Source organism: Ruditapes philippinarum, unplaced genomic scaffold, assembly GCF_026571515.1.
Source record: "Ruditapes philippinarum isolate M1 unplaced genomic scaffold, ASM2657151v2 ctg515_1_1_1_1, whole genome shotgun sequence".
Lineage (NCBI taxonomy): Eukaryota > Metazoa > Mollusca > Bivalvia > Venerida > Veneridae > Ruditapes > Ruditapes philippinarum.
This window is the reverse complement of record NW_026861754.1, coordinates 13,745-85,833: the sequence shown is the minus strand read 5'-3', so window position 1 is coordinate 85,833 and position 72,089 is coordinate 13,745. Positions and strand designations below refer to the sequence as shown.

Here is a 72,089-nt window from a genome sequence, read left to right as displayed (position 1 = left end):
TGAGTCATAAATTACAAAGTATTTGAAAGACAAACAGTAAATTATTATACTACAGGGCAACAAAAATGATAGTTTTGTTGTTTTTCAATTCTAACTTATAACATAAAAAGTAATGATTTGTGCAGATACTTACAACTTGATTGATTTATACTGAATTAGTGTAATTAAAGAGGGAATTGTAGTATGTATTAAGTGACCATACACTGGTTTAAAGAAAACAGAGCCAATAACATTCCAATGTCATTCTAGCGTACGTATTATTCTATTTGTTTTTCTTCAAATAAATAATCGTATTTGACACATGTAGTACACATTAAAGTTTTGATTTTGTATATTGAGACAGGGAAATTTAAGCTTAAGAAGAAGTATGTAATTGTAAACTGGTTATATTATTAAAATCGTATTTACTAAGAAAACATCACTGTCATCAGATTCGTTTAACTGTTTGTTTTTATCATCTACATTTCTGTTTTGTTAACAGTTATCAGAAATAATCATGTGACTGAATTGTTCAGGTAGATTGATTTCCATACCTAATTAGCGTTAAATCATGATTTGCGGCGATTATTGTTTGAAATAGATAATCATTTTACAAAGTAAAATAAACATTATAGCAGTTTGTTACTGTTCGTCAAAGAACATTTGTAAAACATTTTAAAAGAAATGAAACTTCTATACAATGATATTTAAACACATCATATGAGCCGCGTCATGACAAAACCAACATAATGGGTTTGCGACCAGCATGGATCCAGACCAGCCTGCGCATCCGCGCAGTCTGATCAGGATCCATGCTGTTCGCTTACAAACCCTATAACAAGTAGAGAAACTGATAGCGAACAGCATGTATCCTGATCAGACTCATATATCAATAATGTTCTGAAAGTCTTCATGAAGATATATCATGTATATTTTGTAGAATGTATCTTTGTACACGTGAGAATACAGGAAAAAACAACTATTTACGTCTGTCTACTCACAAAAAGACTTGATTAAATTTCTGTAATTATCAAGTTTCGAGGATTTTCTAAAAAGGTCTGATACTGCTATCAACTTATTTTATATGTAACAAAGAAACAATAAAAATGATTTTGGATCTGATAAATAAACTTTAAAAAAAACTTGACAACAGATTCGCATTTGCATAGTAAAGTATTTATCTGCTTAAAATTGTTAAAAATATAAACGGATTTATTACTTTTTGCGGCATACATCAGTAGCATAATTATTGAATCATGGTAATGAAAACTCGTCTAGCCGGTATTGCAAAAAATATGATGACCCAAAAAGAAATAAAACTAAATCCCTCATTTGTCATGCATTGAACTTTTTATCTCCTATGCGATAAATTTAATCATTCTTCAGTTATTTCACCATTGTTACTCCGTTGTTTTATGTCTGCTTTCATGTTTGCATTCATTTATTTTATGAGAATACCATAAGTAAAACTTTACGTGCTATTTTGAAAATGTTCACTTCATCAAATTGCGACATGGATTGCTGCAGCCTTTTGATACCGAGACACAATATAGTACGTATATGATGAATAATACAGTAAAAAGACTGTAAAGCTGAACCATTTTATAGGAAATGGATATCTACAAGTATAATTTTGTCTATGGAGTATATAGATATACATATTTACGGTAATTGTTTTAAAGCAACATCCAATATAAAATTGGTTTGTTTGTTGTTGTTGTTTTTCTGTTGTTGTTGTTTTTTTTTTCTCTTAATATCTATATCTATATTGGTTTATTTCTTGTCTTGTTGTTAATAGTTTTTTTTAATCTCGCATTGCTTTAAATCATAAAGTCAAGTCCGGCAAAATAATTTATATCATATTTGCTATACATTATTATTGTAAACTCATAAATTTTCGCTTTGTATCTTTCATATATATAAGCAGAACTGAAGGTAGAAATTTGCAAATAATGTCGATTTCGCGAAAGTTTTCCGTCGCGAAAGTATCTGATTTTACAGTTACGAAAAATGAGCAGAAGAATACCACGCTTACGAATTGAATTTAAGTATATTAAACGCTTTCTATGAATCAACGTAAACATGACCATAATAACATTTAACATAATACCATAATGCAGTATGATAAAAGGCAAATGCATGTCATGTACAAAAGTCTAGAAAAAACAAAGTGATCCCTCGAAAGCATTAATCACCAGAAAATAACGTGAAAATTACAGACTCGGTTTGATTGAGTCTGTACATGGGGGATAATGAATAAGTACAACATCCCTTACGCACCCTGGCACCGGCTTGAGCGGCACTTAATTCTCAACACTTAATAGCGCTGGCATCAATGATCCCAAAATACCAGAAAAATATAACAAAACTGAAGTAAAATACGGGGCAACTTTTTACAGCTGCCACACAGCACTTGATACCTGCTGTTGTGAAGTATAAAAAAACGTCTGAAAACAAAGTGATCCCTCGGAAGCATTAATCACAACAAAATTACATGAAAATCATACCACAGAAACTGATTTGGAATAAACATTTTTAAAAATGAGTGACAACTCGACATGAATGAAGACAACGGCATCTACTGAGTTATTGCCCTTGAAAGAATTTAAGCATCAAATTTTACGCACAATTTTACGCCGTAGAAATACCAAACCTACCAAAAAGGAGTAAACAAGCTCACTAGTTTCTATGACAGCTAACCTTGTTTAAATTTCAATTGTTTATTACTGTTGTTATTATTACATCTACCTATTTTAGAAATACTGTACCGGTAATTAAGTTTATACTATTATATTTGTGTCTTATGGAGGAAGATAAAGTACACCATAAAATAACAAACGACTTCTCTTTTTTTGCTTCATTTGGCGTATTAACGTGACCATTTTTTTTTTTGAAAAGGAAACGTTTCGACTGAAGAAATCGAGATGGAGAAGCATTTGCTAGCGTTACATACAAAATATTTTGAAAGATTTCTTTTTTTGTGGAATGATAAAGGTATAAATGTCGTTATAACAATTTTCTTGCAAACCTCTCAGTTTAAGCTGATATTTGGGACTAGGTTTTGAACAACTAGAAATATGGAAATACACATGCATCTAATGTTTGTTTATAAATAACACAAACCTTGAGAAATTTGCTTCATGATTTTCGTTTGCGTGTGGTTGAACAACAGAACAAGCTTGTCGATGTATAAACTATTTTATTGCTCTTGTTTGTAGAGGTTTATTTTGGGTTATAAAATCGTATCATGCCTTTTTGTCGATTTAAAGCAATTATGTATTTTCGGATACAAGATAGTAAAAATAGCCGAGTGTGATGTAATAGGATGCATAACTGCAAAACTGATATGAAGTACATCTAATCTAGCAGTTATAACGGAAATCAAAGGAAATTGAACGATTCGCCACGTAACGATACGCTACATAATGTTTCGCTCAAGCTGATTTAGGACCATTTATAATGACTCGCATTTTAACAATTCTTGAACTCGATTGTTAAAGTTTTATATCATAAATAAATGTAAATCAATTTGTTTTGATGTTTAACGAGCACTTTTTTACGCCGATTCCGTAGTGCATGTTTGTTTGTTCATTTATTTTATGCTTATTAATAAAAAATTGCCAGCAATTTTCACTTCTTTCTTTGAAGCGCGGGGGGAAAGATACCCGTACAACTGCTACGTGAACGCTGCTTATAATCACAATTGCAGCCTAAAGTCTTTTAAATCGAGCGTTGTTCGATATGTAATGAATATTGCACGATAGCGCAAAAACGCTTTGCACTATTTTATGGATATTGATACGTCTGTTAATAGCTCTATTCAATACCTTATCTGCGGTATAATCACGACAGTTTTAAACAAATCGCAATATTGAGGAGCCATTCATTGACCATTTTTTAAAAAATGGTTGGGAAACGCGTTGAGAGTATTGAAAAACAAAAAGAGCATATACAAAAGTTTAAACAAACCTCGGTCATTCGGTTAAGCAGATTTTTTTATAATAAGGTTTTGGTCTAATAAGGTATGTTATGAGTGGAGTTTGTAATTTCTAACTGACACAGAGTCCGTCAAAGATGAAACATTATCTGACTAACCCGTGACTGTAACAGGAAAGAAAAATTCTCAAAAATCAGGAACATAATTGAAAGTGATGGTAAACAAAATATTAGTGATATCGTCAAACTGCTGGCATAATGCGAGTGCATTTTATTTTAAAGCTTATTGTAAAAGTACCAAAGATTTCTGCTGTTACACGAGTCACATTACTGGAGATAACATATGGGATATAAATACGCAGATAATGAATATATAGAAAAGGTTAGCAAACAAAAACAAAATAGGTAGCAAAATGTAATAATCTACTCTTCAGACAGTCTCCTGATAGTCTCCTAAACTGGTACGCACAGAACAGTTTAATTCAGGTTTATTCCAACCACCGATCAAAGACTTAAACTGAATTCAAGATGAGCAAAAGCTGAATATGCCTGGTAGCGAGTTTCTCAGCCTGGTCGACGAGTTTTTGCCACAAAATTGAGATATAGGTTGTTGGATTCCTGTACATTTAGCATACCTGGACTTATATTTTGAAACTTTAAACAATATTTTGTAGAGAGGTTTAAGATACTTTATGTAGAATCTACAGCCTTGTCATATGTTGATTTCTTTTGAAATAGTGTTTTGTACCAATTTTAAATTGTTCGTTCTTTTTTTTTAATTTTCGAGGTACGAACTGGTCTAAGCATATTCCATTTGTTCCTTCATGTCTGGCGTCTATTTTTTCAATTGAAAAAACTAAATTACTTGTATTGGACCATAAAAATTACTTTTTAGAAAAAACATTGTGATTTATCTCAAGACATCAGCAATTAAATTTCATGTGCATATTAAAGGGGTTTAAATATTAATACAAAAGCACACGGATCAACTGATCACACCAGATGATTATGTATCATTATAAAGTTTTCATTCATTTCTAAACATTTTGAATAGTGTCCAACAGTAAACTAAATTGTAGATGACTAGTGTTTAAACATGAACAGAAAAATACTAAAATCTAAAGCAAAATATTGTCGTTGAGCGCATTGCTTTTTTGTGCGGAGCTTCTCAATTTCTGATTAGCTCAAGACGTCTTACATATAAACAACTAAAGACAGTTTACGTGTAAGATGTACATTCTATGGTTGTTGTTTTTATAGGTTTCAGTGACCTTAACCCTAGTAAAATTTAATGCCATATCTTAATTAAGGATAATGCAGAGAAACCCCTCTTTGACAAAAACCAAATATATCAGCTCTAAGGAGAAAAGAGCAAGCTATGATTTAAAGCAATGTGTCTTTGGAATTATCAAACAGTGCAATTTCAAGCAAGGTACATAATAAGTAAGATATAGACCAATTATCTGTAAATAAAGCCCATGTCTTAAACTCCCTGGTTTTTGTCGCGGAGATTTAAAAGCTTATTTTCTATGCACCGCTTATATAAAACATAAGGGACGACTGAGATGTGTCTCTGACCCCGCGGCAATGAAGAATTTTAAAACACTTGCAACATTAACATTAAAGTGTTTCTATATAAAATGAGACTATTGATATTGAGACTAAAATGGATACAGAATACATAGAAAGAAGGAAATTAGTCATACAGTTAGATTTAATTGGAAGCGTGAAATCATCGTCGAACCTGCTAAAATCACCTGGGGAATATTTTTTCTAGAACATTTTATTCTATTAACGTACAAGTTTTATGTATATTAAATAATATATACATTCTAGGTAACAAATATTTAAAGAACACCAAAAGGTTATGATAATAACAGCAGCATAATAATACTGTTTCTTTTCTACTTTTATACAATATTCATCAGAAATAGCTTTTCATCTGTAAAGTCATGCTCATGTTTTAACACTCATCATCTACAATTTGGGTTATGTTTGGCATTATTCAAAATGCTTTGAAAGGTAATTTAACTTAAATTCACTTTCAACATACATATTATTAACTGTCAAACTGCTAGAATAGTGTTCGTCGTGAAAATATATGTTTAAAATTATATTATAAAAAATAATGTTTAAAATATGTGCCTAAATCGTTCCCAAGAAATCAATCCACTTGATTGAAATTGTGCCCACAATATCTAAATGTAACCCTATAATTATCAGCTAGGTTCTATCAATTTTTATTTCATGATTTCATCGTATAATTTTGTTTTAAAATTTACGTTTCATTGATACAAATAATCGTTTGATATATTGGTGTTTTAATTAAAAGTGCTATCACACCCTGGATAAGACAATGTTATCTGCGAATTATCTGTCAGATATTAGACAATTCATGACCATAAAATAACATTTTTGTTTCAAGTAAATTATTGATTTGTTTGAATGCCAAGTGTAAAGGTAATTCCCAAATGGTGTATGTAGAAAGTAAAAGACGACAACGTTGGTAACTAAAAAAAGGGACTTTTAGATGGTACATTCTCATCTATTAAATTAATAATCGTGTTTCTTTAATTGCTGGAACCAAAAGTTTATATCACTAGTTGCAGTTTCACCATGCTTTTTACTGTTGAAACTCATTTTTTATATTTTGATATTGGTGTATCTTAAATTCAAAGGGACTGTTCTAAATTCAAAACGGGGCAAACCCATAACACAAATTTAATTCAATTCAATTCAAGAGTTACTTGCATAAAACATGTAGTTACAATCCCTATATCACATTACGATTTAACATTTCATGATATGGAGCACAGAGCAAACATAAAATGTTTGCAGAAGGGACAATAAAATTTTATTGTGTATCAAAATTTTGAATTTACACACAATTTTTTTTACAATATTGTCACATCATATAAAAAAACAAAGACCAAGCACACTAAACGTATGCTAGAAAGGATGTAGAATATGTTAGTTATGCGTTTCTTTTTCTCATTGCTGAGTAAATGAATTTAGATAAATCATTCAAAGTTTTACTGGATGTGGAAGAATTAACACAAATTCAACGTATTAGATTAAGAGTATATCTGATTAATGTATGAAATGTGAGGATTGCTTTAAGTTGGAACATTATCTCGTAATTCCTCAAAGACTGCTTTCTGATAATTTAAAAAGAAATTTATAAATATAAGATCAAATGTTTTCTTATTCCTGCATACGGTTTTGAATTACAAAGGTATGTGAAGCAAACAGATCAAATGTTTAACAATATTATCTTTTTCAGGTAAAATGAACCATTGATATTCTCTTAGAAATTTTTCAAGTCACAAAGCTTATTGTTTTTGCCAAGAAAATTTCTTCTTCAAGGAAACTGTTTTAAACTAGCATTATTGTTGAACTGACTGAATAAAAATAGGAACAAGGTTACAACGCATGCTTACAGTGCTGATGCCAAAACAGTATGCGTACATATCGGCAAATGTCATAGTTTGACGTCTTATTTACGATCGATAATGATGTGAATCATTTCCTTCGTATTAGGACAATAGCTTTTGTCTGACTGCGATTAAATAACAATGACCTTAATTGAACTCATAAATGTAAAATGCATGAAGATGGAATCGGATGCGTTCTTAAGGTCGAGGAAAGTGTTTGTCAAAAATGTAAAAAAGTAATAATGTATACTGAAAACCCTTTCTAAATATCGTTCATGTTTAATACTGTCAAAAACATGGAGTACAATTGTTAAATAATTTATTAAAGGACAACTTAATATGAATAGTTATAATAGAGGGTTAATGCGCCTTTGTCTAAAGAAGAACGTGGACGTTTTTAAACCCCGCAATTATACGTAGAGTTTAATATGTCCGGGAGCAGTTTTTATTCATAAATTTTATTTTATATAGAGAAAAATCATTAAGAGTAAATATTTGTGACTTAAACTTAATGTACATTTATTTCTTTGTTTATCTTAACACCAAACACATAAAGAGAATATCACGAAACTGAGATTTAAAAAGGTGTTTTATCTAGGAATTAGAGAATACAAGTAAATAAAAGTCCTTTGTGGCCATTTTGAATTCGAATTTTGAATGTCGAGGAACAAATATTCAGTCATGGTTAAGCAAAAACTTGAATTCTGTGTACTCAAAATATGTAAGTAAGCACAACACGAGTTTATTAAAACTTACCTTACTATTGATAGGATCTTCTCCTAATCAAAATGGTTTTATAAACATTTCTAGCATATGTATGTACAGTGCAAATTATAATTGAATAGAATGCCAATGTAGAAGTAACAATGAATTCAAATTATATCACTGGCATTTACACTTTCTCATGAGTAGTTTTTCAAATGGCTGAATTTGTCGCCTAAAGAATAATGGAATAGCGGAAGTATTGTTGATGATATATAATGTGCGGCTAATCAGCGTAATGTGTAATGTCATCTGAGTAAAGTAACAGCGGGTACTTGTTATTATGGATGATTACCTCGTTATCAGTATATGTGAGAATAAGCCTGCACTTATTAACATAGACTAAACAATGAAAGACAGGTGTTTTGTTATAATTTACGACCATTGTAAATTTGTAAATATGAAAATTTCATGGTCATTGTTGATAGAATGATTGCATGCGGATTGTAAAAATTCATTATTTTATTATAGATTATATTGATGTAACATTCACAAATTTTCGAGAGTGTGGTCCTGACAGAATAGATGTTTACGTCTCATTAGCTTCATATAAAATGTCATCGGAGTGAAATATTTTGCAATGTCCATATGTGTTATTGTTATTAAGGATGTACTCCTCATTACCAATAAAAGATCTGAAGGTTATAAGTACACGTATTAGCACACACGGATTATATGTAGGGCATGTAAATATGATTTGTAATAATTGTAAATTGGTAGATATAAACGATTTCTTTGTCACATTGTATATATATATAATGCGATATGTCATTATTTTGAATCTTGAATGCAAGGTGTTTTGGCTTTTCTCAAAAAAATACGTCAAATTACGTATCTGACATTTGCGAGAGCAACAAATAAGGTATATTTTACTCAAATCTGCCTCATTAGCTAGATTTGTAATGTCATCTAAGTAAATTTTCATGCAGCAGGCTTGCCTCATTTCCAAAACCAATTGACATATAAAAAATGTAATATAAATAGGGCATTTTGTATAATTGAGTTTATTCTCATTGAACATATTCATTTCAGTTTAATAATAAAAGGAAATGTTCTTGCAAATAATATTCATCAGTTTCGATTACGCTTCCTGGAATTGACCAGTCCTAATAATGATATTAATCAACTATAAATGAATATATAGCATAAATATAATTAATTTGCTATATTCTGTAAAGAGCAAACCAACTTTATTAAGAATATTCAATCCTTATTATTGTTTTTGCTTTACAATGACAAAAAGTTCTTCTGGTACATGTGAATTTTTTCCAAAAATGATCTATGTAGTTGTCATTTTGAAAGCTTTCCTTTTCAAAAGTAAATAAATGTGATAGGAACTTCAAAAACTAAAGTACAATAATAATTATGATGAATATTAATTACTATGAATATAAATTCACGAGTGTGAAGACTATCTTTGCCACCAACGAGTAGTTATATATAGATAATAAAAATGTTAATTTCTATGATGTGCATGTTAACATGTCCTGAGCAATTGGTAAACTAAATTTTGTTTTGATGTGTATGATTACATATAGTTGCATCTTAATAGATGTGTAACGATTATAAATATGAATAACAAGGCCGTTTCTTTCATAAATTTATATACTTGTACCTATATGTTTGAATCTCTATTACTTCGTTAATGTTAATAAATATAAGTTAAATATGTTTTTTTAAAAACGTTATAATCATTAAGTGACTTGTAGGCACAACGTGGTCGTGTATTTGAAATAACAATTATATTCTGACTATGTATGAACCTGACACAATGTTACATTAAGGGTATTTCTTCTATTAATTTACAAGTTATTATTGTATTTTACAACAAGATTATACATGCATTTCATTCGTATTAACTGTATCTATCATGAATGAAATACTGTTAAATTATTATTTTTTTGTTCCTATCAAAATTTTAGTTCTGTCAAGAGTACATAGATGTGTTCATACTTGATAATCACAATTCACAGCTTCCAGTTTGCTACGCACTAAGGTACACTTCGTCAAACTGCTATGTTTTAATTTCAATACGTCCCCATCGTGATAGCCAAATAAGGTAAATGAACGATGAATACATGTACATGTTTGTTATTTACTGTAAATATAACTGTGTAATATATATGTTTACTTTGTGATAATTGGAATCAAAAACATTCATACATTGCCTGATATCTACAAGTATAACAATTGATTTTTTCTTTTTTCATTATCGCATGATTGCTTTATCAAAAGGTCGTTGAAGTAACAAAATAATGTGACATGAGGAAAATATTTATGTAATATTATAGTTTTTCAAATAATATTCTTTTCCAATAAAATGAATATGTATTGAAAATTCTAGTTTATGTAATAAATGACATACTGTAAACCGAATACACTGTATGAGTATTTTTACAACTAAATTATTGCATTTTGTATTGAAATACAAACTACATGTTGCTCATTACTGTAAAACCCAGCAATATCAAACATTTATGGTAAGAATTTTTTAATCCTTACTTAATTAAAACAGTTTTATGTTGATTTTGTGATTTATTTCAATTGCGTTTCCATTGCATTATTTAAGTATTCAAAATGGCCAAGCCACAATAAAAAATTTGACCGTCCCATGTCTTTCACAAGCGTGTATGCTTATTTGAGATAGCATTTTCTCCGGGATAAATCTAATAAGTAGTTGTATCACAAAACAATGTTTAATCACTGATATATTAAAAATCTTAAAGCCTGTTGTTAAAATAAACCAAAGCTTTTGCTGAATGTCAGCCATATTTTACATCAATTTCTAATACATTATTTCTATGTAGATAACTTTCAAAACAAAAAGCACGCACAAGAAACTATTGTATATTTTTTACAATACATTTTATCATTGTTAAAGGTTTTCTTAGCAGTGTGAATCCTGTCATTTTATTACTGGACTGAAGTTCATCTCGAAAATTGGCTCGCATAAATGTATTTAATTCTTAAAATAAATAAATATATCTACGGCCAACAAGAATTCTTTAGATGCCAGGATTATTTTGCTGTAACTCTGTAGGATCGATTAATGCGTTAAACAGTCTTTTCCTGTCATGACAAAAACTACTGTCTGAATGCATCTCCTCTACAATAGACCTGATTGAGTTCACAAATTGATGTAGTCAAATAAAATAGGCAAGAACTTAGTGTCAATAATGTAATAATGGCTCCTGATAAATCAAGTAGTCGATTAATATATTTCTTATCCTGAAGTATATATTTATCTATTTAATTCGTCAAAACATACTTTTTTGCCGAAATAAAAACAAATATTATGCACTATGTAGATTTACTATATCAAATTTTTTCATGTTATCTTAAAGATATTTTACTTGGCACAAACGTTTCAATTAATTCGTTCTACCGAATTATTAGAACATGCATTAAAATGAATTCATTGACATTAATAAAATTAAGATTTCATCTCGAGTATTAACAATTGGTACCATAGAATGAATTTTCATATTTTGTAAATGATAACTTATAAGAACAGTGCGCTAATTAAAAATTCACACGTTCATTTAAACTGACGTCAACGTTCATCCTTTATTTGAGCCGCGTCATGACAAAACCAACATAGTGCATTTGCGACCAGCATGGATCCAGACCAGCCTGCGCATCCGCGCAGTCTGATCAGGATCCATGATGTTCGCTATCAGTTTCTTTACTTGTTATAGAATCCGTAAGCGAACAGCATGGATCCTGATCAGACTGCGCGAATGCGCAGGCTGGTCTGGATCCATGCTGGTCGCAAACCCATTATGTTGGTTTTGTCGTGACGCGGCTCATTTGTTTCAGTTTATTTTCAATCTATAATGAGTTCTTACTCTGAACTCCAAACATTTAACATGTTTACGTTAATATTTCTTAGAAATGTGTTGAAGTTCTTGCATTCATTTCTTGTCGTATAATTAAAATTACTTGACTGAAGTTGATAATTAAAAGGTTAATAAATAACATAAAACAGAGTTGTGAAAATAAATAAAGTAGTTCTTGGTGGCTGATGTGTACTCGTTTCCTTCATTTTCTTTCTGAAACACATAAAATATACTGTTTTAAAACAGAACTTGAAATATGCTTGCATTAAACATAATAAATGAAAATCAAATCAACTTTTTATTTGAAATATCGACTACCAAGTATTGTAATTCGTCTACAGTATCAGTAGAAATGGACAAATGGAAGTTATCAACAGATATACGATTTAAAGGATACTCTTTTCCGTTTTACTTTGTATGCTGTTGCTCTTATTTATTCATTCATTTTCCCTTTTCGGGTGGTGGGGGAGGGGTTGCAAAAACTGTGAATTTTGAAATTACACTACAAAGTAATTATTTCATATGTCGATTCATTAAGGCAAGGTTGTACAAAATCCTAGTATAAAATAGATGAGCAATATTACAGTAACTGGATATTAAGTCACCAACACCTAAAACAGTACATTTATTAACGTCAGTTTCCATATTTTAGGTCACTGATACGTACATATCGCCATCCTTTTGACAACAATTAAGTAGTTTGTTAATACAATATCTTTATTTACAGCATTACGAGCAAACCTTGTAGATCATGTTGAAGGGTGTTTTTTACTTTCAGTCCTTGATAATATTAGATTACTTCAGATGAAATAACAAATGATCCGATACACTAAGTAGTAGAAAGTAGAGACTTTGTTGAGATAATTCTTTAGAACATGAATACAGAACATTCAATATTTACTCTCTGGAACTTATTTTAAGAGTTATTCACTAAATTAGTAACAATGTTGTAATTTAGTATCTTATATAATGATAAAGCAGTGATTCTTCAATACAAACAAATATTCTTTTCTTATAAAACAGCAACACAAAAAACGATTTTATGTCGTTTTATTTTTTAGCTGAGTTGTTTATAAAAGAATATATCTTACAAAAATTTCCCCGAAATTAGACGATTGATTTCTGCAAATGGAATCAAGTATGAAAAGCCCCATGTCTCTTGTCCCAAACACTCTGCCATATTTGAATATTTGCCCGTATCATGCATGTTATAACGAAATGAAGGGGAATACAAAGGACATCTCTAGTTAGTTACACAATGTCTATAACAAACGCCTCCTTGAAAATACCGTTGTCTCCTCTACCCCTGAAATACTTGAGATAATACTGTCTTGAAACATATTACAAAAAATATATCTTTAATAAGTAAAAATATTACAGTTAAAATATTAACAAATAGGTAATAATATAGCAAGTCTTCTCCAAAGACAGAAAATTCAATACGAAAGTAAGTGCAAAATGCAGATAAAACACACGCGCACGCACACACGCACATGCATACAAACAGAAACATGGCAGGTGTTTTTCATGCATTCCAGGATTATGGTTTTCAAATGTTTAGTATTAAAAATCTTATATTGATAAAAAAATATCAAATATTGATAATATCTATTATAAATTCTAAATAAAGTGGTTAGATCCAACGAATTTTGCAGGCTCGGTTCTATTGGGTCTCGTCATACGCTCTTTTGGAAAATCATCACAGCCAACGTACCGTAACACCGGTTTTTACAATAGTTTTAGTCATAGTTTAAGTATATCCATTAACATGGCAATTTTGCCACGTGAAACCTTTTGACTTATTACCATGTTCTGTTTGACCCTACAAACTAAATGACAGAGACAAAATCATCTAAACCTTCGATTTAGAATGGTTCCGAGCTTGAAATGTCCAATCTGTTCCTTAACAATATGGGTGACCCTTCATTGAAATGTTTGAGAACAAAAAGCCATAAATCCGAAGAAGATAAAAAGTCAACAAGGTCGATGCTAAGTAATGTATTATGGTCCTGAACAAGCTTATTGAAACGGAGCCTGAACCCTTTATATCAGACATTTTAGATAATTAAAAGCAATTTCAAAATAAAGCAAAAGAATATTCATCACATACTTACATATGTATGCCGTTTTTGCGACTCCGTAAAAATGGCACTGCACGACCATGTATACAAATTTTGACGAAACAAATACGAGTGTAAAGCGTAATTAAGGATTTATTCATTTTTTACAGTTCTAATTTTCTGTTCTTGGTGAACTGAATAGTTTATTCGTGTAGGTTTATTCTTTATGTCATTGAATTTGCAGAATGAAACAATTTTATTCAACTCCTTCAATAAATTAAATAAATTCAATATTGAACCTACACTCATTCAATATCCTTTATTTATTGAATAGTTTTCTTATTTCTGCACGCTTCACGTTTAATTTCATGTGTCTTTCCAAAAATAGTGCAATATGATTTATGTTATTCTTCTTGCTTTATTTGTTAGACAGGCATGTAGACAAAAATGTTTTGATTAAAGATCTTTCACAAGTGTATACCCGTCAAACAGTTATAAAGTGGTAGTGATCTGTGAACTTTATTACAGAGATATTATTGTCGCAAATCAATGGCTTTCATGAGTAAAGAAGATCTATTATACAGACTGTACTGAGGGTACTAAATACAATAACTCAGTTTAATTTTGGAGATCTTAAACGCACCCAAAATGGATTAAATCATTAAATCGGTGGAAAAAATCATAAGCAAACAAAATCGCACATTTTTGTTAAAATCAACCACAATTTTGAATAAGAAAGCATTGTTTTGCTTCCGGTTAATCTTTGTTTATGTAATTTGTCATATACCATGTATGCGCTTATATTGCAGTTTGTCTAGTATAGTGTCTCTCCACAAATTGGAAACGTACATCTAATTACAAATAAGGATTCTGAATCTTCACTTTCACATCGATCTACGAGAAAACTCCTGATATAAATATATTGATGGTAAGTAGCAAATTATCATGTAATCATGGTCTGGCTGCATATAAGACTAAATGCAATTAAGAAATAACAAGATAAGATATTTGATATACATGTATATATACAACACGTCCCGTTCTCTTTGTTGATTTTAAGCGCTCACCATTGTTTGATGTTAAACCATATTAGAGGTCAATATATTTATTTCTGATAGATAAAGAATCTTTTGTTGTTGTTGTTGTTATTATTATTAGGAGGGTCATATCATTGCGTTGCTAATGCGAGGTCAAACGCAACGCAACTGTACATCATATGTGTTCTGTAGTATTTGCTCCATCACCAGTAATGTTATGCAATTAATATACTTTTATGTATTTGCTCTTTGTGAAAAGAGGCAAAGCCTATAATTGACAGTTCCCCACAAATGGATATATATATATTTATAGTATACTTTATTTAATATATACCTATTTGTTATACTGGAAACTAATATAGATATAAACAAAATCCTCATGTTGTGTATAAGTAAAAAAAAGTTACTGAAATTGGTTGTATAGATTAGTGTAACAGAATAAAATGTTATGGACAAAATATTCCGCAGCTAGTTTAGTAGGTTTGACAATGATTTAACGCATGTCCTACTCGCTTTTAATAAATTATAGTGACATTTCTTTCATTCTAGTTATTCTGTAATTATTGTAATCACAATATGAACACACACAGAGCAAAGACAGCAACTCTACTGCTGTATAGCGTTATACACTTTAATTGCAATAGTGCTCCCCTAATTTCAATGAGCCGTTGCTGTAACACAAATTTAAGGGACCATCGAAATTAATCTAAATGTGTGCTATAGTTTAAAATAAAAATATGTGATAGCTTACAGTACACCACAGATTACTGAATTCATATAAATTAGTACATTTGTTTGCACTAATTGATATTGTTGTAGTAATTTGAACTTTAACTGAAAAAGTGCGTTTTGTTTGTTTGTTTCCTCCTTTTTTTCTGTTTTTTTTTTTTTGCATTATGAGATACGTTATTATTTTTCGAGCGAGATATTGCGGTATCGTCATCAAATTGACTTTACCGTCTTTTACCAAGTACGTCATGCTATGTCCAAGACAACACGTTATTTCAATCAAAACTGCCACCCAAAAATACAAGAACAACACACACACAAGAACTCTGTTTTAATGTAAGTTACAGTTTAACTTTATCGTGCACGCCGCATATTGTAATATGAATTTGCCTTTGTAATAAAAATTAGTTTATTTTAACGGAATACATCCATATAGAGCCAAATGTTTTCACAACATATTACAATAAATGTCAACCTGGATACAGTGATCGCCTGTCTGTAGCGGTCATTTTTAGCTCATTCCCTTGCTGACCACTATAGGCAGGTTAGACTGTATTGTCATTTCATGTAACTTTATTATCGTTTATACTAATTTATTTTAGTTCGATTGTGTTGGAAGCTATAAGTTTATTGAAACACTCGAATCCGTTCCAGGAACCAACCAGTACTAAGCAATAAGTGTAAGGTGTCTTGCTCGCGCAAAAAAAAAACGGCTTGCCCCCCTTGGCGGGGTTTGAACCAACGCAGCAGTCCTTAGAATAGAATACAAACTCAACGCATTTGGGATACAATTTCGACCATCGTGCCACCACTCAATTAATGTTTGGGTTTAAAATAGATGTCCAGTACGTTGCAACTGATAGATTTAAGCCGCAAAATATTTTATTTTCAATTAGAAATATCTAAAGGTCGCGACTTTCAATATAAGAGAAATTTTCAATATTTTTCACTTCGATATATAAATCGAAACAATGTTTCCTCTAACAATAAACAATGGCTTTGTGTCAAAATATGTTATATTGCCATCTGCTTTGACTCTCCCTTTGGGAATAAAAAGTTCGCAAAGGATGATTTAATAGTCCTTATAGCTTAAATTGAAGACTTATATCAAGTCCAATATATCTGTCGTAACAGTAAGTTATTAATTAATAAATCTTATTTAAATGTAACAATGTAATTAAAATTTCGAACCTGAAGGTTCGTAACGTATTCACAGCAAATAATCATTGATGGCATAATTCCTGTCCCTCGTCTTTCTTTTGCAACTCGACTCATTAAGGGCAGAACTCCAAATTTTCACCTTGTTGCAAAAAAATTAAATTTTAAAAGGCCTTAAAACATTAAAACAAGAAGCAACGTTTTTGCGTCCAAAACTTCCTAATTCTTTCAATTTCTGCTATTTTTTTTAAAAAGTGGACAAAAACATTTTCGAACGATTGATTGTTCAAATGAATAATTAATACAAGAGTTAAATTTGCAGTAGTTACTACGGATTTCCCTTGCAATGCTCTCCATTCTTGTTAAAACCCATTTAAATGGCTTTAATAAATAGGATTTATGCATACATGTATAATACGAGCGTAAAATGCTTGTTCCGATTCCCAATAGCCTTATTGGAAGTTCTTGGACTTTAAAAAACCTGAAGACTGTTTGTGCTTTGTTCGCTCAAGATCAAGAATTGTTATTTTTTCGGTACTTTTAAGAAGACATTTGACCATGTGCTTTACACATGAAATCAAATACCTAAACAGTTTAAAAATACTTTAATGATCAATATTTTAACCAGGAAAAACTTCGAAAACCCTAAAACCAAAAATAAAAAAATCAAAATATCTTAGGTTTTGGGAAAATTTTTTTCCGAGAATGGCTTTCGAATCAAAAAAGATTTTAGTAAATTTTATGTGCATACTTTTTTTTGTCAAAACCACCATAAATGGCTTGTTTGGCAATTTTTTTGGAAAAACATTCAATTTTATTTTTTAAACCCAATTCAGGGCAAATTTTTCCACAACCCCTTACATTAAAAGAAAAGGGCTAAAATTTAATACATGTTTTTTTTTGTTTTTAGGGAGACAAAAATAATTAGGGCTGTTAAAACCCAAAAGATACTTTCATAAAGAAACAACTACCCGTCAAAAAGACCCAATCGGGGATCATGTGCCCGCCGGGTGATAGAAAAAATGCATTTTTGCAGCAAACGGGCAAGACAAAAAAAATCATTTCCATGGCAAAACGGGTTTTTATTCAAGGGAGCCATAAACCCCGGCCAAAATCCTTCAACCAGGGAAAAAACTCATGTAATACGTGCAAGTATTTGAGCTGTCAATCAATCCTGTAAAGTTTCATTGAAATTTCTTTAGTGGGTATAAAAGACCAGTTTTATTCCAAATCAACCGAAAATTGCCAGCTAAACACAACTAGAACCTTGGTACATGTAATTCTCATTTCCTGTATTAGTTTAAATGAAAATTGCACTTAGTAGTTTCCGAGTAGTCCGGACAAGGGTTTTGTGATGGACAGACGACGAAACATGTAACGCCCTATATGGGTCCCACTACTCTAGAGGCGGCACAACAATGGTTCAATTTTCAAATACAACAAAAGGAAATTACCCCTTTAGCTCATGTAATTCAAGAGGGCCGCAACTCTCCATGTATAACTGGATCAGACTGAATGTTTACGCCAATGAATAAAAGTTCTGTGCAAACATTTTTTTCTGAAAGGCCCCCAAATTGTAGATGAAAATAGGCTGAATGACAATATCCTCCTTGTAGCTAATCCGCATTTTTTCTGCAAATGGGCTTGACGATCCCCATTCTTCTTGTAATTTCATAAAAAAGATCACCGCAATATGTGTTAACACTCATGCTGTAAAAGGGCAATGAAAACAAGAGGGCCCCCAGAGGAGCCCCTGGATCGCTTCAACGCTGAGAAAATAGGTCAAACGGTTTCAAAGTCAAGCCCCTTTTCACCCCCAGAAGCACCAATTTTTGAAAACAAAGAAACAGCTTTAAATCTAAACAATTTTTTGTACAATGTAAACCAAGAAAATTGTTGGTGTAAAATTTATTTCAAAATTGAACCAGTGGGGGATTTTGGGGTTTAAACATGTCGTTGTTTTTTAATTTTAGCTTCTGGCAGCCATTTTATTTAAACAGTACGAATGTCACTAAGAGAGAGGTGAGCTAATAAAAAATGACAGAAAAAGAGAGGAAAACAATAATTTGACCTTGTTGGGGATTGGGACTGTCGACATCGATCCCCCTGGGGCGGGGCCAAATTTTTGACCCTAGGGGTTTTATTTTAATAAACATGGTAGACATAACACTAGAACATGTTTCATGCAAAAATATCTAAGCTCTACCTTTTTTTGGATTTTTCACAGTTAATTACTATATAAAATCAATGACTCCCTGGGGCAAGGTCAATTTTTGACCTTAGGGGTTTTATTTGAACAAACCTGGTAGACATCAACAAGAACATGTTTCACTCCAAATATCTAAGCTCTACCTTCTTTTGGATTTTCACAAAAGATTTTTTAAGTTTTCACTATATACATATAAGGAAAATCAATGACCCCTGCTGCCGGGCCAAGGGTATTTATTTGAAAAAACTTGGTAGACATCCACTAGAAGATATTTCATGCCAAATATCTAATCTAAACTGCTTTTGGGTTGTCACAAGACGATTCTTTAAGTTTTTACTATATACAAAAAAGGTAAATCAATGACCCCCTGGGGGCAGGGGGTCAATTTTGACCCTAGGGGTTTTATTTGAACAACATGGTAGAAATCCATTAGATGTTTCATGCCAAATATCTAAGCTCTACCTTTTTTTTTGGATTTTCACAATGTCAATAAGATTTTTACTATATACATGCAAGGGAATTCAAATGACCCCTGGGGTGGGGGGCAATTTTGACCCTATGACTTTTTTTTTAACAAACTTGGTAAACACCCACTAGTTTTTATGTTTCATGCCAAATATCTAAGCATTAACTCTCGTGTTTTTACAAAGATTTTTTTTGTAAAATATACTTTTGGTTGCCATGGCAACAAGAGTTCCTTAATGGAATTTAATTCTTTGAAGAACTTCGTAGAGCTTCATGCAAGGAACATCCCTGCAAAGTTTCATCAATTTAGCCAAGTGTTCTAATAGAAGTAGTTGTTTAAGGAAATTGTTGAAGCATGCACCTACGGACGATGGGCGATCACAAATGTTCACCTTCAGGACATTGTCCTCAGGTGAGCTAAAAAGATATCTTTCAGAATAATGCCCCTTCTTTAACAACTGCAACTTTGTTATGGAAGCAAATATTCCAAGTTTCATGTTCATAATTTTCAAAAATGATTGAAAAATGGGCTACATGAAAGTTTTTGTATGGCGATCATAATGGCATGACAGATAAGCAATAATATTCATGATTTTTTTCTCTTTATTTTTTTTCTTTTTACATAGAATTACAACAGCCGTTCTTCATTTCTAGAAGTTTCTGAAACAAAACAATAAAATATTTTATTACATATATCATTTTACCAGTTTATAAATCATATCAGATGCTTTATACCATTTACTTTTGTGTATATTGTATTATTTCTAAAAACAATAAAACTTGTTAAATTCATCATATCATTTTCCTGTTTAAGCAAATTCTCAAATCTAAAATTCATTTCACTCATTAAAAACATCATAAAATGTTAGATGTGATGTTACTTAGGAAATAGATATCAATCCTGAGTGCATTGTTGTAGAATAGTGCACGTTTTGAGTTCAAATGCGTAGTAATATAATCACGAAGCCCGATAGGCCTGAGTGATAAATTACAAAGCATTTGAACGAAAAACGTGCAATATTATACAATAATGCACGAAGAATTAATATCTATTTCCATTCTAACACGTCAAGAAAAAATATTATTATTATTATAAAGTTGGACTTTATGTTTGGTGGTTAAATTTGTTTTCGCCTCAGAGTTTCCAATAGAAACATTCTTTAAAGGCTATTCCAGTGGGTGAAAAAAACTGTCGTTAAATCTACCACGTGTAGAAACATTTTGAGGATAACGAATTTTGAAAACGTTGATAAAACTTTGTTTGTTAATTTAATTTCACTCTATAATTTTTCAAGCGAAATACAAATTATTAAAAGTGAAATAAATGTAAAACAAAACTTGTTTGCGACATTAAAATAGCCTTCTTGATTTGATTGTTTTGCATGTGCTGTTTGGTGCTACATAGTGACGTCACGTAAACAACACTTTAAACGTCTGTACAGCGTTAACGACTGAATTAAAGATATTGGTGTTCGGATTCATTTTCTTAGTTAGACCATTTTCTTTCATTCTAGATAGTTTTCACAACAAAATTCGACAAAAAATTGTTTTTTATTTAACAAAAAGGCGCCCTGAATGTGAAAATGCACGGGGTGATAATAAGAACGGCGAGTGCATTGTTGTAGAATAATGCACGCTTCGGACCTTCTTTGTTTATATAGAAAAAATTCCAAAAGTGTTAGAATTATTATTTTTAGTCTCATATAAATGTAGTTTAACTAATTGTATTCTTAAGAATAAAATACATCCATTAAACAAGAGGGCCATGATGGCCCTGAGGTCGCTCACCTGTATATAGGCCCCCCCTCCCCGGGCCAATTTTTACCCAAGGGCTTTTATTTGTTTATTTGAACAGACTTGGTAGACACCCATAAGAAGATGTTTCATGCTAAACATCTAAGTTCTAGCTCATTGGGTTTTTTAAAAGAAGATTTTTAAAGTTTTTACTATACACATATAGTTAAAAACAATGACACCCCTGGGGCAGGGCCAGTTTTGACCCCCGGGCTTTTATTTGAACAAACTTTGTAGATATTTACTTAAAGATCGTTCATGCTTAATATCTAAACTCTAGCTATTTGGGTTTTTTCAAAGAAGATTTTTAAGTTTTTGCTATACACATATAAGGAAAATCAATGACCCCCCCCCCGGGCGGGGCCAGTTTTGACCCCAGGGCTTTTATTTGAACATACTTGGTAGACAACCATTAGAACATGTTTCATGCTAAATATCTTAGCTCTAGCTTATTGAGTTCTTTAATAGAAGATTTTTGAAGTTTTTACTATATGCATATAGGGAAAATCAATGACCCCCTGGGGCGAGGCCAATTTTGACCCCAGGGCTTTTATTTGAACAAACTTGGTAGACACTCATTAGAACATGTTTCATGCTAAATATCTTAGCTCTAGCTCTTTGGGTTTTTTAAAAGAAGATTTTTTAAGTTTTTACTATATGCATATAGGGAAAATCTATGACCCCCTTGGGCGGGGTCAATTTTGACCCCAGTGCTTTTATTTGAACAAACTTGGTAGACGTTCACTGGAAGATGTTTCATGCCAAATATCTAAGCTCTAGCTCTTATGGTTCTTTAAAAGAAGATTTTTTAAGTTTTACTATATGCATTTAGGGAAAATCAATGACCCCCCGGGGCGGGCCAATTTTGACCCAAGGGCTTTAATTTGAACAAACTTGGTAGACATTCACTAGAAGATGTTTCATGCTTAATATCTAAGCTCTAGCTCTTTGGGTTCTTTAAAAGAAGATTTTTTAAGTTTTTACTATATGCATTTAGGGAAAATCAATGACCCCCCGGGGCGGGCCAATTTTGACCCAAGGGCTTTAATTTGAACAAACTTGGTAGACATTCACTAGAAGATGTTTCATGCTTATTATCTAAGCTCTAGCTCTTACGGTTCTTTAAATCTTTAAAAGAAGATTGTTTAAGTTTTTACTATATGCATATAGGGAAAATCAATGACCCCCCGGGGCGGGGCAAATTTTGACCCCAAGGCTTTTATTTGAACAAACTTGGTAGACACTCACTACAAGATGTTTCATGCCAAATATCTTAGCTCTAGCTCTTTTGGTTCTTTAAAAGAAGATTTTTTAAGTTTTTACTATATGCATATAGGGAAAATCAATGACCCCCCCGGGGCGGGGCCAATTTTGACCCCAGGGCTTTTATTTGAACAAACTTGGTAGACACTCACTAGAAGATGTTTCATGCCAAATATCTAAGCTCTAGCTCTTAGGGTTGTTTAAAAGAAGATATTTAAAGATTTTTCTTTCGGTTGCCATGGCAACCAGAGTTCTGCATGGAATTAAATTCTTTGAACAATTTTTAAAGGTGACCACCAAAGGAACATTCCTGTGAAGTTTGGATGAAATTGGCTCAGTGGTTTATGAGGAGATGTCATTTAAAGCAAAAGTTTACGGACGGACGACGGACGGACGGACGGACGCCGGACGAAAAGCGATCACAAAAGCTCACCCTGTCACTTTGTGACAGGTGAGCTAAAAACTGCATGATTTGTTCTTCAAATTAATTCTGTTGACTATTGTACAAATTTATTCACAACTAACAAAGAAATCTGTAAGTGATAGAACTATCCCACTTAAATTCATCCCTAAATGACAGAATGACCTGACCATCCAGCAATGCACTATCTATCATGAATTGACATTTATATTCTTTTTAATTCTAAAAAAACACTACAGTTAATTTACAATCATGACATTTGACTTGACCTTTTAGCTTCAATACCAGTGTTGTCTTGACAGGAATGGGGTCAAAATTGCTTGATAAAGTAGTTAACTACACGTGATTACAATCATTTTTCAAAATCATTCCAAAAAATCTGGATGGTGACTTTTTAAATTTACAATATAAAACGTGTATTTATATCATTCCATCTCATTTTGTTATGTCAAACTGATTTCCATTTTGGATGAGACAGTTTGTTTTTATTTTATTTATCTGGTTTTGGTGCCTATTTTCTTCAAGTTTAAGTTGGGTCATATATGAAAGGAAAATACTTAATATACCGTACAAACATAAAGAAAAAGTCTATAATTAATATATGATAAAAGAAGCATCTTACTTGGCTATGATTCCATCTCTTTTTGCTAATCTGATCAGACAATCATCAGATTCACCCTGCAATGGAAAAACATTAAACTTTAAAAATGCCTTATGAAAAAAAAAATCATATCATATACCAATGATCTGATAGGTAAAGATTGTATAACAAGTCAAAATGAGATCATGATGATGCACATGGATATAAAATGTATTATTCTCCACCATTATCTGATTTTTTTTTATTCAACTGTCTCTATCTACTTTTGTTTACATACAGCAACCCTTTCTATGATTTTCTTCAATTTAATATCTAATTTTAATCTCAAATATTTTCATAGTTCTCTTTTTGCTTTTTCAATTCAAAACTACTTCAGCATACTGGAATGTACCGGTAAACCAGTATATTATTGTGACACCCCAATTGTAAATTAGTCAAATAGCAATTTTTTTTCAAGAAGGGGAAAGAAGTTACCGAAAGTGTTTAATGAAGAAAAAAAAAGTTCATATAAGATCATCAGTACTTAAATTGTTTTATAACAGTTTTATATTACATATTTAGAGAAAGTTTTGAGTGATGCTTGCGTTATATACTGACAGGGCAATAACCTAAGGAGTGTTCCTGTTCTGCAATTTTAAGGAGTGCTGCAAATTTTCTAAATGGTCTATCTACAAATTACAGCCATATTCTACAAATATATAGAGGATATTTGTTTAGTTCAGTGTAAGATCGGAATATATTTCACCGAGTGAGCACCAAAAGGTATATTTCACGAGTGGCGCAGCCACGAGTGAAATATGAACTTTTGGTGTTCACAAGGTGAAATATATTTCAATCTTACACTAAACTAAACAAATTTTCTTTTTATTACATGCAAAGAAACGTTTTAAAACGACATTAAACCTAATACTGAATGAAAAGCGCGCCAAATAATAATACAACGTGACGTCATTTACGACGTCACGTCATTAAGTTGGTACCCAGTACTGTGCACGCTGGTATTTCACTGAAACAAAGTAAGGGGCTTAAATTCAAAACAGTGAAATTATCAAAGTGGTAATTTCACTGTTTCAAACAGTGAAATTACCAGTTTTATATCACTGATATATTTCTATAAACTACCGAAAAGCATGTAATAAATCAATTTAATCATTGATAAGGGAATAGTTTTATTACTGATGAAAGAAGCGATACATCCAACAATACAAGGGAGCTAACTGCTATAGAACACACATTTCTTGTTATACAAGTTATCTACTATAGTACCTTTAATGATAATAAAAGTGAAAAAAAATTCTTTCTTTATATCTATAATATATGACAACTTTAAATGATTTGCGCCATCATTCTGATAATCAATAAATTGTGGACAAAGATTTTTTGTAACTAATGTATTAACATGTGTCTTACAGTCCAACGGTTGAATATGCAAGGGCATTTATCATCAGACTGGTCAAATTTTTATAACATCAAGTTGTTAAAATACCAACAAATATGTTATAGATACAACATATACATCCTGTTATTTTGTATACGATGAACAAGAGGGCCATGATGGCCCTGAAGTCACTCACCTGTATATAGCTCACCTGTATCTAAATTTTAGCTATTTGAGTTTTTTCAAAGAAGATTTTTAAGTTTTTGCTATACACATATAAGGAAAATCAATGACCCCCAGGGCGGGACCAATTTTGACCCCAGGGCTTTTATTTGAACATACTTGGTAGACACCCATTAGAACATGTTTCATGCTAAATATCTTAGCTCTAGCTCTTTGAGTTCTTTAAAAGAAGATTTTTTAAGTTTTTACTATATGCATATAAGGAAAATCAATGACCCCCTGGGGCGGGGCCAATTTTGACCCCGGGGCTTTTATTTGAACAAACTTCGTAGTCACTCATTAGAAGATGTTTCATGCTAAATATCTTAGCTCTAGCTCTTTGGGTTCTTTAAAAGAAGATTTTTTAAGTTTTTACTATATGCATATAGGGAAAATCATTGACCCCCTGGGGGGGGACCAATTTTGACCATGGGGCTTTTATTTGAACAAACTTGGTAGACACTCACTAGAAGATGTTTCATGCCAAATATCTAAGCTCTAGCTCATTGGGTTTCTAAAAAGCAGATTTTTTAAGTTTTTACTATACACATATAGTTAATAAATGACACCCCTGGGGCGGGGCCAGTTTTGACCGCAGGGCTTTTATTTGAACAAACTTTGTAGACACTTGCTAGAAGATGTTTCATGCTTAATATCTAAACTCTAGCTATTTGAGTTTTTTCAAAGAAGATTTATAAGTTTTTGCTATACACATATAAGGAAAATCAATGACCCCCAGGGCGGGGCAAATTTTGACCCCAGGGCTTTTATATGAACAAACTTCGTAGACACTCATGAGAAGATGTTTCATGCTAAATATCTTAGCTCTAGCTCTTTGGGTTCTTTAAAAGAAGATTTGTTTAAGTTTTTACTTTATGCATATAGGGAAAATTAATGACCCCCTGGGGCGGGGCCAATTTTGACCCCAGGGCTTTTATTTGAACAAACTTGGTAGACACTCACTAGAAGATGTTTCATGCCAAATATCTAAGCTCTAGCATTTATGGTTTTTCAAAAGAAGATATTTAAAGTTTTTTCTTTCGGTTGCCATGGCAACCAGAGTTCTGCATGGAATTAAATTCTTTGAACAATTTTTAAAGGTGACCACCAAAGGAACATTCCTGTGAAGTTTGGATGAAATTGGCTTAGTGGTTTATGAGGAGATGTCATTTAAAGTAAAAGTTTACGGACGGACGACGGACGGACGGACGAAAAGCGATCACAAAAGCTCACCCTGTCACTTTGTGACAGGTGAGCTAAAAAAATGCCCTGTACTAAGTTTTTGGTGAAATATCTGAAAAAGGTCATTTGGATAATCCAAAATAGTATTTTTGATGTAACAAGGAAAAGGAGCAGAATAGATACAAACTAATCTGAATTTAGTATGATTAAAGTAATTGTGTATATGAATTTTCATTTTTAAGGAGAAAAAAATCACAATTTGGCATTTTTTCATGGTACCAGACAGGGAAAAAATGCTGTTTTTGTGGTTGTTTTTTCCAGTATAACTCATGTATTAGTAACCACATAATTGTAATATGGTTATCTGATTGAATTTTTAGATTTTTTTTAAATTTCTTAAATCAAATCATTTTCACTCTTTCTTTTCTAAAATAAAAGAAAGAAATATTTATTTTTATGTATAAGTTCTTTTTGTTGTTGTTTTTCAAGCAGTACATTATGCTTTAAAATAAGAGAATTTTACTAGGCTGCATAAAATAGCTTAAAAGTTTCCAAATGGTTTCAAAACCACCAGCTGAATCCATTTTCATATTTGTTAGCAATCTTTCTAACTAATATACATAATAAAAGTTTAATGACAATAATTTGGTTAATCTTTGCAGTCTACCTATGTTTACAAGAGTTAATATTTTAATGGATTGTGCTGGTCGTATTTTTAGAATGACTAAATTTCTTTTTATAATACTCGGGTAATATATTCACAAATAATAGCATTACAGTGTCAACTTTCACAATACTAAGGGCCCCGATTAGCTCGTACCGGTTTATGCCATTGTGACCTTGACCTTTGACCCTTAAAATCAATACAGATCATCTAAAGAGCAAGAGCAGGACTTTAGGACAGTGTTCTCTTGTGTTTGGTTGGAAAAGCTTTTACCAGTCATGCTTGTGGTGTCATTGACATTTGAGCTAAAAATAGAGGTCATCCACTGCCCATGGGTAATGTCCCTACTAAGATACAAGTTCATTAAGTAATTGATCGGACAAGTCATACAGACTAATCTCATCACAGTATGCTCCCACTTTTTTAAATAGAGGCATAATAACTTTACAGTCATTGATAAATATTACAATTAGTTATAACTTATACCAACCATTCTTCTGATTGGTCCACAGACAGCGTAAGTTTTATATGTACCAGTCATTCTGCCAGTTGTCTCATCAACCTAGAATATATGGAACAACTACACATGAAGTATTATACTTGTGTAACATCTTACAATATAACAAGACCACCACATACACAATAAATATTGCATCTTTTTATATTTAGAAGTTCTCCATTGCAGACTTAGTTTAATTATTCATGACTGACGGCCTCATAAACCAAAGATCTATTAAATTACACCCAGAAATAGTAAAGAAACAATATAATAATAATAACAATAATAATAATAAATATAAACAGCAAACATAAATTTACATTTCCTTAATTTTTCTTTTATTTTCTAATATATTAATTATATCAACCCTTCATAACCTTTTCAGAGACTGTTTGTGTCTAATGTCAAATGTTTATTACTGTTATTTTCATTATTATATACCATATGTACATCACAACATGGTAAGGCAACCTTTCTTTAAAAGATGCTAAGGTGTTTTGCTGCCAAGAGATATCTAAGCCTGAGCTAATTTCAACATAATGTTAGCCATCATTTCACTTAGATAACTAATCAGCAATTTTCCAATTTCTCCACAAGTGACTGATGACATCTAATCTCACATGAATTCTGAACCAGTGGTTGAAAGCAAATGACCATAAGACTCAATATTTGAGATCATTTGTCATAATGTCTATTCTAGAAATTCAAAAATAGTGTGAATTTTCCCCCTCATTAAAAAATAGGGGGGATTCTGAAAAACATGGGTGCCAATATAAAGTGTAATTGCGTGAAATTTAATGTTCAATTTGTTGTTTATATCAACCCAGGACTTGTCTTTTTATCTAAAAAAATTTGAAAGGCAACTGGATTTTTTTTATTAATTAAGAACCAGATCAGCGACGGGTCACCCTTGTTTTCAGGTGTATTTTGGGGTTAGATATAATAGTGATATCGGACTGTGAATCTCCCGCCAAATGACAATGATGTCTGATCAATGCTGGGTTTACAAAATAAATATAGTATTCATTTCTTTTATGAAATGATTTGTCTGCACTCTGTAATCAACTTTATACATAAACACATTCAACCGATGATACTCTTTGAACTAAAATATTTATCAACGGCAACAAGGGTTGTCCTTCTCAACATTTTCAATGAAAATAAATTTTATTTAGTTCATAATTACCTGCAATCGGTTTTCAGTGTTCATGTAAACAAATGGGCCATCTACATTTTACACTTTTCAGGAAAATTTATCAATTAAGAAGTATGTTTAACGTATTGATAACTTACATCAGCAAAGTTAACTTGAATTGAGGCATGGTCCTTTGCAGCAATAATTCTGTTGCTTGCAGAGCTGAAAAAGTGTTAATTGGCATAATTAATATATTCTAAAAGATACATGCGGGACAATATAACATTTTAATCTGACGGCATATGAATGCACTGCACTGATAGAGATTTTTCCTTCCATAGCAAGGGGCCATAATAGGGCTGCTTCCCCAATGAAAGTTCTTTAAAATCATGCCATTTTCCCCAAAAATGAAATTATATAAAGCTTTTTCTTCCCTTTTGCAGATATACTATGAATTTTCCCCCAAAATTAAGGGCAGGGCTGCTTCCCAAACTTGTCCAAAAAAAGCCCTGCATAATTAATAATTAGACATTTTTAACAGGCTGGTGATTAAGCCCAATCAGGCTTATGACATAAAAAATCATATTTCTAGAAAAGTAACAAAGATTTTTCTTTTAAACTTTGTTTATTGAGAATAATATTTGACATTTAAACAGATACTGTCACTTTGTGAGAATTATTTCCCCTTTTTCATGTTTTTATAACACATAATTTTTTAAGTCTTTAAAAAATATGTTACACAATTATGCAAAGTGTAAAACAAAAGAAGTTAAATAACTTCTTTATGCTCAAATTCATTGCGCCAACACCTTTCAGCATAAATTTCATTCAGTTTTCAGAGAAAAGTTTAGTGTTCAGTGTCAAAGAATTGTCAAAATATAAATGCCTGAAACAGAATATTGAATCCAAATATATAGAATAAATTTAAGGTACTGGCGCAATAATCTGGAGCAAAATAAAGTTGTTGGACACACTTCTTAATAGAATTTTACATTACAACATAATTTATATGAACTTAAAATATTTTGTTTCCAGATAATGGGAAAAAGTAAAATAATTTTAAGAAAATAAAAGATAACCATAAATTTTTATTTTGAATTTATCACATATAAATGTTTAATAAACATTATTAGCAAGTTAGAAGGAATTTTTAGAAACATTTCAATTATTTTTATAGAAATATGTTTTTTTATGTCTTAAGCCTGATCTAGTTCTGTATAAGCCACTTTTTCAACATTTTTCTTTCGTCTGATGTGGCATTAAAGTTTTGTATCAGACCTGTTATGAAACCTAACCAGAATAAGACATGTTTGTGAAACTTTGTTTAAATTTGCAAATACCCTTTTCCTAATTTATTCTTGTGCATTATCTGATGAAAATATTATTTCAACATTGTTCTAGACTATTTAAATTATTAAAATACTTATATTGCAAATAAAATTGCATATTCCTACTGCGAAACATCAATTAAACCGTCTAATGTCGTCCATGACACTTGGGAAGTTGGGAGTCACGCAAGACCTCGCATGACGTAGTTCGGGGGAATTATTCAATTGCTTTGAGTACTGGCATGTACTATATTTAGAACATTTTTGTTGACATGACATGATTTCAATACAATAGCTTTCATTTTTATTTACTTTTTTTATTTTACACGAATTAAATAAAAAAAGAATATAAGTCAGCAAGTCACAATTTATAGTTTTGGGAAAAAAGTATTTTGTTAAAAAAAAGCACATGGCATTGTTTCTGTAACCGTCCACACATAATTAAATGAACCCCGAGGTCAATCTCGTACTTACATGATCAAACATCTTGGCAGCGAAACGATGATTATTTTCACCTGGTAATTTGTGTTTCAATTAAGTTTTTTAAGTGTTGATACTTGGCTTATTAATAGATTATATATATCTTTTCAGTGATTTTTTTCACTGTATTTTACAACTAACCCTAGCCAAAAATAGGTATATTTTCCCCTAAAAAGCTATTATCTTCCCCTAAAATGCCTCGTTCTCTTCCTTACCAGAACCATGACTTAATAGCATCTGACTTATATCAGCTAGAAGACAGAAATCTGTCCCTATAGATAGCCTTTTCTATATACCAATTCCATGCATGTTAAATTAAACTGAATTCAATTTTCAGTTGTTGGAATTTTGATTTCAGGTTTCCCCTTTTTCTGATTTATCGCGCTATATTTACCCCTTGAGAAAGCCAGGTTTTTTTTAAAAACTGGGGAAAAAAGTCACTGCTTTTTCAGCATCACTTTTACCTAATGGCATGCTCTATGAATGATAAGGAGTGTGTCAGATTCCTGGCACAATTTTCCCTATGCATCCGTTTTCAGCGTTCATGTCATTGTATATGTATGGGTATGCTGAAGACCTTGAGCTAAGCCCGATCAAGCTTTTCACCAGTCTGTTTAATTTTTTTATGTTGCTATATTTAAAAGCAATACCCATTAAACGTTGGGTTTTAACAAAATGATTATAACAAGCCCGTAATGCCGATATATTGGACTGAGCTCGGTCAGTTTATTTACCCCAAGACACCCCTAGACTACCCCAAGACAACATCAAGTAAATTTACCAGCATTATTATGTCTAAACCGCCCTATTGAAGATTGTGCCTACCATGTATAGACCAGGGTTCTCACTAGGACTTTAAAACATGGAGTCCATGGACTCCCAACCCTGAAAAAGTTGGAGTCCAAAAGCGCGTCGCAATTGATATGTTTACAGATTAGTCATTCAATGTTCACAATAGCATTGCTGATATTTTGAATGTTCAAGAGACTTCCAAAGTAAATAGTTATTCAAAAGAAACTCTGAACTACATAGTATAATTATTGTTTTGTTGTTAATATTTATTATGAAATTATTTCATTATAATGCATTAACCCATGGAAATCTCTTTTTTTTTTTCACTTTTATACCAAATCAAATTTTTCTCTGGTTAAATAAGTCCACTCTTACAAAATGTTTGTATTTGTTAAAAAAAAACGTAAATGTATATAAGCAGCGTTTAGCGGAATGAATAGGAAAATCGTGTACAGATTCACACAGTGTGTAAGAGATTCGTCCGATCGACGATTATTTTAGCAAATATCTCCAAAAGGGGGCAAATTAAAGATTGGCATTTAAAGATTTAATGTTGATTAAATAATAAAGAAACAATTCATTCGCATGTTTGGCTTGGAAACCGAGAATTTTTGCGAAATTTTAGGGTTTCTGGCGAACGTGAAATCGCCGATGTTCGGGATCAATTTTCGGATAAGAGAAAAGCGTATGTGTACCTGGCATTTCGGCACAATATCTTAAATTCTTAATACTCTTATAGAAAGTTTTTGCAAGAATGAAACTAAAGCAAAATTGTGCCTAGAAAATGCCGAAATTATTCGACAATCATTATTGCCGAAAATATTCGACAATCATTCAAAATTACACTCAATTGTAATTTGAGAAAACAGTATTTAAACTTGCGGCGTAAATAGTCGATAATTTTATCCTTTTGTCGGTAAAATTTGCTAATTTCCAATCAACTGTTGATCAAAGATATAAAATTATCAGCTCGTGATATAATTGGTAATTTCATGTACTGTACAGCGCGTGTATACATTAGTCTGAGATAATGATCGGAAGCGTTATCGCTGATTGGCTAATTGCTTCACGGGTCGATGTGCATAGGACCGCCTACCTATAGACTGACACGCGCTGACGCATTTGTGTATTTGTGGTTGTAAATAATCAGTAATGTTTATGCGTCCCCGGGCAAAATAAAGCGTACGTGGAATCCTTGCTCTGAAATATTTGCGTCCAGCTGCAATAAACATGCGTACCGGGACGCCGAAATAAGCGTCCCCGAGAACCCTGTAGACCCATACTAGGTAGAAGAGAGGCAGAAGAAGACGACAAGTGAATTAGTGTTTGTATGTGATGAACATTGTAGCGGTGTGTGACGAACATTGTAGAACTAGATACGTTGAACATTGTAGAACTATGCATTGAACATTGTATATATAACTATGCATTGGACAGAATTACAGTCAACCCGGCCCCAAGTTAACCCGGCCTCAAAATTGGTCAACCCGGCCCCAAAATTGGTCAATCCGGCCCCACAGTATTTTTATTTGGTCAATGCGGCCCCAAAATTGGTCAGTGCGGCCCCAAAATCGGTCATTCCGGCCCCAAAATATGTATTTTTCAAAGAAAACTATTCAGGTCATTTTGTTGTACGATGGAATAAAATTATTAATTGAATATTATTAACTATAGAACAATAGTAAAAAAAACGCGAACTGGCATAAAAGTGTCGGTAAATTTAATTGCGCCGATTAAGACTTTAATACGCAATAGTGATAATGAATAATTATATAACATCAACAATTATATGTAACTCAACATTATTTCAGATGTGATAATCAAACAGTTTAAAGCAATCAATTAACAAAAAATGTATAGCTGTGAAAACAAATCCTTTAAATTCGATGTAAATTAAAGATGGTTTCATAAGTGTTAATGCGATAATTAGAAAGAAATGCATAGAATTTCGAGTTAAAAGGTTTGTATACAGTAAATTAAGTTTACAATATTTTTTTTTTTCAGTTCATTTGAATGATTTTATTGAATACGTTCATCAGTATAATTAATATTTGTTTCGTATTTTATTAACTTATTTTCAAAGAATATTTACTGTGTAAAAAGTATTGGAATATCAATAAGTGTTTGAAAAATTGGTAGTGTTTTGTGTTAAATCATTATATGTCATTATGACTGATAACTGTATTGAGTGTGGATATATTGAGCGTGACAGACAGGAGGCAGTGACCTGCGATACCTGTGGTAGATGGCAGCATCTCTATAATTAATCTTACTTAAAAACTGTTAAAGGAAACACTTTAGTGTGCTTAAGCTTTTGGTCATTTCTTTTTTTTAACATACAATAACATACAATAACATAGTTACTGTAATGATTTTAACACATTAAGGTTTCTTTTCCATGATTTGTCAATAAAAAAGTTTAGTTTTTTTCTTAATACTTCTATCGTAGAGAGGTTAAGGTTGAAGACAGACGTCACCTTATTTTCGCGACGGTAAAAACAAACTATGCATGTGTTGCTTGTTTGTTAATATTGATAGTTTTTATATAAAATAAATAATAAAAGATATCATCGTTAAACTTTTGTTTTTGTTGTTAATTTTTACTTATTTCTTGATAATTGTTTATATTTTAAAGCAAAAAAAAATGGGGCCGGGTTGACCAGAAATAACATTGGTTTGGGGCCGGGTTGACCAATTTGGGGCCGGGTTGACTTGAGGCCGGGTTGACTTGTACCGCATTGGACATTGTAAAAACAGTAAATTATGCATGTGTTGCTTGTTTGTTAATATTGAAAGTTTTTATATAAAATAAATAATAAAAGATATCATCGTTAAAATTTGTCGTTGTTTTTGTTGTTAACTTATATTTCATTTCTTGAAAAGTGTTTACATTTTAAAGCAAAATAAATAATATAAAAAATGGGGCCGGGTTGACCAGAAATAACATTGATTTGGGGCCGGGTTGACTTGGGGCTGGGTTGACTTGTACCGGTTCTCTTAATATTGATTATTTTTATTTCATCTGCCCCACATTTCATTAGATTAACATAGTCTTGTTTTTTCAGTAAAGTTAATTTTAATCAAAATATTTTTTTTTATATTAAAGAGCATATCAATAAATATTTTAGTGATGAAAGAAGTCCATACATAATTAACAATATTTGATATATTAAACAGTAATTAACAAGATGACACGTAAATAATCAGTTGTCGTATATAATAACACTTTCCCAATATACACAATATATAAGATTCTTGGGGTGTCTTTGGGTAGTCCTGGGACTAAAAATGTGTGTCTTTCTGTCCCAGAGTAGTCTTGGGGTAAATAGACCGACCCGACTGAGCCTATTCCAATGACATCAGGCCTTACCCACTTGATTTTTGGGAAGAACTATTGTAGTGTGAATTCTTAGGAAAACTGCATGATTTTTAAAGAATATTTCAACTGGTGAGCCTCTGTTAAATATGGTAGCACCTGGACGTAAAGGTTGAACTTTTCTTCTGACACACTGTTAATGTGAAGAAATCCTTAACCTTGTATAAAGATATTTTTTTCTTTTTATTTTAAAAGAAACACATCGGCTTACCATTTTCTTGGGACATACATGTCCACAAACTCTCCTGTTTCGTTCTGCATGTTGTGGTTTTTAAGTTTTCGACCTGAAAAATATGAATATCTATTAATTTAATCAAATCAGCATTAGTAAAATCACAAATTTCGTAAAATATTAGGAAAGCATGTTTCACCTGATACTCGCAAATAATGGCGACCGGAAAAGGAAGAAACACGTGTGCTTATGATAAATTCCGTACGGAGTACGGACTATTATACTTTCCGGTACTGTAAAAATCTCAATCGCATCTTCTCGGCCTTTTAGGTATTCTTTAGGGTTTCGGTTATTCTTTTTTAGATAGTATTCATGTGCATGCTCACGCCCACATTTTTTAAATTTTTTTCTTATTCAAAATGTGTGTGTTTTTTTTAAAACAAATTATTTTCATTAAGAAGAAGGTTTGTTGTTGCATCCATATACAGATACTATAAATAAAGATAGGTGAAATTAAAAATCAAACTTACTTATGTAGTATTATTGAAATATATATAAAGTGGGCGTGGTCATCCGGATAGAATAGTTAAAAAAATAGGAAGCCACACAATGACTGCCTGTGCAGAGGGCATTTTTTAAATTGATTTTTATTGTCAGACATATTTTCAATCCGAAATGAACTTTTTTATTTGGATATCAAATTCAAAAGTGCATTATCAATGATAACACCCTCTGTAATATTAACTGACATTTTGTGTTTAAACGAACGTAATGTTCAAAGTAGCCTCTCAAATGTTGTTTTCATTTTAATCCACCTTCCAATTAAGACTGTAACATATATAGCTCTATGTTTTGGATATTTTTATTCACAATTTTTATTTCCATATATTAAAGCCAATACACTTGTCAGGTTTAAACACTTTTCAATATAAGTTTCTGTTTAAAAAGAGAAGCTGTATATGTCGTACTGTATTGTTTTATTATGTGATATTATATACAACACAAACTAACGTCATTATATCTTAACCAAAAGTAATGTTCATACAAAAGGCTCGAACCAAAAGTTATAACAATATTTTTTAAGGCCTATTTTTTTGCTTAATAGTTAGTTATTAGGTAATTACGGATTTCAGAATATAAAGTTAGCGATATGGTTTAAACATATTTATGTGAGCTCGATTGCGAAACAAGTTCTTGCAACTTATATTAATCACTTTCGAGTCCGCTTCTTGGAACCAGGGTCTTTCTATTTGAAAGACCCTGCTGGAACCAATCAGTATTGGTGTCATATGAAGAAACATGGTCGTAACCCGATTAGAGCTCGAACCCATGACCCCTGGGTTGAGAGGCATACAACTTTTTTAAAAGCACAAGGCCACCGCTCCTCTTATATGCATTCTCCCAATAATGCCACACTACTCACGGGGATGACATACATGTTCATGTACGAGGGCTGTTCAATAAATACGCGGGAAAGTGTCGCTATTTCCTTATTTTCCAAGTTAGCTGAATAAAACTTATACAGTAATAGAGACGTATATAGTTCTATATACCTGATGCTAAAATTGAGTCTACAGTAGTTCCGAATAAAAGTTTTTAAATTCAATTTTTATTTCAGGAGAATGATTATAGGTAAAAACTACATAATAAGCGTTACATATAGTGTGGGCTGCATGTCAGTAACAGTAACTCATATATAAAGTATACAAATAAACCATGTCAGAGTTGTCTCCCATATCAGTCTATTTATTCTTGTAAAACGTATTTCATGTTTTATTCAAACAGCTATTTTATTATACTCGTGCTTACCACGGATCTTATAAACAATATAAATTGTAATATAAATACGTGTGCTTACATAGCCTAAACGTTGAATAATCTTAAGACAGCAAAAGAGCGTGTCATTCGTTCAAAGCGGACTTAATCTTTTAAACTATCTAGTAAAATTATGTTTTTATATACTCTTTGAGATAGTGATTACGGAAAGAGTTTCTAAAAAAGCTTTTCAAGCTTCCTACTCAATCCGTACTATTTATTATTTGTCAATTATCATGTAAATGTAATACTTATAAATAAAATATTGTTTAAACTAAAATTATATCTTGATAGCTCAGTTTATATAATATTTTAAAATCTATTGCCATATTGAGTTTCATCTTTGCATCACGGCAGACAAACATTTTTTGCTATTTTATTAACACATTAAAAATCTCCTTCCTGTCTGATTCCATTTTCTTTTTGTTACTGCATGGAACTGCGACTGTTCAGGTCAATACTTTTCAGAACTGGATTCTATGAACAACCAGATATATTTATTGTTCTTTTTATCCTTTAACTACATTTTTGTATTTGAAAGAAGCAAGATATATAACTTGTACACTGTACGATACTGTATACTTAAATGAAATGTTTGTTATTGTAAGTATTCTTTGTATGGGTCGGATAAAATTTTGTTGTTGTTGTTGTTGTTGTTGTACACATGTTGTGTTGCTTGTACCTTACTGTCATCCGTGTATCATGTTAATTTATATTTAACTTATTGCATATGGAAAATCCGTTGCTAATGTGAGAACCCATGGATCCTTCATTTGTCAAATAATGAAACTGTCATTTAATTTTTTATGTCCAATTTTGAGAATATTAAAACTGTGTTTAAATCAAACCCTGTCTTTTTGTAGACCTATATATTTTTCATGATTTTCTTTTTCTCATGGGGGGGGGGGGGAGGGGATAATTCTGAATATTACGAAATTATAGTAGGGTTAAAAGTATAAAAGTACACTAGTCATCTATTTATTCATTTTATTTTATTTTTTATCTTATTTTATTTTATTTCATTTTATTTTATTTTATTTTTTATTCTTTTCTTTTGTTTGTTTGTCAATCTGTATAATTACTGTCACAATTTGTCAAGTCTATTGCCGCTTCCTGTAAGATTCTGAGAATACACATGTACATAAAATCAGCCATTCTAATTAGTTATAGACAAGGCAAATGTACAATAGCATATATATGTCTTGTCAAACTAGGAATGGCTTGAAAATTGGGCAATTCATATTTTTAGAAAAATAATTGATGGAGAAGAACGTGATAATAGACAAGTATATTATCAACAAAAATATAATGAAAGGTATCAAATCACTGTTATAACACTGTTATTCTCGAAAGACACAGAAATGATTAATTCAGCCACACTGACACCAAATATAGAAAATTAAAATCGCGATGATATTGTGTTTGCATTTCACCATTAGAATGTAATACTATTATACTAAATACTGTTGGCAACCCGGCAGTGTTTCAAGTAACTTTAAACTTGACGTTAACGCATTTCTATACAGAATCGCTTCTCAGTTAAGAGATTGAAACAACGTTCTTAAGTCTTGGGTGAAAATAATGCTCACTAACAGAAAAATATTGTATTGTTGATAACTTAAATTTGACTGCAGAAGCATATTATAAACTGCAACCGCTCAAAAGATATTACCTACAGTTTACATGTAAACTGAACGAAACAATCTATTAATACATGTTTAATTTCTTTGAACTATGAAAGTGATGCAGCAGCGTTTTGATATGAAGTAACAATGATATTTATATATTGATGCCAGATACACGTGTTTACCACTGTATTTATTTATAATAAGTTACATTGCATGACTGTTTTATATATCTTACACTTGAAGTTAAGTACCATTTCCTATCATAGTTAAACATACCGATGTATAAGTATGACATCATAATAACATAATCTTTGTTCGAATGTTAACACTTCAAGACGGATTATCAGGAGTTTATTAGATACACGCGTTTGTGAAGAAGGAAAAAAAACAACAACATAACCTGCATAATGTGTAGAGCACCTGAGAAGTATACTCTCTTTAAGTTCATTCTCTTTACACATTTCGTGCTGTGTGAGGAATTTGATATGGCATTAATACTTGAGAAACTTGAACATTTGGCAACTAAAGTAGAAATACAGACGTGGGAAAAACACGAAGAAATTACAAAAGTTCTGACAAGGTTGGACAGCTTGATTTTAAAAACTAAGAATTTGTTTTCAATACAAGAGGAGTATGCATCAATTCCAGATCAGTACAAGAGTAATAAAAAATGTGATGACGAGTGTCGTGAGAGGAAAGATCATGAGAAAAAAGAAGTGATAATAGACTTCATACATGACCTTTTGCAAACTATTTCTAACGAGAAAAAACATAACCTCGCCCTGAGGAACGAGTTACGAGATTTTTCACATGACATCATCAAGGATCTACCCGAAAATGAACGCGTGCCGTTTAGACACAGATTGCTAGGTTTGGATTTAAAATTAGAAGACTATGATTTGCGGTTTGATTCGTATCTTATAAAACTTCAAAACGAGGAAGATTCGCTTCAAACTCCAAACTTAACAAGTGTTGAGAAAAAAGAAATCCCGTGTAATGAGGAACAAACAAATGTGTCTGATAATAGTTTTGAAAACACACAAGTACATGAAGTAGGGGATTTTAAAACTAAGCTTGTGAATGATTCTATAAAAGTGTTAAATGCGGAAATATTTTTAGTGCAAAGGGAAATTGATCTGAGAGTGAAACAAATATACAAAAGACCTGCGTTTTCCCCTTAATAATTGAACGATTATAACATGGATTTTTTACGAAAAGGTATATAAGATGCCTGTCTTAAACGTTTATTAGAATCAAATGTAATATAATTCTAAACATATTTAACTATATTCCAACTGTTTAGACACGTACTGTGGTCAGTGCAAAGTTGGGAGACAAACAACAGTTTTATATATTTCACATAAATGTTGGTTAGTTGCGTATAATTAAATTTATACATAAATAAATTCTGAATCTCGTATTTTTTATGATATGCAGTACATGCAGTCACACATAATGATGTTATATGATAACGTTATATCTGTAGTAAATCTGTTGTATCTAACTACCATTTCAACACATGTTTATCATAAAACGAAATCAACAAACGCATCATTTCGGCTCTTTCCGTCAAACTTCGGATAAGCAGAACTATGGTGACCGATAGCGAAAATTTTACCGTCAAATTATAAAATGTCGCGTGCAACTTTTAAATCCGCAAGATTTTATGGCGAAATTGTATAAAATGTCGCGGCTTACAGAAACTCTCGAGTTTTTCTTTCATACTTCTGTCGTAAAAAGTCGAGTTTTACAAAGGAAACCGCGACATTTTCTGTCTTCTTTGTTAATTAAATCTATTCTTATATATCGATTAAAATACAAAGTTCAAGTCCATCTAAATTAAGTAAATTTATAGAATATAAAAGTAAACAGAACATTATGTACATCAGTTGGCATTTTAAATTGATTTTTTTTTACTGAAATAGACTTTATTTACATGTAAATGCCAAATATATGCATTTGTTATACATTATCAAATATTTAAGACCCTCTGCTTTTGTTACCATTTAAAACTCTGTGGTAGAACAACTTTCAGTCAGAGGTTTTGATGAATAATAGCCGAGGTGTTCTATTGCAGTACACAACATACGCATAAACAGACTGCACTGCGCATAGTCTGTGCCTAAATAATCACACAAAATGATTGATTTTTTTCTTTTACGCAGCTTGTTTATTTTCTCGCCTATTTAATAAATACTTCTAAAGCGGCGGCGGAAGTTTAAGAGTATACAAGTAACACTTTTTGTTTTCTACAGTTTAAGTATGTAATGTAGAATCGTTAAATTTTGAGGTCATTATGTTTTAAATTTACGATGTATCATTCGACGTTTTGTCTAAACGGTAGTTTGATACGTTGATTTGTGAAATATAGGAAACGTCTGTGTTCGAAATGACTTTATAACTTCTTTAAATTTTGTAAGTCGGAAATGACATAAGTTTATTTATTCTTTAAATACACACCATTTATCAGCATTTCTTGATTTAAGAGATTATAAACTATATCTCACTTCACACCACTTGCCCCTTACTACTAGAGGTTCGATCCCTGGCCGCCAGGGAATCTATACACCTGGAAATAAGTTAAGCACACCTCGGAAATTTAAAAATTGGTTGTGATTGAAAGCACTGTCATGAGATGACAACTTAATTTAGCTAAGAAATAGTAATGTGATAAGTAGCGATACAAATTTAGTAATTATAAACCAGTAAATTTATTAGTTTAGTTATTTCTTAACCAAGCCAAATGTGTTGTTTTTTACCAAATTACTAAATTGTTATAGCTACTTATCACATAACTATTTCTTAGCTCATTTAGGTGGTCATCTCTTGACACTGCTTTCAATCACAACCAATTTTAAATTTCCGGGCTGTGCTTCACTTATTTCCAGATGTATATATTATTCTGGCGAGGTAGCTATCAAGCTAACTTACGGAACGTCGCTGATTCTACTCAGGTGTTCGCTATAGTGTCTGAAATAACGCACGGAGTGACACCTGAGGCATTTCTCCACCAGTAAAGCAGGAATGTTGCCATACGATCTTGACTAAACTCGACCCTTGCAATTTCAATATAAAGGCATGTTAAAAAAACAACTAGATATAACTAGATATAACTACATGCAGTGATATTTGTATAAAGTTGATAAAATGTAACTTACAATTTGTGATGGGAGTACCAGTTACGTTAAATATAAGCACTTGGTCGGATCAACGTCCAAAAAAGGCAAACAATAATAGAACTGATACCGATTTATATATATAAAAAAACTTATTATTTAACTTTAACTGCTGGTATGAAAATGTGCTAGTATCTCTGTGTAATTCGACCAGACTCTGGTCTGTATTTGTATTTTGATATTGGACTGTCCAAAATTCAAAATAGAACTTACCCGTTCCACAAATTCAGCATTGAAGAAAACAAAGCGTTATATGACTCAGAAGTTTTTTTTTCTAACGGAAAGGTCCACTAAAATGACAATTTATTTAGAAACCATTTACATCTATGGAGAACAATGTAGACGACGATTTATATTATTTCTAAGTGAGACATTTATGAAAATAAATAAAACAAAGTAAATTTGGTACTTTATTAAAAGTTGCCCACTTGCGAAATAACAAAGTAGACTTCTCCAAGGGAGAATACACGTATTGCAACTCTTTCAAAGTATGATATGATTACCTCCCTTGGGTGAGTTTGGAACTAAAAAATAATCAAGTGTTTAAATGGTTCAATACAATTTAATGAATAATTCAAATAAATTAATATATATTGACAATCAACTTTAAGAAAATCGTTCTATTATGGTTAAAAAATTACTTATCATAAAAGCATTAATTTTAGATTTTTATCAATACATGTATTTTCAAAAGATTGATGCTTGGTGCTCAGAAGATGTCGGAGGAGGCATTGTTTTGTTTTCATCAGTCTCGAGGGATCTCGTCTTCCCGGAATATTTATTGTACAACATCAGGTGTTAGGAGCTGTGTGATGGCTGTAAAATTTTGCGTCCTGTTTCGTCTCAGTTTTGTTATATTTTTCTGATCCTTCGGTATCTTAGCTGAAATTTTGTGTGTGTTGAGAATTAATAACCGCTGAAGTCGGTGCTGGGGGGGGGGGGGGGTGCATGATGGAGTTTACATTTTTTGCAAGGCATCTCCATGAACTTATTCTAATAAATACTATCTCAGCGATTTTTAATTTATTGTGTTGTTGCATTACTGCTTGCTATGTATGTGCTGTTTTCACAGAATTATGATAATGAAGCAAGATTAACAAAAAAGAAATATTTCATGATAGTGCATATATGTTCATTTTAAAAAGAGGATATTTTTTTCGTTTTCAAGTGTGAAATATGGAATATATTTTCACTAGATATGATAAAAATTCTATATATGCCGGCTCGTAAAAAATATATTAAATTTTATCATGTTGAGTGAAAATGTTTAATTCCGTATTCAATGGAAAATAAATAAAATAAAAATAGCCCTTTTATTTAACTTTTCCAGTAACAACAAATGTTTACAGAAATGCCTTCTTTGTATACAACTTCAAGTTTGCAACGTGTGATACATATTGCCATCAATACACAATTTATGGTCGATGAAGTGTCATTATCAAGAGTTTAAAGTAATTCTTTACTGTCTTTTTTTTTTGGTTATATGTCGGTATTCGATTAAAACCAACCGGCTTTCCTGGATAACTAACTAATTACCAGATTCACTATTAATTAACCGAATATAATTTCTGGAGCAGCGGTGAGAAACCAATCATCATAGGACTCCATGTCCGAGCTCAGTTGTCACGGAGAAATTTCGTCTCTCCAAACCAGCGACCCATGGATTACTAATCCGTCGATCTTCCTATTGATTTAAGAGGACGAACATCTAAGTTAATAATAATAATAATAATAATAATAACTTTATTATCATTATTTATATATTCTGTACTATTATTATTATTAGTATTATCATTATTATTATTATTAAATAATAATAATAATAATAATAATAATAATGATAATAATAATAATAATAATAATAATAATAATAATAATGAAAGATTTAACAAAATAAATAACAACAACAGAAAATATAAATGAAGTGGGGAAGACTACCGATTCCTTCTCACCATGTTCATAGTACTTTGTATTTGCAACGCCCAAAATGACGTATGCGTCATTTTGGTTTTGATCAGACCTATAATTTTTGTAATGCGTTTTCGGGTATCATAAAAACAATATATGGCGTGTTTTGCTTTCGCGATGCCACGGGTATTTGAGGCAAACATAAAAAGATACCGTGTGAAAGTAAATCAATGTTAATATTTAACAATCGATAGATGAAAAATTGAACATTACTAAAATGTAAATAAGTTTAAGGATGACATCATGATTTTCATCAGACATAAACATTTAGGGTATTTCTGCACCATTCCTTGTCGGCTACATGCAAAGATACACAATGGGTTCTCTTCTTTACAACACTGCTTTCATTTCAGTCAATATATTACATCAATTAATGATATACATTATATATTCTCTTTGAAATCTGTATCCGATATCTCAGTTCAAGAATTTAATGGCCGGGACTAGCAAAATCAAACAACCGGAATCACTACAGTTATAGTAATACATCTTCGTGTGTCTCATTAAACATTTATTAATTAGTATCTGAGTATTGAAAAATATTCCCTGGGGTCATTTCTGTGATACTAACAAATCCTTGCACGCGAATGCATTTCATCCATTTATCTGATAAACGGGCATCTGCGTTCCTAGTTTGCTCTATATTAGTGTATCGATCTGTTATGATGAAACAGAATAAGTTCGACTGAAACAGTTTTAACAACATGTCTTGTAACAGCGAAGCACCTTACATTGTTGGAATATCAGCACTATTTGTTCATATTGTGTGACTGTGACTGTGATATATTTGGGTGTTGATTCTGGATACGACATGGTGTGAAGTGATGTGAAGGTAAGCATTGCGTTGTATTGATTCGTATTATGTATTTGACAGTTTCAGAAATTCCTTATGACAAAGGCAGTCTACAGAAAAGACAAGCACATCGGTCATCTGACATATGCATTCTATAACAGACGTTATCTTATTGCTGTTTTTTTCCGGGAAAATAACATAACATTGAGAAAAAATAAACATCACATTTTTAAACCAGACTGGTATCTTAGAATATGCAGTTCCAAGCGTTTATAAAATAGCTTTATAATTAACTTCATATTGAAATGTTTCTGTACTGTGTACAATGTGAGGGTACACTTCTATGATTATTAAGGGTAGAATAACATGATATAATTGGAAACACTTTGTTCCTCTAATGGTACAAAAATTATATAGGTCATCAGATTAGGTTAATATGTTGAAATCCTAGAGTGTCCACTACTGAATGCATTATATATGTGAATAAAATTTTGAGTAATATTATGTCTGTTTCCCACTCGGATCAAATTGATCTCCTCTGCAATTCAAATGCTTTTAAAAACCTTGCAGAAATTTCACAAAAATATATAATAAGAAAACATTAAGTTTTTTCCTTTCTTGGTATTTTGTGATGTTAAATTCATTTCAAAGATAAATAGATTTATAAATTAAAAAAAACGATGTTTACTATTCCGATCATTTACTTAAACAGGTTAAGAAACATAGTGTATGTGAAATATTTAGGTTTTATGCTGATACTTTAATTATAGTTAGTTCATGTGGTTATATAGACAAAACTTTCAGCAACATTACTGCATTAATTAACTTTCACAATTTTCAATGCATTCCGAAATGCAATCATCGTATTTTTACAGATATTGCTATGTCAAAATACAGAAAAACTATTCGACTCAAAGTTATTGTCTTATAGAAATACTACTCTTATCAATATATGTATTAAGGTTATTTAAATAGAAAACTAGAATAAGAAAAAAATACTATTCCCTGAACAAATGTAAAATGTACACAGAATATTTATTATTTGGTATTTTCTATGTCCCAGAACATAGCATAGATGCCTTGATCTTTGGAGGGGATTTCTGGTATGTGTTAAAACTGACAATATAATGGAAGCAATCCTTTTCCCAATCTGTATCTTGATGTAATAAATTCTGACATTCATGTCAACTGAAAAGGCAATACAGGAAACATTTGGAATATATTAATACGGACGCGTTTGACCCGACTGACCTTTATTTACTTACGGTACTTTACGGAACTTTACTTACACAGGGCTATAATTTATAAAGGGACATTTAATTACATACGGGTCTTTATTAACATACGGGTCCTTATTGATATACATGTATGAAGTGAAATTTATTTATATAGGGACCTTTGTTTACAGACGGGCCTTACTTACATACCGTGCTTTATTTACACACGGCCTTATTTACATACCGTACTTTATTTACACACGGGCCTTATTTACATACCGTGCTTTATTTACATACATACCTTATTCACATACAGACCTTTATTAGCATACGGTCCTTTATGTATATAGAAACTTTCATGTACATTCTGGCATGGAATAATAACTGGACCTTTATTTACATTCGAATCTTGATTTACAAACGGGCCTTTGTTTACAAACGAGCCTTTGTTTACAAACGGGCCTTTATTTACATATGGACCCTTATTTGTATACAAACCATTATTTGTATACATGTACATACATTTTTTTACATGCAGCCTTATATTTATACACGGGCCTTTTTTTACAAACGGGCCTTTATTTACAAACGGGCCGTTATTTACTCACAGACCTTTTTTTACAAACGGACTATCATTTATTTACATAGAAAACTGTTACGTTACTTTATTTACGTACGGACCTTTATTTATTTACAAACGGGATTTTACATTAAGATATTCTTCACAAAGTTAAGAATACTATCTGCTAAAAAACTTTCTACTTTAAGACATTGACCATAGGGTATTGTGATTTTCCATCATTGTCTAGACACTATTCTTATTCTATAGAAAATGTCATACCTAAATGCTTCCCACACAAATCAGTTACGTCACGGTCAATGGCCCCTTAAATCATACCACCCGTCTGCTCCTTGTCATCAAAATCTTTTCATGTCACAGATTACAGAGTTAACGTTTCTACCCATTGTTAAAAACATGCGTTGCCATAGATGACAAATGATTCTGTGGATTTACTGCCAACTGACTCCATTGTCAAATTTTATGTTACACCCTACCATTCATGTCATCGTTGACACTAGTACTACTGACACTATTCAAATTACAGGAAAATCAATTCTTATCCACTGACATTTTATCATTCAATACATTTGATCAATAACATTGCAGTGATATATGTATTTTCCCTCGTCTTATGTATTTTACATAGCTTGAAATATTTCTATATGTAATGGTCAAAATGACACTGGAATTGATAATAATACTTTTGTTAAAGAAAGTCTTAAACTAAGATTTTAGTACATTGTTCCAACCTTAGCGTTCTTTAAATTGAGTAGAACTGGAACAAATACAAGAATATTATTACAAACGCGCTTTCATCTCTTGTATGACCTGTATTTACTTTAAACAGACCTTTATTCACTTACAGGTTTATTTATTCATATAAAGTCAGTTTAATTATTATTTATATAGGGAATAATATTTATAAAGGGACCTTTGTTTATATTTAAGCTCACACATTATCATCAATCACCTATGTTTAAAGCATCAAACCAATTTTGAACAGTGGCAACAAAACATTAATCTTGACGAAGACAAAAAAACAATACACTGTGAAATAATAAATTCATTGAACTAAAACCATTAAAAATTAAACATTTTAGTCGAGTTTCACACCGTGCTTTTTTTTATACGTTATTCATGCGTTATATCAATCACAAATCGATATGCATCTAAACTGTAAATGTGTCGTGAGTTATTTTAAGAAACTTTGCAATTTGTGTGATAGCTTCGTAAACAAAATCACGATCGGATCAATCTTCCGAATGATAAGCATCTCTGCAATAAATGGCCGGCATGGATAGACAGATAAATGTCGTCTGCTGATATCCCTCGTGGGATGTATAACCCGTGATCATACATACAAATGTAATAGAACAGAACAGAACAGAACATTTATTTCACTTGTACATCATGTACATCGTGCACATAAATAACATATTTACACAACACAAGTATAGTCACACAATCTATATAAAACAATACAAATGTTATATCAACCAATGAGTTATTAAGAGGATGATTATGATTATATATTTTGACTCATTTGTTTATTTCTACGATTAAAAGCAATCTTACTAAATTTACAAAGTTTAACAAGAGTATCTTTTTCCCTGCAATTTAACAATTCGATAAGTTTATGCATGTTTGGTCTGATATAATAATATCGATCAATATATAATAGAATGTGATACCTAACGAGGGTCGACAAACCGCCAGTATACCACAATATTTGTTTCTATCTTGTATATATATAGTGATACAAGCACGAAAATCGCGTGGTTTACATATATTTCTGAAAGCGGAAGTAGGTGCACACTGCGTTTAGACATGTTCCTCCGATAGTTACCGATTTATTGCATGTTTCGTTTCAGTTACGAATATATCGAAGAACACTTCGTTGGATTATTAAAAATTTCTAAATTTCATTTTTTTTTCTCAAGGATATTGTTATTTTTGCGATGGTCTTTAAATTAAAAGTCAATAGCTACCAGTTTTATAAAAGGTCGAATATGGAAAGTTTTAAAGTTATTATCTTTTTATTTCAAAAGGGTTACGGACGATTTAATCGTTTATTGCTGTGCAAGAAAAAAAAGAAATATTTGTTTGTACTTCACATAATTTTTTAACATTGATTTTTTTGCAATATTTAACAAACATTTGACCTATAAAATGCTCTTACAAAAGATACGGGGATACTTGTCGCCGTAAAAATGTTGTTTTAAAAATCCTAGTCTGTAGCATACATATAAGACTATTAAAATCACTTTAATCTTATACCAAGTGATAGCTTGTTTCTTTTATTGACAGGTGGCGCGGAAATGTAGCAGGAAAACATGTCATATCAGTAAAGGGAGTGGAAATCGCGTTCATCATTGACAGAGAAGCTAAATAAATGCTGCTATTTACTGTAGATAGATGTGTTAGTGTGGCCCTCATGAGACAATACATTCAGAATTTATTTAAGTGTAAGCTTTAACAAAAGCTGTGTAAAGTTGTCAAGTGGGATCTGGGTGTATTGACAACAGCATCGACAGTCAACAATACGGCACGAGAGTAACCGATTCTGCCAGCATTGGATTTAAGATCATGTTCCGCTATTGCGCTTTCCGATCAATACATCTGTGTTTAATTTTCTTCTACTAATTGTAGCGTCGACATACAGAGAAAAATATATGATTGAAAAAAAAATATATGGGAGATTTATAGAAATTCAAAATGAATCAAATATATTCTTTGGACTGATTAAAAGGATCCGGTAGAACAATATCTAAATGTACACTTCAGTTATCAATATTTATATATCAGCATTGATTCACTAAACAAATATTTCCCGATGCTCACCATACATGACCATTTCATTGTTGATCCGTTTATTGGACATAGCTAAACGGTACTCAATATTTACAGAACAGATGTCGGAGTAAACCTCAAAAAATGTGATTCTTGTGATGTGACTGGAGGCTGAAACAAGGTAAAATGTTGCAGAATGGGAGATTAAAACCTGAAATCTCTATTGAAAGTGAGAAAGTTCCGTTAAATACAAATAAATGTGAGCCGGAATATATAACCCTAGAAGAGGTGAGTCAGAAGATTTTTGAAACGCAATTATCTGAAGAAGAAGAAAGGATAGTTTTAAATGTAGGCGGGGTAAGACACGAGACACATGTAAGCACGTTGCAAAATATACCAGACACCCGCCTTGCCAATTTAGCCGAACAACACGTGTTTGCCGAACGACAAAAAGATGTGTATTTCTTTGATAGACACCCAGCTGTTTTCAACTCCGTTATTGACTTTTACAGAACTGGTAAGATTATTAAATTCCAAACATAGAAGCATTGTGCTAAGTAAACAACCCTGTAGTCAATTACTTCTGTAAGTCATATATCAACTTTTGCATTGAAACAGTAATAAGTCATATGGACAAAACAGCATTTGAAAGAAAAACAATAGTCGATGATTATAATTTTAGAACTCTTAAACATATATATACAACAAATTAAGATGAAGTCAAGGCACTTATAAACTTTCTCAATATAAATTCAAATACACTTTCTGTTGGAATTTTCTAGATTGGTCAAAATCTAAAACGGACTTATAACTCTTGGATTTCATTAAAGTTTTATTTTAAGCTGACTAAATTCTTCGTTAGGAACCAAATAATTTATAACATACAAACTTTAGAATTTTAATTTGATGTTTCATTTTATATAAAAATGATATTATGATCTCATTTTATCATACAGCTGACCTGGGATTATTTCCCATAACAGAGAATACTTTAAAAAAGAATTTTAATAAAAAAGTGTCATAGACGCACAAATTTGAACTCTAAGAACTTGCAACCACACAACGCGCGTTACTCTAAGCCGCACATTTTACAGTTGATACAAATAATATTGATAAAATACAAATATATCTAAATTTTAGCACTTCATGAGCAGATTCGGGTTGTAAATCAGATTATTTAATTCGAGGTAAGGATAAACCTGTTGTTCAAAATTGAAGTAAATAATTTAGCGAAAATCAGACAAAACGCAGATAAAATGCTTTAAGTTTAAATTCAAGGTCCTGAACGGCGCAAATGCTCGCGTAAAATTGTTAAAAGATATATTTATATTTATTACAAATTTATCAACATACAAACTTAGTGCTATTTTTGTATTTCAGTTTCATTTTAGTATAAACAAGAATTTTGATTATCAGTAAAATACTAGTAATCCATACAGCTGACTGGGATAAATATTGCGTAGCACTGACACCTTTCGGAACTCTTTACCATATATATGTTGTAATTAATTAATCAGATATAAAGTGTCATAAGAGCGCACAACATATTGATTCTAAAGCTAAGTGGCAACCATGCACAACGCACTTTTGTTAATTGCCTGTTTCATTTTACACTTTGATCACCAATATTAATATTGATAGGAAATACAAATATATGCGTAAAATGTACACCTTCATGTGACAGATACATGTGTAGAATACGATGATCTATAACACTGGTAAAATCGAGTCACTGTAACAAGTGACTTAAGGGCATTCAATCACTGAAGCTAGCACATCTCAAAACATATTAAACAGTTGTAATTGATAAAAGATTAACATCAGAACAAACCATTAAACATAGTAACAATACCGACCAGTATTTTACATTCAGCTACACTTTCTTTTCAATTTATATTTTAGTAAGCATTAGAATGACTGTAAATTATATTACTATATGTGTTTATTTATTCCCAGAAATTACAGACATAAGTTCAGTTTGAAAAATATGAAATTGTTTGAGGTAGTTTCAATTAACATTCTTTAAAAATCCTCCTCTAACATTCTGTTGCATGTTTGTTTTCTGACTGCCTAATTTTAATCAAAATGGCAAGATAGTAAATATTTGTATGTAAGAGATTTTCTGTTTATGTCTCTATATAGAAATGATGAAGTAGAAAATTCAAAACACCATTTCATATGTTATTTACTGTTAGATAACATCGTATTATTTGTATTGCAAATTGTGGGCAAATTCAATTTTCCTGGGAAGAAAGAGGCCTGCTTTTATTATGAAACTATTACAAATCCTTTGACAATGGCGAATGAGAAGAATAAATCTCACACAGTTAAAATAAATTGAGCTCAAGAGACGCAAAATACAAGCTAATCAATATGAGACTCTGTAACAAAGTGCTGGTCGATATTTCATGAAACTTGGGGAAATAAATCATACCTAGAACTTACAAAGATTAAATTCTTATTCAAAACTATATTTTTATCAATTTCGTTTTCAAATATGAATTGATCATGTTGTTTTTTCTAGACACCACAACTGTAGACTTCCATCTGATTACAGCTATGAACAGTTTTAATTAAATATTAATATTATATTACTTATATATTCAAACTATAAATTCTAATGAGCCGGGAAAGAAATTGAATAGCTCATAACATTTGTACGATATATCTGAATCATATTCTAGCAATTGATGACCGAATAAAAGAAAACGTCGACAAAAGAAAAGAATGTAGTTTTATTGCATATCAGATAGGAATTTTCTATTGTTTACACCTACAGTAGGAAACCATATCAGGTCACAAGGGTACCAAACGCGTACGGAGATGGGTGGGATGGAGTAGGTATTAAGGGATGTTGAGGAGGCCTATTACTATAATGACATCAAAATACTGATCACCTCTTGATATTCTTGGCTACTATATAGACAAATGCATATACGCATATTGACCCATTTATGGCAATGAAACAAACTAGAGACTATAATTATGTACATGTATTAATTTTGCTTCTGATCTTTTGTTACTATTTTTTTCATCTACTAACTGTTTCATTTACGAAATGATTGCCTGAAAAATCCACTGTAGCAGGTGAAACCTACTCAAATAACTGGTAAATTGGTACATTATCGCTTAAGTGGCTCCTGGGATTATTCCAGGCCATTTTTGCCGCTTATCAAATTAGGACCGCTCGATTTAGGCTGATTGTTCAGTTTAATTTCACGTCTGGGGTTTCTCGAAATCAGCTATTTAACGGTAATTAGGCCAGATGGCGTATTTTGAGTTATATTACTTGAATGTATATTGTGACTACTTAATGTATCTCCTAATCTGTCAAACAAACCATCATGCGTCGCTTGAAAACTGTAATTAATGTTCTATCTCCAAATTTTCCTAAAAACAAGTTGAATACAAAATTTTGTTATATTATTTTAGTGCTTCAGAGCTTCATAAATGAATTACAACAAAACAATCCTGTTCTAACTCCACAAATTCAGTATGTTTTGATAAATAGACTGTTCTAACTTATTGGACCAATCATATCATCGATAAATGTCACGTGACTTGTGGGGCATATGCAACAAACTGTTCTAAATCCAAAGTACCGTATCAAAACATTGCATTAAATCACGTGATGGCAGGACACCCGCCATGTTCTACGAAACATTTTGAGTTAGCTAGTTATACAACGTTTGCTGATAATTTCATATATTAATACTCAATGATATTACTTGTTCATCGATAAACTCCAATCATTGACATTTTATTCTTAAGTCCTATAAATTAACTGCATGTGATATAAATAAATATTCTTATACTATATTTAGTTTGTCTTGTTATTTGTCTTTGAATTTCTGAATGTATATTTATGTGACATTAGGTTTGTAATGTTTTGTACATGGACAATTTTTAAATATGACATATAAGTCATGCCTTCTACTACCTTTTAGGTCTTTTCTAGCAGATATGTTTTCATTGCCTACTTAAGTTATAGCCACATTTTTTTTCATACCTACAATTAGAAGAACTTCTTACGAACACAAACATAACGTGTAAAGCGCATTACAACATACTAAAAAGTTAAAAACTAATAACTTATAATGAATAACTTTTTGGAAGGAATTTGAATTTGACTATCTTTTGAATTTTCATGAAAAAAGAAGAATTTTCCATCATTCAAGAGGATTTGAAAGTTTTCTATTCCCGTTTGCGGCTACAACTTTATTTCTTTTTCTAGACACTGAATCAATTTGAAAGTATTAAATAAAATTGTAATGGCTAAAGTTATAAAATTAGATAAATATGTCTACAAAATTTATGTGGGTATTTTATCTTTATTTATCTATATTATTGTTTAAATGTCATTTAATAATGGACTGGATCAACGGATTTTAATGTTTTATGTGACATAAATCAATTCAACTTAAAAGACATAATGTTCTAAGTCACATTGAACACTTTGATTTTAACAGTTTTTGAAAAAAAATTACAAGGACAGTTCTATCTCCAAATGTTTTCTTAGGTTTTTAAGCAAGGAAATATTAAAATCCATATATCTTTAACGATATCGAGTGGTTCTCCCGACATCACGTTTAGTAGTTTTTAAAGTTTCAAAATCCGACAATAAATAAAACAGTTATGCAATACTAAATCTTAACATGCTTTTTTCTCAAAAACGACAAACTGGCACTTACAACAAAACGTTTTTCAAGCGACGCATGGTCAACTTAAACGTCGAGAACCTTTTATGATTCTTATATACGATTAATTTTAACCGATTCAATGTTGATATGTCCAATAACAGCATAACGATTTCATTGAAAACTGAAATTATAAGGGAACAGGTCAAGAAGATTATGTTTATAATTTCCTCATGGTAGGGCAACCTATGGATCTGACTACTTCTTTTGTTCGTTTGTGTCTGAAAACCAAAACACATGTATTTATAGAAAATGTCTGTCAGATTTAGCGTCTTTACATAATAATATCTGAGATTATGTTAATTGTTAAGATACTTATTGAGTTTTATGTTTTGATTTCTATTAAAATTGTGATCCATAACTTAGTTTCATACCTTTATGTCACTTTTATACAACTTTAAATTCGTTCTCCACCCTGTGTCCTATTCTTCAAGTTCGTTATTGAAAATGTTTGGTAGTAAGTGTAAATAGTAGTAAGTTAAAGTATAGCATTATGGTTATATAAAAGATTGCCTTGCATTGAAGGATGGAATGTGAGATTCCATTCAAACCTTGCGATACTTATCATAAAGAATGTCACACATTGAGAGTTCACGTTAATACATTATAGAGACATGGGAATTTGAAATAAAATCTCTGTATTTTCATGCGAAAACAGCGGACTTGGCATAATATTATACAAAGAATTGTTAAACAATAATAACAGGCATCAACAAAAAGTCATAATACTGTTATCTATCAGTACGGCCAGCTTGGGATTGTGTGTAATACTATTGAAAGCCTCTGTTCATTTGTGACCCGTCAAACTCTCGCAGATATGATTATGTGATCAAACCATAGCAAAATATTTCAAACACTTGTTTCAAAACAGGAAGGTGTTACAGATAATCATTTATATGATAACTCAGCTTTTCTGAAACAGATATTATTCTTGTAAAATGCAGCGGCAAATACATGTTTTCAAGAATTGTTACGAAGACTACGTATACTATACTAAGTACAAGCATGTACACTTAACAAACATATTTCCTTGTTTAAGGCCTAAGTTACAAACATACATGTACCAGCATTTAAAAAGTAAGTAATAGTCCTTTTTCCTTTACTTCCTTTACGGACAGGTGAGTTACACGTACCTCTTGAAGTTTGTGGAGCGGTAGTTAAACGTGAGTTGGATTACTGGCAGATTAACGAGAATCATATAAAGTCTTGTTGTTGGAGAACATACAGATCCTACATTGAAAACAAAAGAATTCTTGACTCATTCAATCGTAGCATTCTGAGAGAGCATGTAAAAGTGGATCTTGACAGTTTAAAAGGCTGGAAAAGGTTTCAGACGAAAGTATGGCTTATACTAGAGCACCCACGTACATCAAGAACAGCTATGGTAAGTATTTAAAACATTTTCGTCTTCTTTTAATGCCTTCAAAAGCAAATGTATGCAATATTTTCACTTGCTCTTCAAACAGTGGAATTATCTGGTCATCTTTAATTTAAAAAATCTAACACAAATAAAATTCATTTGTCTGAATATGTATTTTTGCAATTTTAATGGGGAAATAATCTGTCAAAGTGACAAATTACATTTGTTTTTTCCTTAATTGAACACATTTTTTATAATAGAAATAAAAACGAGTCTGTAGCATTTTTAATTTTGCCCTTTGCACTTTCACTAATATATAGAGGATATTCAAGTTTTTTCTATAAATACATGATTTATTTTCATCGAGTGGTATGAAAATAAATATTTCATGAGTGGCGGTAGCCACGAGTGAAATATGGTAATTTTCATGCCACAAGATGAAAATAAATCATGTATTTATAGAAAAAACTTGAATTTTCTGTTTAATTTATACATTTTTATCTTTTTTGACATTAAAATTTGAAAGACTTTCCCTTAAATTTTGTGTACTGGCAGAATTTAAAAGAAAGTAGTCCGGCAAGACACCAGTGAAAATACGGAAAATATGTTTCACTGCAGTGAAAAATAAATTTTTACAGTGAAAATACGGAAAATGAAAATACACATTTTATTTCATCAATATTTCTCAATATTTCATTTATAAGTATATAATAAATAACATTACACTGAATTACGTCACAATTCAGACTTTATTTTATGTTTTGTTGCTTTTACTGTAAGCATACACCTTGTATGCACTATATTTTCAACCTGAAATATTAGACGTTGTGAGTGGGAGGAATATTGTGTTCAGCAAGCATTTCATCAATATTGTATATGAGCTATAATGTTACCTCGAGATCGAAGATCATTATGAAAATAATCATATAATGTAACTTTGCTTGGATAGTTTTATAGACAATGTATTTAAGACACAATATATACTCTCAATTTGTCACACAAGTTTTTTTTATCTCAATTAAATTACATATGAATCTTTGTGAAATTCAGTGCAAACATATATATATATATATAGAAAAACACTTTGAAAACAGTTTGAAACAATACCATACGTTAACAGTTTAAGAATGATGTTAGACGATAATATACGTCAACCACAGGACAGGTCTTTAAAAATATGTATTCTAGTTTTTGTCAACACTTGACCTTCATCATCAGCTGTATATAGTTTTAAGAACTACTAGTTTCACAATTATACAAAAGGTAATTAAATGGTGCTTTTTGCAATAAAATTTTTGGCACCCTTTACCTTGATTGGATTTATGACATTCTTTAACGTTTGGTCAAACATGCTGCTTTGATTAATGCAGTTAAATTTACTTCAAACAGCTGGAGTATGCTCTGATAGAACATAAATACAAAACCCACCGAATTTAAAATTTATGACTCCTTACTTGTTTTTTTTTACCAAAAGACATTTCCGGGAGAAGTGTTTTCTTCTAAGGCAAAGAAAAAAAATTGAAATAAGGCCAAAAACTTTCTTAAACGTAACATGATTAAAGAGAATAGTTGAAACTAAGAAATGAAGAAAAAAAAAGGATCAGCATCCAACTTTTTGAGTTCTATGCTCCTGAATGTTAGTGGGTTGTCTCACCACTTTTTTTAAGGTGACTTACAAATTAAAGCAAAAGCTTACTTTGCCGTTGTAAAATATTTACCAAATCCTGGAAACGTCATTGAATCCGAATTAAAAATCAACATATAGATAAATTTAATTGTTTATGACTGACCAAATACATATGTTGATGATACATAAGTAGCAAACAATGAGATCAAAGGATAGGAAAATGAATTATTTACATACATTCTTTATGCTTAGCTGCAACTTAAAAATAGCGTGAACACGATCGATTGACCATTTGTAGTTCAGTTTGTTTGATAGAATTGTTATCAGTACTGAAACACATTTATACTGACAGATTAATTGGGAAATATATACCTTGAACATTCTCACTTACAATCCACGTAAAGTACATGTCAATTAGATCAGACTATACATGTGATGATTGATATGTGGAACATCATCACTTCTAAATCATAATTACATGGTTGTTTCAACTAATGAATTGATCTGGATGGAAAAAGTGTTGAAATAATAGGCAAATGTATTAAAGCTTCAGTGTTTTATATTGATTAACATAGTTTTAAACCGGTAGATCAACTATACACATAACCTACCTTTTGCGGGTACTAGGGGTTATTGGTCATGCTTTCATATAACTGTATGATTTTAGCTTATTGGCTTTCGAATTACATTCCTTTTATTTTAGAAAATATCAAATGGCAACATATATGCTAGTCTTTTAACTATTAAAGTTATTTAGATTTAGGTATATCTGTACTACAACTAGTATAACAAAGCCAGTACTGAAAAGAAGTTTGTTTGTGCTATTCAAGATCATTCACAATGTCTAGACAAGTGTTATATACAAAATTTGCTTGATGAAAACAAGTTAATTTGGAAAACTAGACTGCTAAAGAATCATCAGTTTACTCTGACTAGTATAAAATGAACTTCATTTCATGTATGAAAATATATTTGAAACGAATTTATTCAATAGGTTATTTATACGTAAACTTATTACAGATGAATAATTGAAATTACTTTGGTAATTAACTAAGAACTCAAAAGGCTTGAAATGGCATTGCAATATTTTTTTCTTTTTTGTTGATCTATAAAATGTATTACGAGCACGTTAACACTTACAGATGAGTACTCACTATAATGATACAACTACAAAACAATACATTTAAGGTTATACATGTCTATACCTATTATTTTGAATATAAGCCTCTAGCAAAATGATTGAATTTTGGTCATAATTATATTATAACGCATGTGTTTCCAAAAATATTGATATTGTAATAGCATTCAATTTTATAAACACAAACTTATTACAGTACGATGTAGGACAAAACATATGACCCTGTATAAACGGCTATTTGTAAATATAACCCGAGCCGTAAGGCGAGGGTTATATTGCAAACAGCCGTTTATATACGGCCATATAACCTGTCAACAATCTTTATAACGAATTTATAATACAGCAAACATCATTTAAGAGAAAAAAGTAACATTTCTTCATGAATCGACAGCAGCCGTGTATATTAAACTATATAAACGTCACGATTATCTAATGAATAATGACGTTACAAACGTGCAGTATTATAAAGCTGTATATATGCTGCAAAAGGTATTGCTTGAACTTAAAATAAGAATAGTATGATATAAATATTGCAGTTTATTATATATTTAATAAATCTAACAAATCCACAATCTGCATTTGTACCTCGTGACCGTCCAATATATTCCCATATTGGATCCAAAAAATATATATTATTTTCATATTGGACGGTTGGGTACATGTGCACCAAACAACCGTGCATATATTTTGACGTGACGTGAAATGCGTTATATAAACATAGCGTTAAGACGCGCCAAATGCCAGCGTTATACTAATGTCAATGTAATAATTAAGATAAGGGGTGTCAATGTGACATTTTTCGGATTAACTGTTATATAATTATGATGTTTATTAAACAGTTATTAATGATAAATTGTTTGTTTGTTTGTTTGGATTTTTACGGCACGTCAACACATAACTGGCCATAAATGTAAGTTGTTACAAAGTATAATTTGTTTAGACAATGTTAGCTGATTTTTTCTTGACCTCACAGCAAATGATGAATAAATAAATAAATAAATAAATAAATAAATAAATAAATAAATAAATTAATTAATTAATTAATTAATTAATTAATTAATTAATTATTAAATACATATATAACGTCTTAAAAGTATTCATTTTATCAGTCAAATCTTAAATCTTGTATATACAACAAAGCCAGTCATGAATTATAACCTTTTCTTCTTAAAATTTTTTGACAGGGGTCACAGGGCTATTATTGATGATGTTGGTAGTGGTGGTGGTTTTGGTGGTTATATTGATGGTGTTGTTGATAGTGGTAGTGGTTTTGTTGCTGATAATGGTGGTGGTGTGAATGATAATATTGGTGGTGGTTTTGTTGGGGGTGATGATAATGATGATGAAATTTCAAATTAAACTAAAGATATATAAATATTGCCTTAAAAACGAACGAGGCATGCACGAAATAATTGCTAAACAGTTTAAAAAATCCTTCTTAAAATAGCAGCATACAATTTTAGATTTGTTTAAATACAATATCCATGTGACAGAAATATAAGAAACGCTGTATCTAACAATTATTTCAAGAGTTAACAATAAGATTATTGAAATAATATATTTTTCTTATGATAAATTTCATACAGATATTTCATAAAATATGGCGTTATACCCTTTGAATCAAGGGTCTCAGAATATGATAATACGTCTTCCTCAGACAGTAAACATGCTTACTTGATATGCCAGCATTTTCATTTCCTTATAAAAAACATAGACGTAATAAACATATCATTTATAGAGATATATAAATTGTAAACATTATCTTATGGCCTCGCGGTGTTTGACATATTGTTGATTTATCTTATATCAAATATATTGAAATGAATTTTTTTTCATGGTTGGGTAGTACATTGCACCTACAGAATATGGGTCGTATGGCGACTTTCCAGTTTTATCTATGGAGGAAGACTTCCGGTGCCCTTAGACATCAACGGGCACCAGAGTGAACCACCGATGTTCCATAATCTAGCTGGAAAGCTTTTCACATGTTGAATCCGACGGCGCCGACTCTTTTTTTTATCAGGACAATAAAATTGTACAAGATTCATAAACAACAAGTAATAAGTTTCCTGAATATATAAATTTTTGATGAAACCATCAGTTTAGTAATAATTCATTGAAATGATAATTTTTTTGCATGCGTGCTATTTTATTTAACTTTTTTTATGAAAAACCGATGACAGATAATACTCTTAAATTCATATTCACAGGTAGCAGTTCATTTCACTACACATTGTGTTAAATTCTTTAAATATTCCTTTATTACTATTATAATTAAAAATAAAATAGTGTTTTTTTTTTAAATTTTACTTTCAACCATCAAATAATACAAAGGTGTAAAATATTACTATCAGTATGAAATTCTATATGACACCTTTCTTGGTATAAAATTCAGCTTTATTCTTTTTGTCATTTGTACCAATATAAATGTGTTTACTGAGGTCTGTTATTAACTTTCACATCTCATATTACCGAGATAATGAGCCTTTCCTTAAAAGTGCGACCTAGAAAATTTTAATTTATCGCCCACTTGCTAACTTCTCTCAGAAAGCTGAACTGTATTGTATGAGATATTGTCAATTAATGGAAATATTACGAACAAATGACCTATAAATTCAAGGAGATTGGAAAAGGTTATTAAATGTTTATATCTGGCATGCAGCTGAGAATCAATATAGGTAGACATTTTATAACCATAATGGGTGACATTAAGATGTTTATTTTCATATATTCGAATAGATACTAGTTAAGAATAGAGTTTTTTCTAGTTGGATATGTCAAACGTTTAAAAGAGTAACCATATTGGCTATTTTTCACATGTACTTATTTGTCCACTCGTTCACAATTCTCGATGTTGATCTATGAGTCGATCTGTCCTCGCTGGAACCAGATATGTTACACAATGTCATTTATATTGTCGGTAAGGTAACATAACAATATAATTAGAAAAAAATCAACAACAAAGTTTTATTTAGAAAAAAATATTTTACTTTTACACACAAAAGAAATGACATTACCTCGTGAAACGTCTAATCAATATGTCTAGACTAATACCAATCATTAACTGATTAAATCGAAAAAAAAACAACACATTATAGCCAATATCGATTAACAGGGTCATTTAAGTATCAATAAACAAAGAAACAAATAAAACCCAGCCCCATTTAGTCTAGTATCTTTATATAGCTCTGATGATAGTGCCATAACCTGAAAATGTATTTGAGCCGCGTCACGACAAAACCACAAAACCAACATAGTGCGTTTGTGACCAGTATGGATCCAGACCAGCCTGCGCATCCGCGCACCCTGGTCAGGATCCATGCTGTTCGCTTACCAACTCTATTACAAGTAGAGAAACTGATAGCGAACAGCATGGATCCTGATCAGACTGCGCGGATGCGCAGCCTGGTCTGGATCCATGCTGGTCGCAAACGCATTATGTTGGTTTTGTCATGACGCGGCTCATTTATGGAAAATCTTCTTTTAATTTAATCTATTTTATTTTATTTATTTCATATTATGTTTTTATTTCAAATCTTTAATAATGAAGCTGTTTCAAATCTTGGACAGAAGTCATTGTTGTTTGAAGGATGATAAATACGTAATATTAATTAATATCCGATATAATGCATTAAATGTGTATTAAAAATATACAGTCAAATTCCTAATTGAGCATCAAATAACTTTTTTTTTTGAAGTTTTGATCATAACTTATACTTACTTACACATTGTTCTGAGTTTAATTTCTCTCATACCAAAAACTCGAAATCATTAAAAAAAATAAAATCAACCATGCGCGGCCAAAGACGAAAAACACGCTCTAATCACGTGTAGCACGGCGAAATGATATATGTATTAATTGCCAGTATAAATTTTATTGGTACTGAATATTTAATCAGAATAACATAATACGTCAATACAGAAACTTGTTGGAATGTTAGCTTACGTCTTTTATTGACTTTCAATTATAAATTCAGTTAAATAGTTAAAAGCAAAATTTAAAAAAGCACATAGCAAGCATAACAAGCACATAGAAAGTTCTTACACTTACATAATAAGATAAATGAAAATTGGAACACATATGTGGTCACCCTACTGCTTTTTTTGAGATATCTGTCATTTTAAGTTGGTTTTTCCCTCTTAAGTATTTTTATAAAAGCCGGTCACTCAAATTGAAGCAGTTTGAACCCTTATTTAAATTCAAATAATTGATAGTTACTTTATTTTCAGCCATTGTGCAAAATTTGAAACAATTATTTTCAACTGACATTTTACTATTGTCCCATAAGTTTTCTTAAAATAAGAGTGATAACTGAAAGAAAAGAAATTTTATTCTAAAAATAATCTATCGTTTCGCATAAGCAACTATAGAATAAAACTTGTCTCAAAGAATAGCCAACAAACTTTGCGCACTGACAGTGATTACAGTAACAATCAAATGTTGTGTTGCTTGTCACACTTGTCACATATTTGAGTTAGCGCTGCCCTTAAAATGACAAAAAAACTTAGAAAGTCACTCTGACCTAAAACTGTTTATATATTTCAATTATGAATTTTTTAATCAAGCAAAGTGTAAGAACTCTCTTTTTTAGTAAATATTTTTCATTCTTTGCCCCTTTTTGGCTTTGTCAGTTCTTTATTAGTGGGTGACTGTTTTTAAAATACTATCAAACAATACGTTTTTCTGTGATTGAGCTGTAAACTCTTCAGACAATATGCAAAATAAAAAGAACTTACATGGTCTAAATTATTAATTGCTTTGTGTACTCGATCCTTTGTTGAGGGAAATATCTTGGTGATCAATAATACACTTTACTCTGTGCGTATCCGCATTACTATTTACTTAGAAATGTTGCATGGGCACCTTTAGATGTATCTGGATGAAATGTGTCAATTACTCTGTTACATGGTATTGCTGTATAACTATATTTAATGAAACATGTTCACAAACATTATAACAGTTGAATTATATTTTTGCCATAACCTTATGGTCGATTCTCAAAAAGTAATAACAAAGAATGTCTATGTTATTTAACACAAATAAATATTGTACGAATACAAGAACAAACTATTATGCTACTACGATAAAATCCGTTTTAACTGATAAGGAACAATTATGTGTTCCATGTTTCTATACATATATTTTGGAATGATTTTGTATACTACAGACAGCATATATATATATAGTTTTATACCTTTTAAATCAGGTGTTCTTAAATACTAAAAAATACATTGCCAAGATGTCAGTTTACATGTATTAGTACAAGTGTTATGGTTGTAAAAAGAAGAGCGCACGTGACCTATCGACGTTAAGCTATACCAATGCGAAATGTTGTCCTTTTTGCAATGAATTCCAGAAAGTAGTTGTTTTTTTTTCATAGCTTTTCACTGTAATGTTTTTAGCTGCATACACCTGTGACTTATTTATGTAATAATACATTTACTTGATTGTTATATTAATTGTTATTTCTGTTACCTATTTTTAGGTGTATGGTGTAATATCGTTGCTGTTTGTCGTGGCGTCAATATCAGGTTTCTGCTTGGAGACGCTTCCAAAGCTAAAGCCAAAGGTTCAGCCTATAAATAAAACAGAAGCGAATGCGAGCAAAGGTGGGTGTGAAGGAGATACGAGTGTAAAATATTTGTTGACTCCAAACCCTTCACTTCAAACATTAGACACGATCTGTACAATTTATTTCACGATAGAGCTTATTGTACGGTTCACCTTTGCGTTGAACAAACTGCGGTTCGTAAGATCAGCAATGAACATAATTGACCTTCTTGCTTTAGTGCCTCTATACATGCAGCTTATTCTCAACATGGAGAGTTTTAAATTTTGTTTTGTCAATGAAAGACTCATGATAGAGATCATGTTTATATTACGTATCATCAGAATGTTTCGTATATTCCATCTTGTTAAGCATTACCAGGCTTTGCAGATTTTGGTGTACGCCCTTAAAGCCAGTATACAGGAGTTGCTCATGTTAGGAATATTTCTACTAATCGGAATGTTAGTGTTTGCTACTATGATATACTATGCAGAAAGAAAAGATGCCGTTAATCCAAGTGATCAATTTACAACCATTCCGATAGGGTTTTGGTGGGCTATTATCACTATGACAACGTTAGGGTACGGTGATATTTACCCCACGACGTCAATTGGTTATGTTGTTGGTGCGTCATGCGCAGTGAGTGGCGTTCTTCTAGTTGCTCTTACATTTCCGGTAATATCAAACAACTTCACACTATTCTACACACATGTGCGGTCTCGAAGTGGACGTATAGATCCAAATAAACCGCAAACGTCTGCAAGTGACGTTGGCATTTATGAATCTGACGATGACGATGACAACAAAATGTTGTATCAAAATGCTCGGCGTACTTCAAACGGATCTATAATCTTAAACAATCGAAGTTTTGTGCTATCGCGTAACGTGTCCGGGATAACTGAAGTTTGCAGTAACGTAGGTCAGAATGGAAATCTCCGTTACAAGGCACATAAAGACGCGAGTTCGATGATGGATGTGATAGTTAAACGTGACGATTCGTCTTTGTTTACAAGGACAAGTTCAATAAAAGCCCATTCTGACGATGGTGTTATGTATATAGGCGAGTCTAATATGTTATGAGATATACTGCTATATTTTACTTTTATTTTTGAAAATACATTTTTCTCTATCTTTCCCTATATACACATTATATTATACCTGTTTTAGAATATAGAGTCACGTCAATCTTTTTACAATGTTTGAAAGAAAAACATATTGGATTTTTATGTGTACACCAGTATTAAGAAAGTAAACATAATTAAAGTTGTTGTTGTTTTGATATATATGTTTTATATTTATCTAAAAATTTATAATCTTAGAATTGTTATTCATTCATAAGAAAAGATATTGCATTGTGTAAAGGTAATTTTGATGTTTTGAGTTCATGTCATTTTAATCAGCGTTCCTTGTTACCATGATAGGAACATATATCATTAACATATACGAGTGACAAAGTAAATTGAAAGAACTATGTCCTTTTTTGAAAAATGTATATCTCCATCATAGAAATGCATAATACTACTCATATATACTATAAGTATACAATTGTATTTAACATTGTCATTTCTAAAATTGCAAATGTTATACTTCAAGTGATTGTTTGCAGAATAAAACAGAACGGGAAAAGTAACACATACTTGATGGCTGTCACAATCGGTTTTGCAATAAAACGAGTTTTGCTGCAAAACCGGTTTTTACATGGGGAACCTTTGAGAAATCACAACCTGAAATGATTTACTTTAATACGTCATTCGATGTATTAAAACGATTGAAAAAGATATCTTATGCTTCAAAATTTCTAAATTACTATTTTTAAATATTCACCTGTTTTATATGTAGGGCCAATATATCATATGACTGTAAAGTACATTTATTACATTCTTAAAGTATATTTTACTGTCATCTCTCAAGAAATCTTAAATGAATAAAAATGTCTATACATATTTATTGTTGACTTTTATTGTGCATTCATATATCCCTAGGAGTGCAGCGCAGGTACTTTCAAAAAAGATCCCATTTCTCAGTCCGAATTGGCACTAAACATAAGTATTTCAAGAACATATAATTACAAAGCATGCGATAACAGAAAGTTACGTCATGCGCAATTTATGCAAAACGCACACACAATTAAAACGAAGTTAATGTGCCTCCTGCATATGTTCCATACCCTGAATATTAAATTTCACTTTGGCAGCAAACGTCACGTGACACACACTTGCTCAGAAACATAATCATGTTCGCGGTAGAATTCAGATTTCAATTTTTCTTTACTTAGCACTGTTTTGGAAAAAGCGATGTCCTAGAGTCGTTCTTGACCTAGATCATGTGACATACTGTATTATGCGATAAATTTGTTACAATCTTTGGGTCACATCTACTTTGGGAATAAACATGAAATCAACGGAAGGTAAAGGTTACATTTTCGCAAATACGTTTTATAACGCTATACTAGTCAAAAATGTGTAGTATCTTCATTACGGTGGTATATAATTAGGAATTGTTTGTTTTGTTATAGGTAATTCACTGTTGTAAATCTTATGTAACCCAAACGAACTACCTATTTATATTGCAAAATAAAACTTATAAATACTTGCAAAACAATAGTTAAATAAAAACATATGATGCAATTCAGTTCCTGTCATGCAGGAGACATCATTATTATTCCGAAGGATAACAAATTTTGATTGGCAAATATGATTTGTTCATGCGTTTATTTTATAGTTTTGTTTTTGTTCGATTCTGTAAGAAGTAACAAGCTGATAGCCTAACAAACAGGCACTGAGCAATGAGTGGAGAGTTTGTTGCTCAAGGAAGTCACGGCCCTTAGATTATAAGTCCGAGTTAAGGCATAACCTCCCTACAAAAGCTTAAGGCTTTTATTTGTTTCTAAGCAATAATCAACAGTAAGGTAAACATTTTTCATAAGAAGAATATCATAGATTATTTAGCGTTTCCTCATTTCTGAAAAAGAGCCCTTATAATATCCGAGCTTTAATGTTCAGTACGGTAAATTTGTTTAGTTTTTGCTTACATGTGCCCTTTATGGAACAAAACTGACCTAATTGTTTTAATTTTAAAAGTCCTTATATGGTGTCCATAAGGGGTGAGGTGAGTCATACCTTAACCACTCGGTCATTCCGTCACTTCCCATTTGTCCATCAAGACCACAATACTTGCACATGTTGTGTTTTGTATTAGTTGTGTCCCGAAAAATATCTACTCCTGTCAAACTAGTTTATGCGAAACATCTTTCTTTGATGTTTATTATTCACATTTGAATATTATGAAAAATTTTCGGAAAACACTCAATAACAGACAGTTGTTTGACTATAGAATAGTAGGCGCAATTGTATATTATGAGAAGAAAGAGAAGATTAACTTGGCCCAGACAAAAAAGAAAACAGATAAGGTATCAGGTATCCAATTTTTGTCTCTTATATCAAGATAAGTTGTCTGTCTTCTGAATCGAAGTATATTTTAAACAACTGTTTATTGGCCGACATATCAATGGGATTAGCAATAGACATCTGTAAGTATCTAAAGTAAAAGAAGTGTCATTTTATGACCTCGACTATATAATACCCATCTCTCGTTTAGGGCTCATGGGGCTCATGCATTCTTTTATTCTAGAGCCATGCGCGGTTGTTTTCTGAATTGCGCGAAAGTATCATATTGTAGGTTCCATGACCACCGCCGTATGAACACACCTGCGGATGTCTCTTTATGTTTAAAACTCAAATTATATATTGTGTAAAAGCCTGTGCCTAATCAAACCGAGCATACTTTTTTCAATTTTGCTGTTTATTTTCTTTTTTATTGTTTAGCTTATGAAAGATTATAATTTTATAATGTTTAACCTCCTAATGATTGGGAATTTGTATTCATAGTGTTTGGTGAACATTGATCAATGATTTAAAATTTCTTATATCCACGTATATGTTAAAGTAATATGCATGCGTTACAATAATCAACAGATTTTGAGACGATCTTTAGCTAATTTCCAGTTAAAGCTACAAAACGAGAAGTGAAATATTAAACAGTCTAACCGAGAAATCAACAAAATAACGTTTTGCTCTAATAACAATCCCTAACATTAGAAGAATACACGACACATTTTGTTTGATCACCCATCGGTTGATTTTTTTAAGTCATATAAAACCATATTAGCATTGCAAAAAATTTACTTTCGTCCTTCTCGACAAAAGAAAAACATATATCAACCGTAAAGTCAAAGTTATTCGATTCTTTTATATTTTCATTAACAAACGCCATCCCCTCTCCTTGTGCCTGAGGGGTTGAATTTTGAAGATTGAGGCATCAGAATTGCAACCACCATTTATCACTGCGTGATCGTAAGAGGCGACTAAATTTGTTTGAACTACTGGAGTCTATGCATCTGTTAGCTCCAGCAAGAGAGTGGTTTGACCCCCAGTGTTGCTTTAAGTTTGTAACACCTGAAGTAAGCAATAATCATCTTTTCTGTGTTGGCGTCATGTGACCTAAATTGTGTTAGAGCGCCGTAAAACCAAACAAAACAAAATTGCAAGCGTGTCGTTACTTAATGAAGTAAATTGATGAAATGCTGTGACATTTTAGACGGGAACGCTATCACTTTTAGAGTTTTTATCGTCTGGCATTCCAAATAAATGGTAACAAATATATCTAGATACGTTAAGTCAAGCTTTAATTGTTTAATTAAATATGTAAATGATAAAAAAGTCCTAGGAAAGATTGATGGGTTTGGGTGTTTTATTTAAAAGAGCACATTTGAATAATTTACATTCACGAAGTCTAAGAGAGCAATGAACTTATGTTTTCTTTCACAATTCACAACTTGTCCATTTTTTAATGATAATAAGTAAGCAAGCTGTATTGGGTAAAGACATTAGAAATTTCCTATGTCACCACCAACGTGCAAGTCGTTTCAGTTATTTAAAATAAAATATCATTAATATAAATCATTGGTTTAGAGGTTAACATTAACATTGTTGTGAGTATATGTATATACATGACATTTGTTTGTTTAGCATGTAAGATCGAAATATATTTCACAGAGTGAAAACCATAGGTAATATTTAACGTCACGAGCGCAAAGATCTTATACACAAAACAAATATATTTTTTTATATTAATTTTGTGCTTTTTTATGGGTTTTCAGTCATTCTTACTGATTTTTGCCGCATTACGACATGCGCTCTCAAATTATGACGTCACATTGTTCTTGTTGAAAAATAATTCTGTAAAACATTACGAATATCATATCATTTTTCTTAAAGAAATGTTTCAAAATTCGTAAATTTCTACTGAATTATTTTTTTAATAAGTATAATGTGCCGTCATTATTTGACGACGTCATGAATGTGAGCGTATGTATATAAACTTTAACATTAGAAGTAAACGCGAAACATCTTTTCTGATTACCCATCGGTTGATTTTTAAGCACATAGAAAAGCATATTAACATTTCAAAGAATTTATGATCGTTTTTCTCGCCAAACAAACATATATCAACCGTAAAGTCAAAGTTATCCGTAAAATTTATAAATTTGTACTAAATTACTTTTCAATAAGAATAATGTGACGTCATAAGTTGATAACGTCATTAATGAGAGCGTATGTATATAATCCATTAGGGTACACGCGAAATATTTTCTTTGATTACCCATCGGTTGATTTTTAAACACATGGAAAACCATGTTACCATTGCAAAGAATTTACGTTCGTTCTTCTCGACAAACCAAAATATATCAACTGTGATGTTAAAGTTATTCGATTGATTTATATTTTCATTTACAAACGCTTCACAACCAACAAACATGTCGTTACGCGGCTAAATCATAAACTTTAAAAACCCTAAAAATCATGAAGTAATAGAAAAGTTGTTTCTTTTGTATGTAAGATCAAATAATATGTCACTCGCAAACACAAGTTCTTAATTTTGGCCACTCTTGAAAATATTACATCTTGAATTCACTCTGTAAAATATATTTCGATCTTACATGCAAAATAAACATTTATCCTCAATTTGAACATGAAACAATTACCATTTATAACAATTAGAATCTTTTATGAAATTTTGAAATATTGAGATGTACAGCAGAATGTTGAAATAAGTGGAACCAACAGGTGTCACAACAACAGAAAGCCAGTCAGCAAATATCTGCTTATGACATTGTTTTTAAGGAAGAGAAGCCGCCAATCATCAGTCAGATAGTGCCTTGAATAAAGACATTTAGATGCAACATTTGGTAAGTAGAAATGAAGATATCAATTGACTGCAGTAAGATATACGTAACAAAACTCGAGGGTGTTCAGGTAGGAACATTCAGGACCAAAGCTCGTGTCTCCTTTGAAATAACTGGTGCAAATTGTGCTTGACAAATGACTGTTACATAAAAACATAGTTTTTGATATTTCCTTTCAACTATCAATACATTTGAAATATTGGTAGTATTGAAAATATATTATCAAAATGATAGTTGCATCATAAAATGTGGTCCTTACAGAATGCAATGGTATGAGAGGGAATAAAAATAATAAAACTTATGAAGCAACACAAGACTACTAGAGACAGCAGTCAAATGCAATGGAGCCATGACACAGGAAAATTAAAATATTAAAACCTGACACAGGAAAATAAATGGGGACTAAAGTGACGAAGACCAAATATCTTTCATTAATAACTATTTGCTTTTTGTTTGAAATCCCATGTATTTCTTTCATTAAATTCAAGAAAGTGTTTTCAGCGAAAGTGTTAAAACTGTGGCTAATCCACATATTAAGATATGCCTGATTTTAGGTAGAAGTATTATAATGTTTTTGTTTATCAGAATTTTCAATTCAATTATCATGTCAACCTACATTAAATAACATTCAAACTTACATTGAAAATTCAAAGTTTCTCTTTTGATTACCAGATCGTCATATGAACGTTTCTAATTTTGAAAATTCTTCAGATATGACACCAGGCTTTCAGATCAATATTGATACCAGTAAATTAAAATTCTATACACCATTTTAACAACAAGTACTAGATTCCAAATAATAATGAAAGTTGTTTTATATTGCAAATATGTACGAGACCATTAAAAAGCTTACAAAATATGATGATACTATTTTTAACAAAACGAAATATTTCTTTGTTTTGTTTTCTGATATTTCTCATATACTAGTAGTTAAAGTTTATATTGCTCACTAAAAAGTACTTAATTTGTTTGAAAATATCACCACTGATTGGAGAAAAAAAAACAATGTTACTAGAATATGACATGTGAATTGTTATTGAATCATTTGTTTTTCCTGGTGGAGCTTCCTTATTAGTTTGCATTTTGTTTAGGTATTACGATTTCTGTACGTACATTGATTATGACATCTGCAAAGGCTGCTTATATTAAATAGAATAAAGAAAAACCTTTTGCAAATTCTTGTAATTTTTTATTGTTTAGATTTTTTCGTTTCCGTGTTAATTTTCTGCAATGTTTTTAGTGTACATGTCATAAATCATTTGCTTCATGCAAACAATGTAAGCTTTAAAACCAATATCGATAAATCTCATACAATACTGAAAATCCTATCTTTTAAAGTAATGCAAATGTATTTAAGCATTCAATTTTTCACAGCTTAGGTTGTCGTGAAAAAAAAAGAAAAGCCCTTACACTAAACCCTGTTTGAACCGAATGTGATTAGACTATGTCAGCAGTAAAGAGATATGCACATCCGGATAATTTGGCTCGGCTTTACAATACAGTCATGTACTACAAATTTTCATCTTAAGATATCAAAATTGATCATTGAAGTGCCAAAAATAAAAACTGGACACGCGCATTAAAAAAAAAAAAAATAAGAAGGTAAATTGCGAACAATCAGACAAATTTAAAAAAAAGATGTTGCTTGCATTGTTTAATTGTACCTGTTGAAAGACTACAGTGGTAAGCACGCCCCATCATCGACTTATATTAGACACTCTTCGCATTTATTCATTAAAATGGTGTTTAATCATGAATATAAAAAACATCGACATGCGCCACCCATCAAATTTACTTTTAATGTATCGCCCACGTTAATGCTCAAATACTTGCAAATGAGATATTGTAAATTTTAAGAAACTATTACGAACATAGTTCAGAGAAAATAATGATTCACAAACCAAAACCTGGACAAAATAACTTTTAAACGAGAATGTTCCAGTTATATAGCTTACTAAGATGTCATACTCATATTAATGAGATGGAAAAATGAAATATATTGTAGTCTTTTGTCCACAATATACGCAATTTTACCTTGACAGTTTCCATCATTATTACAATTATCGTCACAGTAAATTGTCCTTTATTTTGTAGTTCGTATAATGTGTTCGTATATCAAAAGAGGTGTTGACAAATCTCTGACAGTAGATGTGAAGCGGCATTTTTTTATGTTCTAGTAATGTTGTACTCTTGAACACAAAGTAAGGACGATATGGATAGAACTAATTATGATAATAATGTATTATCAATGTTTCAAGTAATAATCAGTAATCGGAATGACAAATGTTATATAAATCTAGTACTGTAAAATGAAAAAAGGTTTTGTATGAAAAAAAAATAATAAGAGAACAAAACAACAAAATGCAATGACAATCAAAACAAAAGGAATCGCCAATTTATTTTTTATATCATGAAATATATATAAATATGTGTTGAGACGATATCTTAATTACACTAATATTAACATAATTTCTTCAACAATTATATCAAATATTTCAATAACTAGAAAATAGGTTGAACATTGAAGATCTTGATTGCCCTTTATTCTGGAGAAACTTCAAATTCTTTTAATTAAAGGAAGAATTATAGGCGAATAATCCAGGGATTCAA

At 31.3% G+C, this 72,089-nt stretch overlaps 2 protein-coding genes across 2 annotated transcripts; one reads left to right on the top strand and one right to left on the bottom strand.

Annotated features, from left to right (window-relative positions):
- Nucleotides 1-20,193: 20,193 nt before the first annotated feature.
- Nucleotides 20,194-35,200, bottom strand: LOC132716707 (small ribosomal subunit protein eS21-like). The gene is made up of 6 exons (XM_060700031.1): nucleotides 35,115-35,200; nucleotides 34,955-35,027; nucleotides 28,926-28,989; nucleotides 27,624-27,695; nucleotides 23,709-23,764; nucleotides 20,194-20,268 (listed from the first exon to the last, which is right to left on the bottom strand). The coding sequence occupies exons 2-6, from the start codon at nucleotides 35,002-35,004 to the stop codon at nucleotides 20,259-20,261; spliced, it is 252 nt and encodes an 83-aa protein (XP_060556014.1). The 5' UTR covers nucleotides 35,005-35,027; nucleotides 35,115-35,200; the 3' UTR covers nucleotides 20,194-20,258.
- An 8,966-nt stretch (nucleotides 35,201-44,166) lies between these two features.
- On the top strand, nucleotides 44,167-65,178 carry LOC132716706 (potassium voltage-gated channel subfamily C member 3-like). The gene is made up of 4 exons (XM_060700030.1): nucleotides 44,167-44,334; nucleotides 48,382-49,381; nucleotides 54,680-54,945; nucleotides 63,173-65,178. The coding sequence occupies exons 2-4, from the start codon at nucleotides 49,051-49,053 to the stop codon at nucleotides 64,313-64,315; spliced, it is 1,740 nt and encodes a 579-aa protein (XP_060556013.1). The 5' UTR covers nucleotides 44,167-44,334; nucleotides 48,382-49,050; the 3' UTR covers nucleotides 64,316-65,178.
- The last annotated feature ends 6,911 nt before the right edge of the window (nucleotides 65,179-72,089 follow it).

Bases quoted from the DNA above. Each gene is read 5' to 3' on its own strand.
- LOC132716707 (XM_060700031.1), bottom strand. From the start codon at position 35,004: ATGCAGAACGAAACAGGAGAGTTTGTGGACATGTATGTCCCAAGAAAA. The intron at 28,990-34,954 runs GTAAGCCGATGT...ACACTTTTTCAG, and splicing joins ATGTATGTCCCAAGAAAATG to CTCTGCAAGCAACAGAATTA. The intron at 27,696-28,925 runs GTAAGTTATCAA...CATATATTCTAG, and splicing joins TTCAAGTTAACTTTGCTGAT to GTTGATGAGACAACTGGCAG.
- LOC132716706 (XM_060700030.1), top strand. From the start codon at position 49,051: ATGTTGCAGAATGGGAGATTAAAACCTGAAATCTCTATTGAAAGTGAG. The intron at 49,382-54,679 runs GTAAGATTATTA...CTTTACGGACAG, and splicing joins TATTGACTTTTACAGAACTG to GTGAGTTACACGTACCTCTT. The intron at 54,946-63,172 runs GTAAGTATTTAA...ACCTATTTTTAG, and splicing joins GTACATCAAGAACAGCTATG to GTGTATGGTGTAATATCGTT.